This window comes from Amblyomma maculatum, chromosome 11 (genome assembly GCF_055883805.1).
Source record: "Amblyomma maculatum isolate TAMU_Amacu chromosome 11, ASM5588380v1, whole genome shotgun sequence".
NCBI classification, from domain to species: domain Eukaryota; kingdom Metazoa; phylum Arthropoda; class Arachnida; order Ixodida; family Ixodidae; genus Amblyomma; species Amblyomma maculatum.
Genome location: NC_139354.1, coordinates 14,312,202 through 14,384,290, shown reverse-complemented (window position 1 = coordinate 14,384,290; position 72,089 = coordinate 14,312,202). Strand labels below are relative to the sequence as shown.

The window sequence follows — 72,089 nt, the reverse complement described above, 5'->3', positions numbered from 1 at the left end:
GTCAACAATGTTTCGGTCTTCGAATCTTTTCAGTTAGGCAACACCTCCATTGCTTCAGACAGTGACTGGTTCGTTTTTTTTTTTTTTTTTTTTGGTGATGACGTTACGTAGTTACATCTAGTTGATGGAAAAATAAACTATTTCGAAGCTAAACAAGCAGAAGGATTGTCAGAAAGCCGCACAGATTTCTCTTAGAGCAAGAAAATAATGGAGGATTCTTTGTTACCAGTCGCCATCTCATCGACCTCCTGTTCCCGCTTACGGTTCTTCCCTGAGAGTTTCTTGGGCCTCCGCGGCAGCCTGCGAGTGTCCGCATGCATGCTGGTTAAGCATTTGCGTAGATCAGTGCATTATAGATGCACGAAAAAATGTGTTGATCATAATTTCATGCAAGTAACTCACACTGGAGCGTACTCGGGTTTCATAAAGATGTATAGATGTAGCGCATCTCCCTATATTCTTTTGAATGATGCAACACATCTGCACGTCTAGTAGAATCTCTGCATGGTCCGTTGTCTGAACTAAACGAAATTGCCACCGGTCTGGACTCTCACACCTCTGCCATGTGTAGCAGTGGCCGAGCGTCAACTGGAACTGCGGGACGTAAGATTATATTGGATAGAGAGAGGGAGTTTACCACCTAGCAGTGAATTCTCTGCATAAGCCACCTTATTTTTTTTAGGGCACAATCTTAATGCGTGAAAATTTTACACTGGTAAATTTAGCTCCATACCTCCTGCCGTATTAATGTTTTGGCACACTCCTCCTGTAATTTCACTTCCTGCGGAAACCCATCTTGACTGAAATGTATCTTAGTCCACTGCATCAACAAGGACTACATGATCAACGGCATCCAAGCCAGAATGAATTTAGAACACGCAATAAGACTTGGATAATTTGTACGGTTTCACAATATAGCGAGCCCACTGTACGGAAGAGCGTGAAATAGGCCGAAACAATAATGCAAAGCATGCTCTCGTGAAACGCAGGCTGTGCAACATACCTTTGCTATCCTGGACGCTGCCCCGAGAAGACTGAGGTGATAACGTCCACTTGGTATGTTAGCGCTGCTAGCCCCGCAAGACGGGGCGTGTCGGTGGCCGTGCTCTCGAGCGTTGACAGCCTGGCTGGCGCCGGTGTTGACGATGGCTCGCGAAGTGCACTTCCTGCTGCGACGGCGTCTTGCTCTAAACATACAAATGACATTTGATTATCATTTCAACGCACAATTCAGAACCACAGCAGGCTTGCTCGTAAAATACTTCAGAACGTATAGTTTCTCGAACTTCATGCAGGTGTTTCAAACAGTCAACCCTTCGAGACTTGCGGGTCTATAGGACTACGGAGACTACCAAGAAATGACCGAGAATTGCCCCAAAATCCTTGGCAATTACAAGAAAACAGTTGTTCTTGGTTTTATCTTAGTCAAACCTGTAAATCCTTGCAAAGTTTTGTAGGGCGAAGGTCAAAGATGAATCTAGGGATTGAAGGTCGTTTCTACTTCGTCGATATTGTCTACGTGGGTAACTCTGAGAGCAGAGGGCGTAGTATGATAAACATGACTTGGCTATGGGAGACTGTTGCTATGCTTACTTTCTTAAGGACACCCTCAAAGCTAGGTGTCGCACAATATTCATTATCAGATTCATACCGTGTGCTGTAATTGCTTCCGCACAAAATCACACTAGATCCCGCCGTCGCCAGCAGATAGAAGCGTAAAATAATTTCTATGAAAAGCGTGCACTCCTCAATGGCGTCTCAATTCCACTTGGGAACGTCACTCTGAGATGACGTTTAAGATTCCCACCTAGAAATGAAATATTTTTGCGCTTTTTCTGCGAACTTTTGTCTCGGTTCGCCTCTCGTTTGACTACCTCCTTGACATGTCCACAGAAATAGGATCGGTGACAGTTTTCTTACTCGCGGCAATACGGCTGGAAGAGGGTTTTGAAAAAAACCTGAGAACGCTGCCGCTAATTTCAGCCCCGCCGCAGTGGCGCAGTGACGTCACAGCCAAGGTCAAATGCGCAGCCCCCTCACCAAGCTCTGCCGGCATTGCCGAGCAACGGTTAAGAGGTGTGCGACTCCTCAAAAAAAAAATTAGTATTATGAATATGCCCGAGATTTCGTCGGTCGGGCGGTGAGTACCTCTCTTCCTGCGGGCGCGAGGGAGGGCTTACTCTCGTTCCATGATATAACTCGCCATTTTAGTCTGGCGCATCTTTCCTCCCCCACATAATTCATTAAGCAAGGCCCAGGAGATACTCTGGCGTCAGCTACAAACCCGATCCTTCCCCTGCCCCAAAATATATTCATATATATTCAAAGAGCAGGTTGACCCTAAATGTCAAGAGTATGGCGTCGATTCAACTTTAGACCACATTACATGAGGGTGCACGGCCCGTCCGCCACCCTCCGATTTGCTACCAGCTCCATCTCTGGAGGAGTGCGAGGCCGTGCTGCGCTGCTTGGACCCGGCCATCCAGGCGGGTCACTGAGTCGGCCGAAGAGATCACCGACAAGACGCAAATGGCGGCCATCTGGCACAGCCAACAATCAAACTGAACACTCACCTCTTAATGCCGATGATAATAAATGTTTTCCATCCATAGTAATTAGCCATTCGGGAATCGAACCTCCATCCCTTCGATCCCCAGCCGAGCGCTATACCACTGTGGCGCGCCGCGCGGGTCTTCAAGCGCTGCTCATAATTCCGCTTGTGTACCGTGAGGATGATAGCGGGATTTCGCGCGTGACAGATGCTGCGATTGGTGCGCAATTTGAAAGTATAAACGACTAAAATAGTTAAGTCACTCAATTAGAGTGACGTCACATCTACCATCAGCTATGAGGATCAAGCGGAAACGAGTGCGCTCTAATGCAAGGAGGCGTTGTCTAATGCCGCCGGGCGGCGTTTCTTGCCTTCCGCGAGTTACAAATGCTGCGCCTTTCCTTCCTGTAAACAAATGATAGAACTCCGCTTAACTTAGACGCGCTCGACATGGAAACCAAGGAGAGTTTAGCCGCTGACGAACGGCGCAGAAGACTGGAGAAATTAACTTCTGATCCTGAGGTAGTCATTGCTTTTCGCTACGCATATCCAGGCATAGCAGAGCTAATCCATGTTTAATTTTTTCTATTTTGTCTGCACGAAGCAGCGGAGGTGGCTCAGCTACAGAGCCAGTAGTAGGCCCGTGCATTTATTTTCCTTCTTCCTAGAGTTACAACAACAACACATGTACACGGTCGTCCACTTCTACCTTGAACACCGCTCTGCGTGGCCAGCGCTCCGCGGAGCGCCTCTCGCGGGTGCCTGGGGAACGAGCGCGCAAGCGCAGTGACAGCTGTAGGTGGGGCCTCCGCTGCGTCGTCTGCTTAGTCTGCTTAAGCGGCGGCTCCGCCATGGCGCGCCTTGGCGGAGCCGCCGCTTAAGCCGACGAAGCGGAGGCCCCACCTACAGCTGTCACTGCGCTTGCGCGCTCGTTCCCCAGGCACCCGCGAGAGGCGCTCCGCGGAGCGCTGGCCACGCAGAGCGGTGTTCAAGGTAGAAGTGGACGACCGTGTACTATGCCGTAAAGGAAGGAAGAAGTTGGGAGCGAAAGAAGAGAAGGAGATTGATGTGCCGTAGTGGAGACACCACGCTGTAATGGCTTTCTCATCATCGCTCTTCAGTGGTCCAAAGGGCCCCTTAGGATTTTATTGCGAAAGCAATACTGCTAGCACTTCGAGCCTTTGGCGTGTCGTGGCGCCTCCATACATGACCTTTCACGTGACCGTGTGACGTCACGCCAGACCGAGAGACGGGGCCCTAGCTCGCGCCATTGGATGGTGGCGGTGAGATAAGCGATTATAGATAAGCGACCGCAGTTTCTATGCAGATAAGATAGATTATCGATTATACAGATAAACATTACAGATAAGCGACCGCAGTTTCTATGCAGGTTGCATATCAGGAGTGCGCGGAAGAATATTGGTTTACCGAGTGGTGGCGTGGTTGCCATGGTTAACGGGACACGTCCATTAATTTTTGCAAGGCCCAGTGGGGAAGGATGTTCCCTAGCGCCAGACAATCAACTCGTAGACAACGCTTAGACAGAGATGAAAAGACCACGCGGCTGGCGTCGCCAGCAGCGAATATGGCTCCCTGCCAGCCTTGCAGCGTGTGGTGAAGCAAATATATATTTCAGCTCTCGCTGCCCACCATTCCGAGTACATGGAGCCTGACAATTTATTCGTGCGACCTCTGGGCCTTAATGAAAAAAGCTCTCGCTCACCGTGGCACGTACCGCTTGCGCATCTCGCTGATCCTTTCGGAAATGCTATCGGGGCCTTGGTTCTGACCATACGCCTCGGCTGTGGCGGAGGACAGGCAAGCCGACGCCAATCCGATGATGCTACAGAGGAGCCAGGATTGACTGGATCGGATGACGCTGCTGCCGCTGACCGCGCTCACCGGCCTAGTCGACTTCTGGTTGGAATGCACCGGGCCACGAGTTGTACTGACAGCCACTTGCGCGAGCCAGAAGACTGGCTCGGCCGCGGCGGTTGAAGCGAGGGACCACGGCCGCTTGTACCTGCGACGTTGCGGACATCGGGAGAACCGCCCGTCAATGCTGGAGGCAAGAGACGTCAGGTCACTGCACTCAATTTTAAGGGGAAAAGTGCTGCAACCACTCCCCATATAGTCTGTATGGTTGGCAGTGTCACAGAAAAAGAATGGAGTGAAATGAGGTTATCGAAGATTGAAAAGGCATGGCAACTCAAGTAATCGCACTGGAAGGAATGTAAGCTGTGGCGCTCACCGTGTGCTCTTCGCCAGCATGGGGCTGCTTCCTTTGGGCGCATACAACGTCGGCAGAGGATGCTGCTCCTGGTGCACCGTCGGGTGCGCCTGCATAGGTGTCATGGTTTGCATGATTGTCAGTGAAGGCCATCGAGCCCCAGTTGATGACACGCAATCGGCCGCTCGTGGTATCAAGATTATCTATCACCCTATCGCATATCAAAGAAGAATGACGATTACTACAGTTAGTAAAAACATTGGAGGGGCACTTTGGACCACTAAAGTGCGGTGAGGCGAAAGCCTTGATAGCGTGGTGGAAGCGCCTGAAGCGGATTGGACGCGCACGGCCTTTCTGTCTTTTTATTGGTTCACAGACGCAATATATGTCACACTTTGTGGATGCCCGAATGGCGCGTTAAAGGATGGGAGAGCCAGGCATGGCGGCTGGATGACTGACAGCTGTAGTGTAACAGGATTTGCAGCCATTAAGGTTTTTGCTTTAATAGAGACCTCTGAGAAACTACTGGCGTTTACTTTCTATTTTTTAATTTTACTTTTATTTCTTATTTACTAAAATCAAGTCATTAGTTATTAATAAATTATTATTGCTATTTAACGTCATCAATAATTATCAGTTATAACCGCCGCGGTGATGCAGTGGTTAAAGAGACCGTCTAGTGCGGTTCCGGGGCTCGATCGTGACCTCCGGCCGCTGCGTTTCCATGGCGCCGAATTAGAGTGATCTCTCGGTCCACATTAAAGAACCACAGGTGGTCCAAATTTCCCCAGTCCTCCACTACGGCGTGTCTCGTGGCCTGTGTAATTTCATGACCTTAACCCCTACAAAACCAAACCAATTATGAGCTTTAAGTAGCCTACTAATGCTTTCGCAATAGTAAGTGGTTTATAGGAAAGGTTTATAGCGACTTTTAATGTCAGCAGAGCTACGATTGCGCATTGCCGTCGAACTTGGGACGCTGGTCCCGGAGGCGTTGTCAGATATGCATTGTGGGGCCAGAGCTTCCGAGGAACTAAAATGAAGTTCGTGCTGTGCACCTACAGTCCAGGCGCAACCAATTATAGAGGCTGAGTGAGTGGCCACGAAACAAGTTTACTATACTGGCTTGTATACGCACTATGCTATTGTACCGAGCACAGCCGCTGGTAATTGGCGTAGCTGTATTTGAGTGCGGACTGTGGTGTAATATGTTAAGAAGCTAATATTGTAAGCATAGTGGTACCTGAAGGCACTGTCAGAATTTTTAAAGGCGATACGTACCCCCGGGCTGTACAAGGCGCTGTCATGAAAACTCAGCTGGGAGCCACAGTCAGGCGTCGAAGTCCAAGACCGCGCGTTTGGCTGTAATGCGCCTACAGGCCCTGGCAGTACCTCTAGTTGGTCCATCTTGTTGTTGCTGAAGAAATTCCAGTAGTGCGTCCTGTCTAAAGCGGCAGCGAGCCAGTCCGTTACGCTAGTTAAGGCTCGCGCCAGGGTTAGCGTCTGCCGATGCTGGGAGTTGTGCAGCGACGGTCCGTTTCGAGAGAGTGCTGTTCGAAAACTGAGCCTGCCTTCCCGCTCGCGCAGTTTCGGCGATCACGTGCACATGGTTGCTGCTGTAGCAGTCTAGTAACATTGCTATGGGTAGTGAATGTTCATGGCTCTGGATTAAAACTTCGAATGGTCCCTCATTTGACTTGGTTTGGTTTGTGGGGTTTAACGTCCCAAAGCAACTCAGGCTATGAGAGACGCCGTAATGGAGGACTCCGGAAATTTCGACCACCTGGGGTTCTTTCACGTGCACTGATTTTATTCCCACATTGTAATCATTCAAAGTTATTGCAATATAATGTCATCTGTTCGTTAAATGTTAGACAGTTTAGTGGGGAATCGCAATAATGCAAATTTTCTTTTATCCGGGATATTGGCCATTCATGCAAGTTGTATTTTTCTTCGACAATTGTTTAAAGAACGGTGCCCACTCTGCAGGCACCTAGTATGGTGCCACAACCGGTTGATTTATTAAGAGAAGTTCACCGCCCTTACGAGGTAAATTTAGAGTTTCGATGTTTATATACATGGCACCCCGAATTAGGCCACAGGGCAATGTTCTCGTTTAAAATATTTTTGCGGGCGAGTTGGTTCATTGCAGATCAAAATGTAAACTGCGCGAAAGAACGGGACAAAAGGCGAAGGAACACAAACAAGACAACACGGGCGCAGACTTCCAACTGTTTATTGGTGAACGAAAGCACATGCTATATACATGAGGGAACTCAGTCGCGTAACCACTGCTATCTTGAACACGAGGCGTGATAAACATAAGACGGTAAAATTTGACGGTGACCTACCAATCTGCCCTCGAAACATCATCCATCCATAAAATCGAGTCAAGCTTCAACCAGCAAGTTCAACGCTTTCATTCCGCAGGTTACCCAGCCCATATGATCAAAGCAGCATGTGAAAGCTTGTTGCAGAAACTGAAAGGACGGAAGAAAAGGGAAGAGAATGTTAAGGAAAAACTGCTGCAGGTGATGCCCTACATTCATCGTGTTTCCCACAATATGAAAAAAGTGGCGAACCGGTATGGTGTCAAGATGGTTTTCTCGGCACCGATCAAGCTGAGTAGCGTCTGCCCCCTTGGCGTCTACAGGAAAGAGAACAAAGCATCAGTGCAAAAAGAATCACGAAAAAAAGTTCACCGAGTGTGCTTTAGGACTGGTATACAAAATTCCCCTCACATGCGGCAGATTTTACATTGGGCAGACGGGTAGGTGTTTCAACGAACGGGCACGAGAACATAATTTGGCAATAAGGAACAATGCTGGAGGGCATTTTGCACTCCATTGTGTGAACTGTGAAGGTAAGGGGAGGGGAAAGAACAAAGCACCCTGCACACCAATTTGGCGCGAAACCACGTTTTTGTTTAAGTCAAGAGAAAAGACAGAAAGGGAGGTTGTTGAAGCTTTTCATATCTTAAAAACAGGCGAAAGATGTATGAGCACACCATCTATTTTGCTTTCATCGAGTGAAATTGCATTTTTGGAAGGCCACCTGTAAGTTTTCTGGTGCCTTTTCATGTACTAATCTTGTCATAAACGGTTTTCAGTTTTCCAAAATGCAATTCGTTGCATAGCTTTATTGTTCACCTTTAAAGCTGTGTTTTGTTTTCCATCCTGTCATTGTTGCACATGATTCTTTTATCTGGTTTTAATGGTTTTAGGTTCACCTTTCCAACTATTCCTTAAGTTTTCTTTTCACATGATTCTTTTAGCTGATTTTAATGGTTCACCTTTACAACTGTTTCTTGTTCTTGCATCCAGTCATTTTTTCACATGATTCTTTTAGCTGGTTTTAATCTTCACCTCAATAATTGTACCCTCTTTTCCGTTTACCCCTGTTGTCGTTTCGCAAACGCTTTTTTCCTCCTTTAATGTTCACCGTTTCTTTTCATCTCTGTCAAATTTTTCACGCCACCGTTGTTTTTCCATACACCTATACATTGTTTCATAGCCTTTCCAAAACTTTTTTGTTTCTTCTGGTTTAAACTTCGTGGTTTGCCTTTTTTGGAACATGGCGTCTGAGTGTTAGATCTTTTATCTTGCAATCTTCAATATATTTTCTCGTAGTGTGGAAGAAGTTTACGATAAAATTTTACCGTCTTATGTTTATCACGCCTCGTGTTAAAGATAGCAGTGGTTACGCGCCTGAGTTCCCTCATGTATATAGCATGTGCCTTCGTTCACCGATAAACAGTTGGAAGTCTGCGCCCGTGTTGTCTTGTTTGTGTTCCTTCGCCTTTTGTCCTGTTTTTTCACGCAGTTTACATTTTGATCTGCAATGTTCTCGCATTTGGGATGACAGAATGTGTCGCTCCTTTGTTTTCCTACAGATGTTTCTTATGTAAACTGGAAGGTGGACCCGCCAGAATTATCGTCGAAGTGACCGACTTTTGGCATTAACCCAGCACTGTTTGGAGATTTCTATCTTCGTGATGCTGCATATGATGCCTAATGAGGCACACTACAACACGAGTAGCCTTTATTTGGTAATTTAGGTCCTTTCACTTGGCTTCATGGGGCGGCAGCAGCGCTAGGCCTACTCCCGAGACCGAACTTGCCAACAGGCCATGTCGCCGTTAATGCAGTCGTTCCAGAGAAGGACTGTCTCCATAGGCCTTCGAAAGCGAAGGTCGAATAAAATACAATAGACCTCCATGTCGCCGATAGCAACTTGCCCAAGAACTGCTTCACAGCCGGCAATGGACGCTGCCAATGTCCTTGTTTGTCAGTCACTACGTGTACATGCCACCGCAGCCACTCCAGGCGGTGGAAGACTAAAATTGTTTCAAGCCCTCGTGCCTGCCTATATGAGAATGCTTGGTGCACGGAGCAAGTGCTAGACACTATACGCTAAATGGCAGATGCTATACAACCGCCCCACAACACAGCACGTTAAACTCATTTACACCAAATCTCTTACTCTAAGCACCATAGCTGACGCAAACACAGCTTTCTGTGCCAAGGTCCAAGCCGTAAAGCTTAGACAAGTTATCTTACCAAAGGGCCACGTTAATGGCTTCACCAGCCACTGTGCCAATGGAATGCTAACGATCCAAACAGGCACTGGAGCAGACATCAGAAGGACATGAAGACCACACCACATAGAGGCATAATTGCTTTCGGAGAGAGATAAAATCACAATTACTACTTATTTGGTCGAATAGGATGAATGGAAGTTCATTATATGATTAAATAATGACCTATAAAAGTAATGACAGTAAGAGTACTTCTGGGTTTTATTGCAATTAAAATTTAATCTACTTGTTAGATTTTATTCATAGAATTCAATTCAAACTATTAAACGAAACAACCACAATGCACACGCGGTGCACATACTCTTGTGCCTTCCCGCCAAATTGCGCCCGAGGCAACTAATCCTTTGTTGTTTGACGCACCATAGGCTAAACGAAGAGGCGTCTATGTGCTGTTCAATGATGTTGTTATGGCTGTAGGACGAAGAAAAAGAAAATGCACGGGCCTGCTACTGGCCTTGTAGCTGAGCCACCTCCGCTGCCTCGTGCGGGCAGCAGAGATTGATTTTAGGAAGGGAAACTTTTCTGTGGACTGACTTATTTATAGGAAGGGAAAGACGCGGTAACTGTCTCACTTGTTTTCTGTGGACACCTCAACCGCGCCGTAAGGCAGGGGGGGAAGGTGGGAGTGAAAGTGGAAAAAGAGAAAGAGGAGCCGTAGTGGAGGGCTACGGAGTAATTTCGACCACCTGGGGATCTTTAACGTGCGCTGACATCGCACAGCACACGGACGCCTCTTCGTTTCGCCTCCATCGAAACGCAGCCGCCGAAGTCGGGTTCGAACCCGGGTACTCCGGCACAGTAGTCGAGCGTCTTACCACTGCACCGCCATCGTCCATCACCTAAGTGACGGCGGGTGCAATGACGGCCTACAACAGATGACCTACCTGTCCCAAGCGCCATCAGCGCCAGGAACAGCCACCCCCTTACCCCCACCCCGCTGTTCAATGTATTAGTCGAAATTGTTGCGCAGCCCTCCGCTACGCCTAACATTTCTCTGTTTCCACTTTCACTCCTACCTTGCTCCCGTCCCTTACGGCGCGGTTCAGGTGCCCACAGAAACAATGTGACATACATTGCCTTTCCTATCCTGTGAATCAGAAAAAACAGCAGTAACAAAACAGATTCATCATCGAACGCTCGTCAAACTGCGCTCCCGACAGAAACGATCGGCGAAGCTGGCTTGCAGCTTCTTCTACGCTTTGAGGCGCCGAGGATGGTTATTTACTGCTTCGGTGATCGCATAATTCATCTCGGTATATTGTGCTTAGTAATGTTCGCGCAATTGAGTTTTCTGCTTCTTGCTTGTGAAACGTTTTATTTCTTCCGATCACAGAGGACGCATGCCGGCTGACAGTGACGAGCCTTAGTCCAGTCCGCCGCACGTGCCTGCTGCCTCGCGAGCACAACGGGCCGGGGCCTTTTGAGCCCCGACCGACGGACATCCGAGGTCTAAGGCATACCAGGCCTCTTCAGTGGGTGAAGATGACGAGGAAACTGGTGACTGGATTGGCATGCTTGCACCATATGTGATAAAAAACGACAACTGCTCATAAAGCGGACATTCGAGATTCACATTTGGGCCTTAGCGAGCAGCCGGATCGGACGCCTGAAGGTGTTGGTCTGCAGCTGTCTCGAAACCACGACCTCCAAAACGCATTCGTTGGCCTTCTACCGTGTTGACGCAGTTACAACTTCAGACGCTATTGGCATCAAACCCTGCCACAACACGTTTACCCCTAGTACACTGACAGAAGACCAATCTTGCTACTATATACAGTTTGGGTCGCCAAAAATCATCGACAACGAGTACCCGCTGAAAGCAGAGGTAAATACCCTTGGACAACGCCATCAGAAGTACTATCTGCAACGCAATCCATCATCAAGCCCCAGAGCGATATTTAAATGACGAAAGCACACATACAGTCTGCAACGCACGCCATATCGGATCAACGAAATTAATTCATGTCACTTTCATTATTATAAAGACCATTTTCAAAAAATTGAGATTCTACGGCACAGTAGACCACTGTCACCAATTTCCAGCTAAAGCAGAAGTGTGTTTCAAACTGCCGTTAGTAGGACAGCACAGCGACGCCTATACCGAGGCAAAAGGGGCCTGTGCCAATGGTGTGGGGAAACACATGTGACACCTGACCCTCTTTATGGTTCACTCAAGTCCATTCTCTGCGGCGTTTCCTATTATGCTGGTTCCGGTGGAAACATCGAACAGTTCAATCGCACAGGAAACGAGAAATCGGCAACCTCGTAAATTGACGCAGCCGGTAAAGAAACCACTCTGCAATCTAGGAGAAAGTACCGGACAACTTACACTAATCCTGTCCGCCCGAGGTACTCCACGTGCGCCGCTTCGTCCAAAGCCAGAAACCGCTAGCCGTCATTTAAGCATCTGACCGAACAGCCTCCGCCTGAAAATAAGGTGTGCTGGGGACTGCGATTTGCCTCCCTGGTTCACGAAAATCGTTCACTAACGTAGCAGGTCTGTCTCGACCCCATAACGTTCAATGCTCCGCCGGGGTGGTGCAGTGGTAAGACGCCCGACTACTGTGTCCGAGTGCCCGGGTTCGAACCCGACCTCGGCAGCTGCGTTTCGATGGAGGCGAAACGAAGAGGCATCCGTGTACTGTGCGATGTTAGCGCACGTTAAGGATCCCCAGGTGGTCCAAATTACTCGTAGCCCTCCACTACGGCTCCTCTTTCTCTCTTTCACGTTTCACTCCCACCTTCCTCTCTTCCCTTACGTTAAAGATCCCCAGGTGGTCGAAATTACTCCGTAGCTCTCCACTATGGCTCCTCTTTCTTCCTTTCCACTTTCACGCCCACCTCCCTCCCTTCCCTTACGGCGCGGTTGCGGTGTCCACAGAAAACAAGTGAGACAGTTACTGCGCCTTTCCTTTCCTATAAATAAATCAGTTTTAATCTCTTCCCTTACGGCGCGGTTGTGGTGTCCACAGAAAGAAGTGAGACAGTTACCGTGCTTTTCCCTTCCTATAAATCAATCATAATGTTCAAAGAGACAGCATATTTCTGCTCAATGTGTACAGCTCCCCGAAGTGCACGAAGGCGAGGTTTGGCCCGATATTTAAGAGAGCGATTAGCCTGGCAGGTAAGAACCCACTAATAATAGCCGGCGATTTTAATGCCAGACATCGAGAATGGGGTTACACGACCAGCAGCCCGAAGGGTCAAACACTGTTGGAAGATATCACTGAGTCAAACCTCTACATTGCTAACGACATTAGATTCCCGACGAGGGTGGGTAACAGTGTGTCAGCGGACACAAACCCGGACTTGACTATCTGCCATAGAACTGGCATAGTCAAGTGGACGAACAAGCATCAGGATCTAGGTAGCGACCACTACGTGCTAGAGGTAGAACTAAGCAGGAAAGTGAGCGTTAAGCCCGCTGTGTGCCCGGGTTCGAACCCGACCTCGGCAGCTGCGTTTCGATGGAGGCGAAACGAAGAGGCATCCGTGTACTGTGCGATGTTAGCGCACGTTAAGGATCCCCAGGTGGTCAAAATTACTCGTAGCTCTCCACTACGGCTCCTCTTTCTCTCTTTCACCTTTCACTCCCACCTTCCTCTCTTCCCTTACGTTAAAGATCCCCAGGTGGTCGAAATTACTCCGTAGCCCTCCACTATGGCTCCTCTTTCTCCCTTTCCACTTTCACTCCCACCTCCCTCCCTTCCCTTACGGCGCGGTTGCGGTGTCCACAGAAAACAAGTGAGACAGTTACTGCGCCTTTCCTTTCCTATAAATAAATCAGTTTTAATCTCTTCCCTTACGGCGCGGTTGTGGTGTCCACAGAAAGAAGTGAGACAGTTACCGTGCTTTTCCCTTCCTATAAATCAATCATAATGTTCAAAGAGACAGCATATTTCTGCTCAATGTGTACAGCTCCCCGAAGTGCACGAAGGCGAGGTTTGGCCCGATATTTAAGAGAGCGATTAGCCTGGCAGGTAAGAACCCACTAATAATAGCCGGCGATTTTAATGCCAGACATCGAGAATGGGGTTACACGACCAGCAGCCCGAAGGGTCAAACACTGTTGGAAGATATCACTGAGTCAAACCTCTACATTGCTAACGACATTAGATTCCCGACGAGGGTGGGTAACAGTGTGTCAGCGGACACAAACCCGGACTTGACTCTCTGCCATAGAACTGGCATAGTCAAGTGGACGAACAAGCATCAGGATCTAGGTAGCGACCACTACGTGCTAGAGGTAGAACTAAGCAGGAAAGTGAGCGTTAAGCCCGCTGTGTGCCCGGGTTCGAACCCGACCTCGGCAGCTGCGTTTCGATGGAGGCGAAACGAAGAGGCATCCGTGTACTGTGCGATGTTAGCGCACGTTAAGGATCCCCAGGTGGCCAAAATTACTCGTAGCCCTCCACTACGGCTCCTCTTTCTCTCTTTCACCTTTCACTCCCACCTTCCTCTCTTCCCTTACGTTAAAGATCCCCAGGTGGTCGAAATTACTCCGTAGCCCTCCACTATGGCTCCTCTTTCTCCCTTTCCACTTTCACTCCCACCTCCCTCCCTTCCCTTACGGCGCGGTTGCGGTGTCCACAGAAACCAAGTGAGACAGTTACTGCGCTTTTCCTTTCCTATAAATAAATCAGTTTAAATAAATCAGTTTTTAATCTCTTCCCTTACGGTGCGGTTGTGGTGTCCACAGAAAGAAGTGAGACAGTTACCGTGCTTTTCCCTTCCTATAAATCAATCCTAATGTTCAAAGAGACAGCATATTTCTGCTCAATGTGTACAGCTCCCCGAAGTGCACGAAGGCGAGGTTTGGCCCGATATTTAAGAGAGCGATTAGCCTGGCAGGTAAGAACCCACTAATAATAGCCGGCGATTTTAATGCCAGACATCGAGAATGGGGTTACACGACCAGCAGCCCGAAGGGTCAAACACTGTTGGAAGATATCACTGAGTCAAACCTCTACATTGCTAACGACATTAGATTCCCGACGAGGGTGGGTAACAGTGTGTCAGCGGACACAAACCCGGACTTGACTATCTGCCATAGAACTGGCATAGTCAAGTGGACGAACAAGCATCAGGATCTAGGTAGCGACCACTACGTGCTAGAGGTAGAACTAAGCAGGAAAGTGAGCGTTAAGCCCGCTGTGTATCGGACGGAAACCCAAGTGGATTGGGATAAATTCAGACAGATCAGAGAACGGGAAGAAATTGGAGATATAGAGTGCATTCAAAATTGGGCCACCCAATTAATTACCCATGTCCAGGAGGCCACTGAAGAAATTAAAGGCGAAGCTCTGCCTGAGGCGATGGATAGCAGGCTATTGGGCATGTTCAAAAAGAAAGAAGAGCTAACGAAGAAGCTCAAAAAGATACGCCCGGAAACTCGAGTCGCAACGTTGGGATAACAAATGCGACCAGACGAATTGCACCATGAATGGGGCAACTGCTCAGGTTCCTGATAGACCCCAGTAAGTCCAAAACGGCCGCCAACATAGAACAGGTCAAGGCGAGGTATAAATTTAAGGGTACGGACAAACAGCTCATTGACAAAGTACAAGTCCACGTACGTAGCTCCCCCGCCACAGCGCATTACAGAGATTACAACGGACCGGCGAACAGCGAGCTTGACGCGTCCATAACAGTGGCAGAAGTCAGAGCGGAGCTGCACGGCCTAAAAAGACGCTCGGCCCCCGGACCGGACCTCGTTAATAACAAGATGCTCACAAATCTGGACGACGAATCGATCAATGCCCTAACCAAATATTTAAATCAGGTGTGGGAGAGTGGTCAAGTACCCCAAGAGTGGAAGAGGGCTAAGATCACCCTAATCCACAAGCAGGGAAAACCACCGTGCTTGGAGAATCTCCGCCCAATATCACTAACATCCTGCGTAGGCAAACTACTTGAGAAAGTCATTCAGAGGAGGCTAACCAAATACACCGAAGAGAATGATGCGTGGCCGGCAGAATTGGTCGGATTCAGGCCCGGCCTCTGTACGCAAGATACCATGCTCAGACTACGTAACGATGTTGTCAGAGGCTTCAGGAAAAAAAAGAATACGAAAGCTATTCTAGGCTTAGATCTTAAGAAAGCTTTTGACAACGTCAGCCACGACGCCATTCTCGACGGGCTCGCTGAGCTAAGAGTAGGCGAAAGAACCTACAACTACATTAGATCATTCCTGCGAGACAGGGCGGCGATCATCAGCTTTCAGGGCTTATGTTCGGAGGAGTTCCCGCTGGGTAACAGAGGCGCTCCGCAGGGGGCTGTGCTCTCACCTTTCCTTTTTAACATCGTAATGAGGAAGCTCCCCCGTAAGCTTGGCCATCTCGATGACTTAAAACTAAGCATCTACGCGGACGATGCAACCGTCTGGATGTGCGAAGGGAACGACTCGTACATCACATCCAGGCTCCAAGAGGCAGCAGATATAATCAGCAAACACGCAGAGGACATAGGTCTATGCTGTTGGCCAGAAAAATCGGAGCTCCTGGTAATGACCAGCAGTAGTGGGAAGATAACTGCAGATATCAAAATTAAAGTCAACGGGAACGAAGTCCCGAAAGTAGATGAAATTAGAATATTAGGTATGATTATCAACCGCAGGGGTAGTAACAAAAGCCTGATTAAGAAATTAAAAGATCAGGCGGACCTCGTAGTCAGAGTATTGAAGAAGACGTACAACAGAAGGAGTGGTCTCACGGAGGCTAGTAGACTCAGACTCATACAAGCTTTTGTCACGAGCAGAATGTGCTACGCGATTCCATTCCTAAATATCAACAAGACCGAAGAACACAAATTAAACACCATAATTAAGAGATGCACGAAGTGCGCTCTAGGACTCCCCATAACTACTTCTAACGACATTCTAGAGAAAATGGGGTTGCATAATGAGTGGGAAGAGCTAGCTGCGGCGGTCAGGCTGTCCCAGAGAGAGCGACTCGCAGGAACGGCGGCGGGTAGGCAAATCCTGGACTGGGTAAAACTACTAGCGCCCGGGGAAGGAGAAAGTGTCAGAGAAAGCATAGATAGAGAAATCAGAAAGTATCTATACGTCTCGCCCATACCGAAGAACATGCACCCCGTACACGACGAGGGGAGGAGGAAAAGCAGAGCTAAGCACCTCGCAACAAATTGGACAAACTCCCGCCGGGATCGGTCGCCTACACCGATGCAGCTATCGGGAAAGAAGGCGACGTAACCTCGGTCGCCCTATTAGACACTGGGATCGCCATAGGAATAAAAAGAAACCGAGATCTACCGCATGTAGAGGCGGAGGAGATTGCAATAGCCATTGCCATTGCACGACCAGGCGTGAAACACGTTATCAGCGATAGCAAAGCAGCGGTTAGAAATTTTAGCAAGGGTAGAGTCAGCAATCGTGCTGCAAAAATTCTGAACGAGTCGACTCTCGCCGAAAGCGTGACCATAATCTGGACCCCAGCACACGCCGGTCTCGCCGGCAACGAGGCTGCCCACATGCTCGCCCGCTCCTCGCTACCTCGGGGTGCTGCGGACGCTTCCACAACATCTAAAACCAAAGAATGTATTGGTACCTTTAGGGATGTAACCGACAACCTGAAGAAAGACCGGAGGATATATCCGCCACCGGTTAGATCCCTGAGTAAAAAGGAATCGTACGACTGGAGAAGACTCCAAGCTCGAAATTTCTTTTCGGCCCTGTGGAGGAGTTGGACGGGTGCCAGAGGGCGGAAAAGGGACGGTGCAGAAACCGAAATTTGTAAATTTTGTGGCCACGTGGCAACATTAGATCATATAATATGGAGATGCGTTCGTGCCCCAGGGCGCAACGCGATTAAAACTAGCGATGAATGGGAGACCACGCTAAGAAGCTCCGACGAAAAAACGCAGCGATTCGCCGTCCGCCTGGCAGCCGAGGCTGAAGACCTCTTCTCTTAGACGGGGCCGGGTGTCCTCTGGCCGCGTTGCGATAGACGCCTCCCCGGACGCCTGCGTGCGGACCCGTAGGTGGCTGCCGCGCCATATTCGGCGGAAATAAATGTTCTTCCTCCTCCTCAAAAGACTTCTGAGGCAGTTTTCGGCAGCACCAGGGCAATGGCGTCTCACCTAAAACTATCAGATATAAGGGAGGCACCGTTCTAGCTCAAACCATAAAAATGCTATTGCAGACATTTTAGGTAAATATGCAAACCAATTCCAGACATACAAGTTGAACTGTCTTTCAAGAACATTTAGACTACTATGTTGATCTATATTTGGAACTTGGTTAAGACTTTACTTTAACAATCTGACGATAATTACTTTTACTAACTCATTTTGTGAATAAGCACTACTTTCGTCGACACACCAGCATACTGTAATCTTTATTTATTGTCGCCAGAAGATATTTTCATGTGAATTATTTCACTATATCTCTACGAACGCAAGTCTTTTTCAGCGCCTTTGTCCGGTGTATTGTTGAATGAGGTCAATGGCAACATTGTGCAGGAAAGAGTTGGCCCTGTATCCGAGCGCAAAGTCGAGGTGGTTAAAAGTTGGTTCAGGGACCATGTAGTGCAGGATGACTCTAGATCCCAGCCTAGACTTCAGAAGAGCCACGTCGATTGGGTCCGCTACGGTATCGCCTTTTGATGAGAAGATTGCCACGCTAGTTGTGATGTGTTCCAGGGGGTAGGGTGGTGGTGTAGTCTGCGAGAACGTTAACCAATACACTGGTATCAATACTTGCAAAATAGTCCTTACATATTCGCAGCGTAAAGCTGCCCTAAAATCCCTTACATCACCAGTGTCTTTTTTTGCGTTTTTGGTCTGTCGTGATTTACCAAAAAGCGGTCGACCTGCCTCAGCATAGGGTAGGCACTGCCGTCGTTTAGGCTAGCTTCAGCAGCGCTAAGACTTGTTCATTATTATTTTCATCAAAATAAAAACTCTAGAGCCTTACAGTTCATTACCTTTGATTCCCTAAAAAATTGCCGACACGAGTGGCAATAGAGAAGGAGCGAAGCGAGCAATTAAGTTATCGGGAAGTCGCGGGGGAAACGGGCCAACGTGGCAGTAAAGGTTCAAATTTCATCTCCAATATACTGGGAAGGTCATCTTATAATAAAATAAACATAAACGCGATTTGCGCGGCGTATTCAGCAGCGGAGCGAGCAGACACTTGGCGATCGACCGGGTAGCAGCAGTGCTTAGTGAAAAAACTCGCTTGTGTGGCAATTATAACTCGTAACAGCTATTCAGTGTTGGCCGGCGATGTTCACAATTCCCTCGTCATTGACAGTCCTGTATCCAGTGACTTTTATTTACACGAAGAAACAATACCAAAACATTGTTTCAGATGCCAGCGGCCGGCGCGGCTGGGTCGCTCGATAGGCACCACCTCGACGTAGGAGCCGAATCTAGAAGCGCTTCACTGCACAGCCCTTCTGCGTCACCGTGACGTCGTCGCTGTTAGCGCTCGCATTGGCTGCCGCCGCCCGCCGCAATGTTGCTTCGCATGCGGACTGTCAGGGGGGCGTAGCTGCGAGCCGTGGCGGCAAGAGCGCGCACTGCCCCGTCTGCAGACCTGGTTACTAGGAACAACGCCGGCAGTGACGGCGATGGCGACGGCGATGGAAAACGCAGGAACGGCCGTCAATGAGCTGCGCTCTACAACACTTACTGGCCCCTTATGGTGGCAGTTACGACGCAGCAACGCAAGCCTTATTAGAGGCACAAGTTGGGGATGACAGATTGAGGGCGCATTAATATTTTCCCACTCATTCATCTTGTACCTGATGCCCTTCATTTTATATTAAGCCTCAAACGGAGACATGTACTAGACCATAACTTTCACTAATTTCCTGGAATGGGCTTCATTTAGGGAACTCCAGGCTTTTCCGCATTCCAGCTGTGCCGATAGGCGGGTGAGTTTTCACAATGAGGGAAAAGGAAATACATTATAGCTTTCTATGCTTCATCATCGTGCTAAGTCGTTTTTATTTTCCATCAGCGTGAAGACACGGCTTAGTTGGTGGCTGCACTCATTTACTTAACAGCTCTTACACATAAACATGTGACTCACAAAATCGCAGGTTTAGTGCATGGGCCGAAGATGACTATATGCTATATGTGAAACCGTAGCACTGATATCTGGATTATATTCAACGTTTTTCAATTTTATAATGGCCAGTAGAACATCTGAATATATGAGCATTTATTTTCAATCTCAAAAATAAAAATACTGGGACCGACATTTTGATTGCAATGTAGCAGTTAGCGCAATAAAAGCTTGCTCAACTGAGGGCATAACATAAACGCGGAAGCACCAAAGGTAAGCTTTACTTTAAACAAGAAGTTGGAATAAAATAGCAAATTGCGTAATGTCGATTTAGTAACGAACACTAATAGACACGTCCCCGGTATTAGCAGGGGTATATTCAAGAAAGATGTGAAGAGGCGTGTTACCATACAGACAACTCACTCACTCCACCGAGCAAGCAGAATTCAATTTAAACATCGAGGCACCCCCCCCCCCCCCCCTTTTTTTTTTCCGACCTTAAAGTGAACGTAATCCACTATGCACATTGCATACCATCTACCTTTTCAACATCACTTCTTTATAAATGAGCCCTCGAGGGAACGGCTTTTATTTCAAAACTTTCTTCAGCCACGGTGCGATAATTTGTGTAAGGTTGACTAGCCTTATAATATATGATTCATTTTTCCCAATGAGTGTCGTTGCAAATTATTAGAAGGTCAAGAATGGGCTCGAGGAGTGCTTAGTTAGAAATGGTTTGAGAAGAACAGTTCGAGAGAAGGCGTAGAAAGCAAGAGCATAGAAGAAACAACTGCTTCCGGCCGAAAGATTATGTGTTGCTATCCGGAATGCCTCTGCTAAGTTGATAATGATTACCCGTGTGGACATTTTTTTTTCTGTAGAGAAAAACATACTGTGAATGCCTCCACGTAAGGACTTTGTCAGAAACTGCTGTCGCACTACACTGGACCATTTGTTATGTTAGAGTGCATCAGTGACTTGAACTACGTTATAGCAAGCCTAACTGCAAGTGGTCGACGATCACGCCAGTCTCAGGTGGTGCATGATCGCCCGCCTACAGTGGTTTTATCCCAGATGATCTATTTAACCCGCCCTACGGGCTTCGTCTACGAGGAAGGGAATTTCACGCACCATAGGACATTGACGGAAGAAGATGAACAGTCGGACGATCGGTAGAGGGAGAAGAAGAACAAGGGTCAGAAGGACGTTTTTAGTCGCGGTCCTGCTTCCATCAATCCCTCTGTAAATAAATTGCCCTGTGCGTACTAATTAAGCACGTAACGATATTAAGTACCTTATTATAACGCCTGAGATCCTCCTCTATGTCGTAGTCGTACATGATGAAATCCTTGGCCTTGTACATCTAGAAAAGTAGAAAAAGTCAATTTATGTGTTTTAGTCTCTCAAGTAGACCGACGAAAATCTTTAGGATCTGTACTTGAGCACAGCTCTTATGCGCCCGTTCGGCGGTTGATCTGCGTCGCCATCGCTACCGGTGTAAACGAGCGAAAGAGAGTCACGAGACACAAGAGTGTCACAAGCCCAACGAGAATTTATAAGAAAAAAAGTAAGAGCCTCGAGCTCTGCTTCACTCGCTTGTTGCTCTACGTTCTCTTCTTTCTTCTGAGAAATTCGCATAATTTCGTGAGAAAAATAAAGAGTGCTTTGTAACAGCACATGCACACACGCATATTGCCATTCCCCGAAAACTCCAGCAACGGAACTGCCGGGTGGCGTCACTAAAAATTTAATCACAACAAAAGGAAAGTCAATAAAGCTATATTGTTTTTTAGTATACATTGCAGTGCATAAACTAAAATGCATGCGCAATAAAATAGTTTGCTGGATTAAAATTGCTTGCAGTAATCGTCTTATCATGCCAGTTGCGTCCGTGGAATCAAAACGAATAAGAGCGCATTTAAAAACCACACTACCCGTCGCTTCTGTGGCCCAATGGGTTCAGACCACGTACCTGATTTAAGATATGTGTTCGACTCCTGTAGGTGCATTTTGAAATTCACAATGTTTAATCAAATTTCGACCATATTTCCTGGGGTGTGTTCTCTTTAGGTTGCATTTGCGATGTTTCTTTTTTTTTTATTCTTCATAGCAGCAAAACTTGCCGCGAACGCAGCCAGGATGTGACGGTATGACAACGGTTACACTTTTCAATTACCTTCATTGTAATCATTGCCTTTAGAGACAGCTCTCCGCAGCAATCGCCTCTTAAGACGCTTTAAACTCTTTTTACAGGATTTACGCCGCGCCGATTTTTAAAATTATTCAACATAGCAAAGATGGCGCGACGGACGCCACCGATATATTACGCTCTTTACAGTAAGTAATTTTAATCCAGAAAAATATTTTATTATTAGTGCATTTCAGTTTCAGTACTGCGCTTCATGCACGAACAAAACATAAGGTTGTGTTTTATTTTTCAGTGACGCAACCGGCACTTCCGTTTCTGGAGTTTTCGGGGAACGGCAATACGCTGCACTCACATAAGCACATGCATACATATAAGCATAAGCTAATTTCGCATTAGGGAGTATTGTAATCGTCCTTATAGTATTTTTCCCAGTGAGAGATTGTTCCCTTTGCCAATTTTACTAACGAAAATGATTAGCAAATTCCCCCGTGAAGTCATGTAGGAGGACCCACACACAAATAATAATCGTCTTCACTGATCTAAAAAATACTGACATTTGGCTTGATTCGTTCCACTATGACAGTTAATGTCAGTGGTGGCATAGCATAAAACCTTCATATTAAGAGAGGTCCACAGCTGTCCAATATTGTTCAAATCTCACAGCCCAGTAAGCGTAAAAGTGAGTGCCACAAATTTTGCCACATTTTACCAAAGGGTGCTCTAAACCTCGCCGAGCGATGAGGCACCGACGCATTGACCGTTCTCGAAAAATCGATCTGAAGAAACAAAGCAGAGTTTCTTTTCACATCGAGTTTGGACAATCCAACACTTTCCGGTTGTCTTCAAGTACGGCTTGCATTGTACTTGTGTCGACTGAATAATGCTTCGCACTGCTGACCCACTCGGCTGTTTTCATATTTTGTTACTTAAATTTATTCACCGGCAGAAACTCGATGCTAGGTCAAGAGGCCTCTGAGCACTTCTTGCATATCGCAAAAGTGCTTTAATCATGACAGCAACCTTGTGTTCACTAAATCAGAAGTCCAAAGAATGTTACTCAAGCTGCTCAAATCGTTTGCGAACCTGTCCATCTTTTCTAGTGCGATATAAGTGCGATGTGATATGTTTAAGGCCTTTTCATTCACCACAAAGATATTACTTATGAGAGGCTAAAAATTTCAGATGTCAGATGTGCCCTATGCAATACATGAGTTGCAATTCATGCCCCCCCCCCCTCCACATGAGCCGATGGTTGAGGGGTTGTATATTTTTCTGTCCTTTCGTTATGCATGAAACTTTCCGCAAAGTTTGGATATTCTAAGATATTAAGACACACGCTTATGGGCGAAATGTTTTCGTGGTGATATAAACGCTCTCAACGGTATATGAGTGGTTTATATATCTGCAGATTTTCGCCATTAAGCCATTAATGCGAAAATTCTGAACACCAAAAGTGGTACTTTATATTTCCGTTTCCCTGCAACTGCAGGGTGAATTCTTACTGTAAATTTGTACCTTGTTGTAAAGGAATTTATGTTAACAATGCAATGCTCTGAACGCCCGGAACTACCAAATGCTTACCCATGAAAACATAATAATACCAAGGTGGCGTATGATTATATGAGTGACCGTTTGCTATTGGCAGAATTTTTTTTTTACATCAATCCGCGCTTCAGGAATAAAATCTTTCCTTAGAACTTATCTTCAATGATTGCAGAATGAAATCAGTTTCCTTGAATTGTGAATGCTCACCTGGTAGTAATGGAAGAAATTCTGTATAGTAAATCCAAGAGGAAAATGGCCCATATAAACTGGCACTCGTGTCTGAAAAAAAGTGTAAAGTTAAAAATGAAGTTTCGCGTTTGCAACCAGGAGCATGAAGGGTAAGTCCAGGTGCGAATTAATGATATCTCTGAACAGTCAGGAAAGGGAGCAAGGCATTAAAGCGCAACAGCTTCATGGCAAGGGGAGGGGACAGAGTTTATACATCGCTAACGGAATACGATAGGCCGCAGGAACATTGCCTGAAGCGAAATATCTGGAGGGCACGAGCCCCGCCTTTAAGTGACGACGCAACAGTTTATGGCTTCCATCTGCGGGATCCCTTGAATATCCTCATTGAAATACACGCGGTTTTCTACTAGTTTATTCACGAACTTTTAACATGTGCATTCCATTCTTATACAATCACAAGCATATCCTTAAATTATCACGTTCCGTTAAAAACTACTGCACATAGATATAGACCCTGCTGCTATCAAGTCGTATTAACCTCTCGGCATGGCCTGTAGTCTGATTCTGGATGCATGGGTATTAGAGGGTTTGACGCCCATTTTACCACAGAGGGGCTACGCGGGTTAGCCCCTACGAAGGTGGCACAAACCATTAGCCCAATAATAAAACTATGTTGACAATTTACGGGCCATATTTTGGGCTTGGCATTACCATCACAGTACCAATATTGGGCCACTGATTTGGGCTGCCGGGAGCGTCCATTCAGCCCTTTCATGCGTTCTCCTGACTTTACACAAGCCGCCAGCCGGTCATGTCATTACTGCTGCCTACTAGAGACGTGTTGCTGACTTTATGGGGAAAGCACATCTTACCCGCACAATAGATATTTCGCCGATTTTCAGATTGTGCTTTTTGTTCGCTTAAACTATAATGTTGCTACAGCAACAATAACTCCTAACTATCATCTGCGTGGTGAGCAACACAAGTTTAGAAATCGTCATAACAAATCACAACACACACTGATGCATTCACGCCTTCTTAAGCCTAACCGAGCGTTTTAGGCATGCCAAATTGGTCGCATAGCCTAGGTCTGGGTACCGTTGTGCTGATACTGAGTTGTCTGAACATAATTTTGGCTGCAATTACAGCTTCGTGAGCATACTAACCTCCTCGAGTAGACTTAGTTATAGCTAAAATGGCTATAGCTAAGCATGTTTTTAATACGCAGGCTCCAGAGGCAAAGCCGCAAATTCAGCCCATGCACTTGAGTGGGCAACAAACGCCCGCCGCCATTGTACAACGCGTTTGGTTAAGAAATTGGGCTTTCGCAACTTGTGGATATGTTGTTTCGCTCTCCGTGAAGGAAGCATCAAATGACGCTTTGTTTTCGTACGTTTAATACAGCATGGTGAGACCTAAGAAAGGCGTCTAGTGATGATGATACTGCTGGTACTGCTGGCTGACATTTTCGTTGCACCTTGCAGGATCATAATATGCAAGTAATGCCGGTGCTGAACGGTGTGCATGGTGTATCCGTCACACGCGAAAGCTTGACAAGAGTGAAGGCGCTCGAGAAAACTGTCAGTGGTAATATGTTTTAAATGAATTATAGTGCAAGAGCGACTTATTTGGTGGTGGCCTAGACAAAATGTTGGAAATAAACATGGCTATGGGGAAGTTATCACCGTACGTAGCAAAGTCCACTATGGTTAGAAGTCAATTTTAACGGAAATTGGCCAGGGCTAGTTTTGAGACCAGCCTGGACCAAACTTTGCCGCAAAGGAACAATTTGGAAGCTATCATCATATGGGAATAGATAATTATTGATGGAGATCATTTTTCATGCAAATTAGCCGAAGCAAACTTTCTGGGGTGGCTGCGCCAAATTTTAAGTGGCCCGAACAAAATTGGGAGATGTCCATACTGTCCGCCGTAGTCGATTAAGTTGGGCATATATAGACTTCAGTCACAATCGACGGATGTCAAATATTGGGGGTTAGGTCGCAAATAAAACCGCAATGTGAGACATTACCTGCATGAGGCCATGTCTATATGACCTCATGAAACTTCTTAACCAATCAGAGCTACACCGTACACAACCAAGACGGGATAACATTCTTGGTCGGTGGTGGTAAACGTGAGGGTGTTTTCACAAAGATATGGCTGTTTGGCATGCGGGAAAAGGCTGTTATAAAAACATGATAGATGTGGCTATACCTCGGCGATATATCAAGGTTACTGTGTGGTTAGCCCTATGGGCACTGACTGTAACGTCCCGACGGTACCGTTTCTGACGTGAGGCCTGCAGTTCAGCCAACACTTTGACACTTTGACACGTGCCAACTACTGTTGCGCCCCAGTATAAACGGAAGCCAGCATATACGGACGTGTGCGTGAACCATGGTAAATAAAGTTTGATGACCGGTACTCATCATAGGCCCGGACACAGCTGTACCGTAATGTGTGACACTCGTGAGCACAGTGCTACATTGCCTCCTCTTTCGTGTGTGCATGCATCATGCATGCCATTAAACACCTGAAAATTTCCGGAGTGACCACGATGCTGTCTCACTCTGTCCTGTGCCCGTCCTCTGGCCCGTCCCTCCCCGGGTGAATGCACTCTCCGTCAGTGAAAAGTTATTAATTTTTCGCCTCGTCTTGTCATTCCTCAGAGAAGACTCCCGCACTATGGAGAAAGGTCCTCAGACCTCTTCTATATGGTGTGAGCGTGCCCTCTAACCCTGCCTTTACTCCCAACCCAAAAACCACTCCATGACTAGGAGGCGACCCTACTATCCTGCTCCGACCTGAAGGCCAAAATGCGATGACAGCTGAAGCCACTGGAGTCCCGTACTAGAGACTTTACTTAGCGTTTCTGAGGGGGAGGGCGCTAAGTCACCCAGGTCGACCTCCATGTAAATCCTTCCTTTCAGAGGAAATAGACGTCTTTACCAACACCATGCATTCCCATACAACTCACGGGAAAAGAGTGAGGTCAGCTTTCATATCTTATTTTGTGCGCGCTTGAATTACGAAATTTTCGGCCATCTTAGCAGGAACCTGCAAGCGTTTTTCGCCAAAAACTTTTGAATAATTTCAGACCGAGCGAACTATTGCAATCAGCAATCGTTTGTATAAATTTATCCTGGAAATTTCACAAAGAACGCTAAAAAAGGTGGATTTGATAAAAGACTCTGGACCCCTATGCACCAACGCCATTTTTGCTTATAAACTGTGTTCATCATTAAGCTTCAAAGTTGGTGTTGTATGCTGTGCTCCCATTTCAACGACTAAACCAATGAAAAGACTCGGTTCGAATGGCGTGGTTCGCTTTTATATAGAGTTCATCGACCGGAAGATTTTCGTTTACACGTTTTACTCTCGATGTGGAAGGTAAAACCTGTCATAAAATTTTCAAAAGCATAATGTCGTCCGTTTACTCACAGGTGAAGCCATATGTTAGATCATGTATAGAGATCTCGCCGGCATACAATGAGCTAAGGCAGCATAGTGATGCACGATATGGTGAGCTGTGCTTTGACATAAATGGTTCCGTATTTAAAGAGATGTGGCCTTGCAACTGGTAATGAGAACGGCACTAGAAAACTACAAGAAATGAATTTCAAACTCATCGAGCATCTTGACACATAATCAGTGCCAAGACGATTACAAACAAGCGGTAACAAAAACTGCACAAATCAAGTGTATACATGTATCACCCGCTGCCGATTTTGATGATCTAGAAACTGCATTATGAAACACGTAACTGATCCCCAGACCTGAATAAGAACCCATAGCTTAGTTTAGATGAGCCATATATAAATGCACTTGGGGATTCTATAGCGGCTGCACAGAACCCCCCCCCCCCCCCATATTAATCTATAAATAAATAACAAAATTCCCATAAAGAAAAGAGTTCGGCAAGCAGGGGCCAATTCCCCAGTAATATTCACAGCTTGCTTAGAGGAAGTACTCAGAGACTTGGGACGGGGAAGTTAGAGATAAAAATTTATGAAGAATATCTCAGTAATCTGCGATTCGGTGGTGACATGCCATTGCAAAGTAACTAGAGGACGAATTGCAAAGAATCATTGAAGACCTAGCCAGAAGACGCAGAACTTTAGGCCTAAAATAAACATGCACAAAACTAAAGTGATGTCCAGCAACCTAAGAAAGGAACAGAAATTTACAATACGTAGTGAATTCCTGGAGGTGGCAGGCGAATATGCCTTCTTAAGACTTGTAGTAACCTCAGATCCGACCACGATAGGTAAATAACTAGGACGACAAGATTAAAATGGAGCGCTTTTCACAAGCGCTTGCATTTTATTTATTTTTTTTAAAGATCCTGAGGGCTTTATGGCCTTACAGAGGAGATTACTTGTACCTATTAACATAACAATAAGACCTAATATAACACATAACAAAACAATAGGCTGTGGCTAAACCACTGCGACTCTTTCTAGCGCAACGCAGATGGCATCGACCACAAAGTGTCTTGAAAATGGGACCTGAACTCTACCCCATTAAACGCTCACTCATGAAGTCTTTATTTTAAAAGTCGGTGGGTTTCTTTATCACTGTTGTAAAACGGTATTCTGCAAATTCAACACTTACACAAGAATTAACTCTCGCCCAGGGATGAGTATACGTCGCATATGTGCTGCGATAAGTCCTCCTCTTTATCATCGTTACATTGACCTGCCCTGAAATTCTACACCGATATTTTGGAAAGCAAGATGGGCTCCCAGCAAAGCCATCCATGGAACTTGAGCAGAAGGCCTCGGAATTAAGGCATTCACCTGTATATAGGGTTATAGGTGTCGTTACAGTTCTCACCTCATTCAATTGAGACGGGCTGCTGAAGACTGTGAAAACGTCAGACTGAGAGCATGTCTGACCGGTGAGTGAGGTGCATTGTGTTGACATGGAGTCCGACTGCCCTTCATTATAAACGAGGAAGCCTGCCCTGCTTTGTGGGTAGGCCATGGCCTGCGGAAGGAGGAAAAGCATATAATACAGTCGATGCACGTCTTCGCGACGTTCACAAAGAAACCCGAATGTGTACACTGCTACTGCCTTCATTAATATCCGGTGAATATGTGCAAGAAATTTATTGAGACTAAAATGCTGATATTTTAGTCAATACAAGAAATGCAGTAACAAATAAATAAGGAGCTGAAGAGTGTCAAGCAGGAGGAAGATGAGGAGGAAAGGCAGGGCGGTTAACCAATAAAAGCAACCGGTTTGCTACCCTGCACTGAAGGAAGGGGATGAGTGGATATAAAAGTTGTGAGAGAGGGATAGTTGAAGTTAATACAGTCACATAACAGGCACGCCACATCACATCACGTTACAGTCATGTCATAGCAAACTCATAGTCTTTCGATTAGGCCTGTGCTTCTCATAAAGCGGAGCAATGCCTGGGAGGCCTTCGCCGCAGACGATCGCCGTGGCCAGGGACCAATCCAATTACTATGCTTAGCGCTTTTCACAGCTACGTAATGATAGAAGAAAATTGTGACTTCAAGTAAACAATCTACACAATATAAAAACGCACTCCGATCAACTAGAATAACTGCAGCCAATGGGATAATGGCTGGCTCCGATTTACCACAGATATGAATTCTTTGTACACGTTGGCAAAGCAGCTTTCAGTAATCCAATCTCAATTACAACGTACTCAAATTTGATAAATTCATTACCAAACTCTGTTAACTTTTATTCTGCTACTACGACAGAAGTCACTGGTTTATTAAAAACTTCAGAGATAACGCATCAGGAGGGCATGATTATATCAATGCATCTCCACTAAAACACGTATCGATGCTTATACGTGATGTCCTGACGTATATCCTGACGTATGTCCTGAGCTGCCTTCTGATGTAACAATGTCCATTGAATCTATTGATAAATTGCTGGCGTTTTAACCACAGTCGTGTTTCATATTGGTGTATATTTTCTTGTTAGTGTTGAACATGTCTTATCGTAATTTGCTTGTCACTTGTGTTTAGTATGTTACTTTTGATGAATTCATGTTTTATTGCATTGTATTCTTTTCGCCCCTCCTGCTAGGGCCCAGTTAGGGCCTGCAGTATTTGGTAAATAAATAAATAATATATCATTAACCTAATGCTTCAAACTGGCACGCACGTTCTCTAATCATTTAACAATAGGTAGAGTATGCTCGGTACATAAGGGTGGAAATAAGAATTAAATTTCTATTTATCATTTAATTTCCATGTTACCAGTACTATCCAAAGTGTTCGAAGGAGTAATCAATACTAAGCTAGAAAATGTATTTCATAAATACTGTATAATAACCAGCTTTCAGTGTGAGTTCGTGAAGCGAAGGTGTACTGAACAAGCATTGTTAGCCATAAAAGAAAAAATAATTTACAACAATGAATGTCGGAAATATACCTTTGGTTTATTCCTGGATTTTCGAAAAGCCCTTGATTGTGTGCAAGATATTTTATTCAGTAAATTTGCTGATCATGGAGTTCGTGGTTTAGCTATAGATTTATTAAGAAGTTATCTATGTAACGGGCTACAGTTTGAACGAGTTAACTGCTGTTCAACTAACATGGTTATACGACAAGGCATACCCCAAGGATCAATTATGGAACCACTGTTATTTATAGTATATATTGATGATATTACAAATATTACTAACTCACCTGATTTGATCATGTACACTGATAATCAAATTCTTTTTTACTCACTGTTCCTTATCTAAATTATAAATTACGGACAATGATTACTTAAACAGTTAAGAGATTTGGTTGACGACAAATAAACTCAGTTTCAATCTTAATAAACCTGCCTACATAATATTTAGGCTAATCAACACCACTATTAAATTTAGTATAGTAATCAATTATAACAGCAGCGTTATGAAGCAAGTTACGAATCACAAGTTTCTAGGCGTTTGGTTCAATAAAACCCTCTTATAGAATACGCACATTATAAATTTAGTAAAATACATGAGCAGAATTGTTGGATGTCTTTACAAAATTACTCATTTGGTACCTGTTTGGGTAAAGATTTTAATTTATTATACCCTTTTTTTTATTCCAAACTAACATACTGTATTCTCATATGGTGAGCCACTACTTCTGCAAATAATAACAAGTTGCTTGTTCTCAAAAAGAAAGCCCCTAGATGACATTGCCTAGCTAAGGAACTCAGGGGAAGAATTGCAACGAATAATAACTTAGAGAAAAGAAAAACAATGTGAGGCCTAAACTATTATGCAAAAGACTAATGTAATGTTCCACAGCCTCGGTAAGAAACAGCGGTTTACAATAGGTACCGAGGGACTGGAAGTAGCGGGCGAGTTTTGTTTACCTAATAAAAGTATAACCACAGATCCGCGCAATGCAAGTAACTAAGATGAGATTCAGTTGGAGCGCATTTGGCGCGTACTCCCAGACCATGACTACCAACTGAGCGGTACCGCTGTAGAACGAAAGGTATATAACAGTTGCATGTTACATGTATTCGTCTATCAGACTAAAACGTACAGCGTAGAGAAAGTAGTTCTGCTTTTATTGGGAACAACACAAAAAGCTATGGAACGAAAAATGGTAGGTGTAACGTTAGGAAATAGCAAGCTTGCAGAGTGCGTCAGATAAATAACGAGAAGTAATGACATTGTAGACGATGTCCTAAAAAAGTAATCGGCAAGGGCAGAATAAAATAGGTTAAATCTGCTGTTCTTTCTTTTCTTCTGCAGTTCAACTCATCGAGGTACCCATCGATTTGGCGGGCAATCTGTGGTTGACTCAGTGAGTCACGAAGGACGATGAACTTGAAGAAAGGGACGAAATGACTTTATATAACAGTTAAAGCGAATCAGTACCGAAAGGTAGTTGCAGGCTGTCTGACGCTATTCACATCTAAGCGGGCTTGCATCATGAACGATAGATCACCTTCATAGCTCGCCCACCTCAAATTCCTTCTAGAGCCGGGGCCTGCCTAGTGCCACTCATCCAGAACCGACAGTCGAAGCGTGACGCGCTCCTAATTAAGCAAGCCCTAATCTTCTGGGGGGAAATTGAGAGCAGAGAGAGCGAGCAGAGACAGCAACACAAGCAGATCTATGCTCCTCTTCCTCAGCCTGCCAGTGTGTAATGAAACTTTCCGGAACATGTGGCCAACGCGTGCCACCTCGCAATGTTTTCAGTGTGAGAGGAGGGCCAGGGCAGCATGGAGTGGGACGCAGGCTCGGGCGACCATGCTTTCTCGCCCGCTTCAGACTGTTCTTGCGAGTTTCAACGCAGTTGATCCCGTGCCAGCGGGGATGAGGAGGCGCGGCGCGAAGTTCTAGAGCGCGTAATCGGCGGCGCTTCCTTTGCGGAGCATTCTCCGGCGTGCGCGCCTTAAGTGTTCAACAATATACCACCGTGAAGAGAGGATAACCGATGGTCGTTAATGGTAACAAATAGGATTCCAAGGTAAGGATAGCGTAGCAGGGGTGGCAAAAAGTAATGTGGGAGTATGAGGTTAGGAAGTTTTGCAAGGGTGAAGTTGATGCAGCTAGCACATGGCAAGGATAATTGGATAGATACGGTAGAGGCTTCGCTCTGCAATGAGTTTAGTGTAGTTGATGATGATGATGATGATCTAAGAAACAGAAAAGGATCCACAAGCTACAAGTAGACAAAAACACGTTTTAGATCACTGCGGCACAAGCATTGGGGGAATGCGTAAGCATATCCTTTGTGGAATAAAGATACACGGAAGAAGAGGCATCCTGTTTGTGACGTCACACTGTGAAGTAGCACCCCATGGAAGTTGGGTACTACGTGACTCCCCTTGGATGTTGACATTACCGCCCTTGGCTCCTTTGACATCTGATTTACTTAATTGGCAATAAATATTTAACTGATGACTCCACATGCACCAAATCTTTTCCCTAGGTGAGATTTCTTCCCGCTCTATATAACGCAATCATTCGTTTTCTTAAAACTCCTTTCCTTCGAATGTAATCTTGCCGACAAACTTCTGGCGACATGACATTGAAAACACAGTCGATGTCTGATTGACTTAACTGGCTAATAATTTAACTAATTACTTTACGTGACCAAATTTTCTCGAGCGAAAGTTTTTCATCATATATATAATACTGCCATTCGTCTTCCTATCACTCATTGCATTCGAACGTAATTCTGTCTACAAACTTCTGGTGACACGACACACCCGACGTCTGATTGGCCTAATTGGCTTTAATTATTTAACTAACTGCTCTGCACGCACAATTTCTTCCCAGCGAGATGTTTTCATCCTCTATCTAATAGTGCAACCATTCGTTTTCTTATCACTCATTTCGTTCGGGCGTAATCCTAACATCAAACTTCTAGGGACACAGCCTTGAAAACCGACCCATTTAATGCTTACGCATTAATAAATCATCTACGTCTTGAGTTTCTATACTTCTTTAATACGGCGCGTGTTCTTGCAGAGTGCGCAGAATGTGGGACATTAAGAAGCTACCCTTACAGCAAGCTCCGGCACCAGTGGCAGCAGAAGCCCCAGGGGATATCCCATACGACTGTCGTTTGCAACAGGACAATATGCCACGAAGAGATCAACCTGAAGGCGAAAAAAAATGTTAATAAATGTAAAAAATGAACTAAAACTATTAAATGAATTAAATGAAAAATATTACTAATCGAGGGTTGACGGCAGGCACAGTTCGCAAGCCGAGCTAACGTTTCGACAAGGAGACTGTCAAACTTTGGCTTGGCTTGCGGATACAAGTTCCCTTGTCTATACTTTGGCTCAGCTTCCGAAAGCAAGTCCTCTGGTCGTCTGGTTGGCTCGGCTTGTGAACTAAGGCTCCCTTTCAATCCTTGTTCACTGCCCTTTCATGCTGATTTAATAGGGTCATTCAAGGAATCATGCGGCTGGGTAAGGTTGGTGCTCTTAAAACTTAATAAAGCTGTAAGGTATCCTTTGTTCGCTAATGAACGTTTTGTTTCTGAGTCGTGTTGCCACGCCTGAGCCTGTTAGTGTACCGAACCCCCACGTCGGCATTCATTAAAGAATTTTAGTATTGCGTACGTAGGCATACTCCAGACGGTTGCGTACGCAGGCGGCTTGCGTGCTGTTTACTGCTCATGCATCCGGCGCAGCTCGAATATTACGTATTTTGTATACGTTACGTGCGTATGCAGAAATGCCTATATTGCGTGCACCATGAAACCGTAATCGTGCATTACTGCGCGCTGCTCTCGTTGGGAACGAGAAAGCACGACATGGTTTTGGGCTTACCCGTACACTAAGCTGCAAGTGCACTACGAGTGCTCTTTTTTATTACAGTTGACGTTGCACCGAGAAATGACGCCACCTATTTCCTGGTCAGTAGCAGCAGACGCAAATTTTTAATCGTGTGCATTTTGCGTGGCGCCAAGCTGTTTTCCATCCGCGCCCTTTGGAAAGCTTGCAAGTTCCTACTGGCGTAATTTTTATCACGACTTCGCGCTAATTTAGTTTGTCTTGAATGTTATGCATGCAAATTGCAAACCAGATTACTATGGAGATGTTTTTTTCCTCTTTTACTAAAGAATGTCTAGTCGTTCATGTCATTTTTTTTATTTCTTTCAGCTTAGCCGTCTGTTTCTTCAGTCGCAATTTCTTTCTTAAGTGGTACTTTTTTGCCGTATGCTACGTTTGGACGCAATACTGGCTTGATTTGGTCAGAATTAAGGACGAAATTCTCACCATCTGCAAAGAGCTCAATACGGCTGTGTCGCCTTTTTGCGCCCATTGGAAGAGCGAAGTATTTCTGCAGAGCCTGAGTTGGTGGAACACCCGTCTCTCTTATCGGCGCAAAAAGGTTGCGAAGATATCCGCTCTTTCTGTATCAACTGGTTGGCATCTTCCGTACGCATAGAGTTCTGTTCTACTAAATGACTTTCTGCGGCACGTACGCGAAGACAGCGCAGCGCTCCGCAAGTTGTCTACTTTGTGCATACGTAAAGCTCACTACGGCATACTAAACCTCTCTGGTGTCAAGCGATTGGCAAACCGCATAATTTCATTTTGTTTCACCTGCAACACCCCAAGTATACTGTAGCCAGTCGATAATTATATCCAGTATTATAATACTTATTAATGGGGTACACGTTGGGTGAGGTGACAAGGAAACACATATGAACATATCCTACCACAGTTCAAGAAAAGACCTAAGAGGGAATTTTAAGGATTACTACGGTCGCAAATACCTTCGCCTAAAAAGTAATTCTCCAGATTTGCGCATATCTTCTTTAAAGTGTATTGTTACGCAGGCGAGAGAGACCATTATAGGAACAAATAAATAAACGATACTGGAAACCAAAACTGCAAAATATTTGTCCTTCTTGAAAATGGCAGCAGTGTCTGCTAAGGAGTATACGTAAGTAATAAAGTCAGCGGCTGTTCACGCAGTGCTTGTGCAGCAAGAAGCATCTTGGGGACACTAAAGCTTCCCCTTTAAGACTTGTTGGCGATTCCTCTGCCCGAGGGATGCGCACGACGAATACACAGCGGGCCGTGTAACAAACATCTTTAATCTCACAGGGGGTCGTCCAAGACGGTGCGGGGTCGTCGTCCGGGGGCTGCAACCTGCGGGTCGTCTTCCGTGGAGAAGCGCCAGGAGCGAAGCAGGAACGAAGAGAGAAGCGAAGAGAGGCGAGACGGCGGCGCGTGCCTTCCTTTATAGCCACCTCGCGCGGAACCGGTTATCCCCGAACGAGCGGGGAGAGGGAAACAGGCAGCGCGCAGGGAGCATTGGGAAGTGGCGCGGCCTTCGAATGCGCGGCGCGCCACGGGCCCTACAAATATGTGGCGCAGGGCCCCACAGACTGTGAAGCGACATCATTATTGACTTAGGTTATTCATAGCATGCCGTCATAAGCTACAACTTTATGGGAAAGAATAGGCCACAATAAGGCACCGGACCATACGAACTTGGGTACGCGGTCGCGATTTATTGCGACTACCTCGAGATCGAAGGGTTCCGCGTGGTTCAACCTCCTTTCACTGCTCCGTCTCTAACGATAGGTCCGAGCTCTCAGCTCGGGCCATCTAGGCCATTACATGCGGTCTTGTAATGTTGAACAACCGACCACTAATAAGTGTTCGGGTATGTCACACGCCGACTGTCATCTGCGAGAGTTCGTAATTTTTCGCTCGCACCGCCATCAAGGTCCATATCGGATTTTCTTCAGACCTTGACACATTGCTAATGTCGGGTTAAAAACGAATACTGCTTTCTAATATTGCAATTGAGCAATTGCCTTAGTTTTTGTCATATAATACCCACGTACTTCACAAAAAAGCAAATACTGCAGTTGAAACGAACTTTGTCATTGTACTCTGGGCGAGTGGAGAGCAGCACTAGAGTAACGGCCGCTCCCTGGGACAGGGTGAATATCGTAAGCTTCGGCGCACCGGTGGCGTTGAGAACGTGGTCGATGCATGTAGCCAAGTCGTAGCGGCCGATCTCGTCGAAGCTGCAGGCAAATAAAAGCATAGTTATTAATTTGTGAGCTCCAGTTCATTGTAACCAGCTGCGGATGCTTTCTATTCGAGGCTCAACTTTCGTCAGCATCAATAACTATCGGCATTTCTCGAAAGCGTGCAGTGGGAAACACATTAGTATAGGGAGATGTTTGTAGTTTTTAACTTTCAGACAACAAGAGAATCCTGCGAGCCTGCTCTTGGAATTCAGTTGTAGTCACCAGTGTCCCTTCAGCCTAATTATCCCTGCCATGAAACTCCGTGGGATGTAGCAATGATTAAACACTGTTAACTTTATTTTTTACGTCTAGCGCCAGCAGGATGTAGTGTAGGACCAGAGAAATGATAGCGTTTCTCAACAATTCATGCGCGTTGATTCTTCCGAACGTGACAGCGTAGAGGGGAATGCACTTTCTTTAAGGGTTCTCACATTCAAGTGTCTTTATTCATTGCGAAATACGAGCAGTAAGAAACAGTAAAGGGCCACACCGCATGCGCCCAACAACAAAGAAAGAAGATACAAAGCCTCACTAGATTTCCTATCTGGTAGTCAACTGACCTAGATTGCTGTTTCGGTTGTTCCGAATTCCGTGATGTCTACCAAACGACTTTTATTCTATTTCTGTATCCGAATCTCAATCACTTCTAGTTGCGCCGGTTGCGGTTTTCCTACCTCCGGCTTATAGAATAATAACACCTTTACATCAAGAAGCGAGACACCGCCACCTTGCGGTGAGAACCGACATATTTCGCCACAAGCGAGGGTGCCCGATGTGCCAGTAGCAGACATGAAGCAGATGCAAAGCAAGCAAGGTTGTCAAAATTGTTTTGAAGCCCTCCACTAGTGCGTCTATTCGCAGTCCATATACTAGGTTCAAGGAGTAAAACCTGTATCGTGGTCACCAAGCACTGCCTCAGCCCCCTTGACAAACTCTCATGTGTACGATTTCTGCAAGGGGCTCACGAATTTCCACCCTCGACCAGCACCCCGTTTAAGCCCAAAGAAACATGCCACTTTCCGGGGCATATGAGTGAGGTAAAAGATTTCGTTTAATTTAATTTTGATGTCTGGTACCATCTAGGTCTAGGATTAAGGTATGTGTCTCGCCCCAACGTATACATTGCTCGCGCCTAATGTTCGTCAAGGTGGCTTGCTTTAAATGGTAATAATAGTCTATAGTAGTCGAGAGTTTATAAAAGTAAGAAATCTATTGTCAGTACGAATATCGTTCTTTAGTATGCCGCATACATTGTGGTAGGAACTTTTGAGGGAAGTCCCTTGAAAAATCTCAATATGCCATTTCTATACCCGCCAACGCGAAATTTCAGCCCATTTATGCACGTGTCTCTTTCGCCGAAGATTGACAGAAAGGTCTGGTCACCACCGAAACTTTTCCACCACTGATCGGCATTTACCGTTTTGTGCTTAAAGGATGAGCTTACGTGTCCCCAATAATGTAGCACCTTACACTGATAGGGCTTGATAGAAGAATAATGTAGCAGGCAAAAGACGCTTCCGCCGTTGCTTTCGCAACTCAACTAAGGTTAACCAGAGCTTAACCACAACTAATTTTTTGATGGAGGTGTAAAGCATGGCACCAGTTAGCTGTGCGATATCACAGCCCGTTAACGTCACCTGGACGACATTTCCGGAGCCCTCCACTACAGCTTCTGTCATAGCCTGAGTAACTTTTACATTCCGTAACATAACCCACATCATCGTAGTTCAGGTGTCTAGCGAGGAATATTGTAATCACCACGCATTTACTTTCCTGCAAAACACTAACATTTATTTAGCCCACTGCTGCAGGCTGTAAGTCCGATTGGACCCATACCGCGGGCCTTAAATCTAAAGCGGCAGCACGATTCGATTTTCGGATTTTACTTATGGTGTAGTAACGCTTACGCCCTCAACTTTTGGCACCACTACTTCGGCCTGTGCAAGGTACCGTCTTTGCTAAAAATGTATCAGCCTCCATGATTAACTTCTCACTCCTATATCAGAGTTTTTACGGCTCTCTAAGGATAAAACTTTCTTGAACTCAGCGGACAAGGTTTCTTCTTGCATAAATATATAGTTCAGAGTTGCCATAGCTTCTACATACATTGACCGAGAGGTAGCTATACAGAGACGAAACCCATGACCACAAACTGTTTATATCTTTCGTATAAAGTTGTGTCATAGGTTTCGAAGGACGATTTGTCCTTGAATTCCTAATGTTAATTTTGTTTTGTTCTTGCTCGCGTGGCTTTTGGTTGCCTTTTTAAATCGGCAGGCCAGTGCTTTTAAAAAAGAAAAACATTCCCGAGGTGTAACGTACTGTTTCTTTATTCGCTCTCAATGACGCTAGATCAAGCTTTAATACTTTGTAGCGCCTGACACAGACGTATTTTTCTCGCTTACTCGCCTCCACGTGTGCCAACTTCCATATCGTTTTAAACAATGGTCGCTGCTTTCGTGTGTCATGATCTTTCCCTGCGAGTTTTAAATTAAGTGCGATGGTGAGCAGCCGAGATTCTATTCCTTCACAGGAGTCGCGCACCGCTGCAGCTATGAGCGCCGAATTTTATTTCTTCCTTAAGCAAGTGAATCCAATAAGGAGCACATGTCCGGACAACGTTATTTTACTGACCGCTTCCTACGGCGTGTTCATCACAAAGTTAACGTATTTTTTAACGTAACGATGACTTCACAATTATGGTACAAATCTTTTGCGACATCAGGCTTGAAAGCATTGATGAGCTTGGTTTCGTGCTCACCCATGTGAACTGTAGGCTCATACTGGGGACGATACCTGCCGGCTCCATAGTATTAACAATCCGGCTCTGCAATATTACCTGCTGTGCTCACCGAGAGGACCGCTTGGCAGCAGCGCTGAGATTGCGCTAAAATGTCGACCGCTATTAGAGAGTTTTAGCTTACCGTAATCCGCGATCCGCTACCGTGATCCGCCACCGCGCATTCCACTGCGCATGCCCAGACTCTCTTGACGCCAATAGATGGCGCCAAATACTGGATGCCGGCACACTGACCTGCCGCGTCGGGACCGATCAGCTTGAGCGCCCCGCCCACCGCGGTAGAAAGTCACAGTGACGGATCGTGGATCACGGTAAGCTAAATCTCTCTATTATGGGCCCTCTCGGAAGCGGAGCGCAACTTATCTATTAGGTGCTACCAACCGCTGGATCACGGGGGTGGATCAGCTAACCTTTAGTCCCGTGTCGCTTTTAGAATCGGCGACAATGGACTATTTGCAGCGACAGCTTAAGATGAGTCACCACGTAAAATGTTCACTGCTCTTTGAAGCGGAAGCTTCACTACGGCAGCCAACTCAAGCCTTCAGTGTCAGTGTCGGTGGGTGCCTGAAAGAGCACCAACTCTGGCCTCTCTTTTCATGTGGGATGGTGACATTAGAATCAGCCTGTCATGGTATTTGAATTCACGTAACCCCTATGCCATGGCAGGACCTGCCAACTCGAGTGTCTCCTTTCATGTGGGAGGATGGTATCGGAGTCAGCCTGTCAGAACCCCCTGCATGCACGTTACCCGTAGGACGAGCAGCACGTTTATACGGCTTGGTTAATATGTGGGTGGTAGCTACGCTGTCACGTCATACTCTTAAAGGTTGAGCTTAAGTGCCCCCAATAATGTAGCACCCTACACTCATAGGGTGTGATAGGGGAATAATGTAGCAGGCAAAAGAAGCCTCTACTACCATACAGGTTTAACCAGAGTTAAACCGCAGCTAATTTTTTATTCTTCTTTGTAGTTCACTCTTTACTATAAGGTGATAGCCTGTTGTGACGACAGCCATCAACAAAAGAAAAAAGTTGGTAATGAAAGCAGGGTCTGTTGCCGATGCTCGTCTCTTTAGCCAGCGTGATTCGAATCTGCCGTACACAACCCATGAAAAGTATTTTGTTTTGGTCTTGCACTCCCATTTCTTGAATCCGTTCTCTGTCTACGCAACTTGCTTACAACGACACCAACGCTCATTCCAACGAGCAGACCTTTAATAGATGCACTAATTCAAGATTTAGTTTTTGACGTGGTCTTTTGTCTGCCCATGGGGCCTCATCTTCGTCTCCTTAGGTTCTTTGAGGTTCCTTCAGTTACTCTGAGAGTATCTGCAATCAGTCGTCTTTCTTTATGGGATAACACGGTCATCTTTCCATCCACACGTTTCCTACATTATGAACCGCATTGCGCAGCCACTTCTCACTGTTAGTACTCCGAAACGTCCTCGAAGTCTCTCACGCTGTTCCCCAATATTATATGGTATAGCAATCACCTGCATTTAATCATAATGTGTAAATCTATGTAGCACCGAAAGAACGGATTGGGGATGCCAAATAATGTTTTCAAAACATCAAGTGAGACGTTTCCGTTAAGAACAAGCCGCGTGAAAGGCTATAACGATGACCGAGTAATCAAAGTGTAACGTCATGACAAACCTGTCCGTTTTACGCCTCCGCAATTCGCAGTTCTTTCCTTGTCAATGTTTTCCTTATTTTTTTTTTATTCTGCTTTGCTCCATGCCGACGAAACGCCCGAGTGTTTGTAGCTAAGTCTGCTATACCTTGGACTGTCGGTTCACCACGCTTTTCACAGAAGGCTCACCTTGGTGTGCCGAAACTTGGAGCTAAAACGATCTGATGTTTAAAAAGTATGTATTCAGAGTCACACTGATTGCCTACAATATACCATATATATAAGCTACACTCGAAACTAAGCATGTCTTACCTCCACTTCGCGTACTCAGGATCATCTTTAGACAGCGTTGTGTGGTTCACGTACCGATCCGACTCCCTTGAGTTCATTGCCCAGACGTCAAAGCCGGCGTCAACGAGCAGGAATCCTGCAAATGATAATGGGGCTGCTCTTTACTATAATATCTGCTTCAGTGGCGCATATTGGGAGAGTTGTTTGTCTCAGCCACCTTCTAGATGTCGACTAAAGTTTGGATTAGGTGACGTAATGGCCTCAACTGCCGCTAACTGTTGAGCAGAGTACCCTACCGGGCATACATCCGAGCAGCTAAGTGGACAATACATGCGCAGACCATTAAAAAATTCTATCATGACGTAGAGGTAGGTTATCTCTCTCTTGTGACGAAGACGAAAGCCCACGGTTGGAATCCCAACCCAGTCCGAAAAAAGTAGAGAAACTTTTGTCACAAGAAAATGTGTGTGCGGCTTTTGACAGAACACCGGTTGTGACAACCAAACCTTCTGTAATAGCATCATATTTTCTGTAGTTACAACAGAAAAGTACCACAGAACTACAGAGCCATCTGGCGTTTACAACAGAACTGCAGGATATTATGTCGTATTTGTGACACGATTCTATAGTATATTTTTTTTTAAACTGAGAAGGGGGTACAGATTTCTAAAAGGAAACAAAAACTCCATTGTCGAAGGATTTGCAGAATACGACTTTAGGTGTGCCCCACTCTCGAAGGGGTAGAGCTGAGCTCCAAATTCTAAGCAGGATCTGGGCACTTTGGGTGGGTGGTTGTCCACCTGACCAAAGCCATGGGTATAGTCATATTATTTGACTTTTGCCCTCTAATCACGAGCGCCTGCGAAATAATTGATTAGGGTAGTAGAATAGATTTACCTGTTATGTAGCGGCGGATGCTTAGACTCTTTGGCTACAGATTTGTCGCTATTCCAAGTAAATATAGCACCGTTTAATTATCGTCATCATCAGTCGAACTATACCCACTGCAAAGTAAACGTGTATCCCATATTCCCCAAATTAATCCGGTCCTGTGCTAGCTGGATCGGCTTCAGCACTGCAAAGTTGTTAATTTCATAAGCGAACCTAATTTTCTGCCGCCTCCGCCCACGTTTCCCTTCCGTTACAAACCAACAAATTGTTTTTGTTAACCTTTGATTACAGTTGGTAAATTTTCAAGCTAGCAGTTTAATTAGTGAGGCTAGTGTATGGGTGCTATATGTTCTGTTGCACAGGGTAAGTGAGACCTGAATCAATCAGAATGGTGCACACTGCGTAATTGTGCTCCTGCCTTCCTCAGTCGCCATCGAAAACAGAACCCCAGGAATACAATCATGTAGAGCGTGTAACATCTTGTTTCGCCTAGACCGCCTTTAACATTTATTATGCTACATGATTTTAAACACAGTTCGATAGAGCTTAGAGAAGTTACCACAACCGATATAGCTCTTACCGTGTTTAAGGGAGGGGGGCATCGGAGGTGGTATGCTATCGTAGCTTAGCAAATAGACAGGGGGCGGATGCGAAGGAAGAATAAATAGTTCATTTTTGGTCAAAGGATTGCAAGCTACGTTAACTGGTCGATAAAATGAGCATCTGGCGAATTCTAGGGTTTGTTTTATAGCTCGCATTTGAGACAGACGAAAAGTATGCTCTATATCACAAGTGGTTTCCAATAGTGCGGACCGTATGCTGACCTGTGCCAGTAATAACGGTATTCGTTCTATAAGTAGACCGTAGTTAAACCTTTAAACGGAACCTCGATGAACTAGAAAAAATATTTGCCGTTTATCGGGTGCTTCGTTTACAGAAAGCAGCAAAGTAGAGTTCTGGGCTAGTTGGTTCTGGGACATGATTACTGGGAGGCTTAGCGCGGAACAGACAAGGACAAGAGAGGCACACAGGACGAGCGCTAACTTACAACTGAAAATTGGAAGGGGAAAGTGTACGACCTCGAAGAAAAAATATGTGCGCATGCTCTATAAAGCGCTGAATTTGCATGACTGGAAAGATAATTCAAGATAATCTAGGGCCACCCAAAGGCAGATAAAACAGAACAAATAGGGGAGAAATACCGGAAGCATACAAAAAAAAACTTACACAGCATTTAAAAACGATGCTTCCTTTTGCAACAGAACAACCGACGTTTCACTCACGCACTTATCGGTTCCTAATCTATGGATGAATGACGCCTCAAGAAGCTCTCTTGCTAATTGCACCTTAGACCGACCAAGAACTTTTGTTTGCCCGAAAAGTGGATGGCATTTGCTACTTAAACAATGCCTAGGCAGGTTATTAGATTGGGACAATTTAAACGATGCAACATGTTCTCTTAAGCGCTCATTTAGGCAGAAAATTTGAGTGAAGGCAGCACTTTTTCTCCTATATTAGAGACTGAGGCAAGAATGGGCTGGAAATTGTTGCTTTCATCACAACTGCAGAGTTCCTATGTGTTCAATTTTTGCCCAGGCATTCACCGAGTGCCTACCAGCCTACCGTGGACGGAAAAAGTTCTGAGGCGGGTAGATGGATACGCAGCTCGAGGGTTGTTAACAAAAAAAATTACGAGGGACTTTAGCGACTAAAGTAGTGAAAGGCGAAAGCCTGAGTGCCGCATTCTGCTACGCAACTGGCACAAGGTAGTAAATAATTAATGAAATAAAATTGTGATCGCCTAACTGAATAATTGATTAATCATTAGGTAGGTAACTGATTAATTACTGAATTGTTTAGTTATCAATTAGGTAATAATTTATTCACCTAATTTGTAAATAATTATCAATAATTAGTCATTCATTAGTAATTGATGATTGATTAGCATATGGCCATATAAGGAACGCATTCGCGCATACTGTAGTGGTGCTCTGTGATTGATCGAGACCTATTTGACGTCATCCCACCTAGGCCAATCAGAGTCGCCGCAACAGCGGGACAAATTTTGTTCACGACAGCATGATCCATTAAAAGCTTTCGCCTTAACATCAACAAGGCAGGTGGCTGCCGCGAAATATTTAAGGAAATAAGGAAAATGAAATAAGATGAATAACGGAAATGCAGCCGAGCGGTGTGTGCTCAAGACCCTATTCTTCCGAATAAATTATTGCGTGTGATCCTTCTTTGACAGATTAACGGCGTCACATGGTGACTGCGAGTGCATTTCACGCAAGCGCCACCCTCACCGAGTGCCGCGCAAAGCATACGCCGGATGCTTCGCGGTCTCCTGCGTTCTACATTATTTTGTTACTTTTTTGTAATTTATTGCCTCGAAAACAGCGGAGTGTACACCGCAGTCACCAGCTGTAATGTTTACTCAAAGCACGCTTCCAGCGTCCCCCTTTCGCTTCGTAGCGACGACGTGAGCTCGAGTGGGCTTTCATGAGTGTAACCCAGAGAGCATCACTGCGCGCGCACTCCTCCCTTCTCGTTCACTTCATAAGAATTCCAAGCCCTCCTAATTGTAACGTCACAGCAGTCTCGTTGGGGTAGGAAATTCTACCAATGTTCGCTGATTTTCAAAACACTCTATGCTCTGCTTTAACAGGCATACAATACCAGTGAGTGTGCGAGCGCACTCCACCCGTTTAGTTCCTGCACTGCCTACTTTCGTCTGCCTACTCGAACGCCGATTTAATACGCTTCCGCCAGGGTGCAGCCCCTAGTCGTCTAGGGGTGCTCGCGGCATGAACGAAGCGAACGGCTGAGGAATATATTTATTGAAAAGACTGGCTGGAGCCCCCCCCCCCCCCCCCCCCCCCCTTTGGTCCGGTGGTCTGTTGGATGCTCCGGCGTTGGAGCTGCTGATGACCTGATATTTCTGCTAACGGGTTAACATCGCGCAAATCAAATATTATGTTGGGATGCTAGTCCGCAAAAGATAACCGAAAAGAAGTGGCAACTCAATACTGGTTTCGAGGCAAACTTGTGGAGACTCAAATTAAAACAGTTCGGATACCTGGAACGTTAGATGAAAACCTAGGGAAAACATTTTGAGCACAATTTTTTACACTTACAACTGCGCTCTTTAGTTTCCTGCACGGCACACTTAACGAAAAACCTTAAGCTCTGGACAAACTTCACAAGATTCTAAGCATCGGAACCTCAGGCTATTGCTATCAATAGTCGATAATTCTTCATAGTTGCCGTACCAAGACATATCAAGGTGGTTTAATTTAGCAGTCTTAATTAGTTGTTGTGAGCGAAGGATAACATTTTGTTGAAAAATATTGCTGCTCATTTGGAGCTTATACCCTTAATATCGATATATTCATAAGATTGCAAACTGTAAGCTCTAAAATTATTTCCAAAATATATGCCTATTGTGTACTTTGGGCAGTTTTAAATATTCGGTGCGAATGAAATAAAACTTTCGAAAGCATATATTTCTACACAATCTAGGCATACGAAAGTTTTACTATTCTCTTCAATATACATACCACAATCATAACACACTTCATAGTTTAATGATTAAGTATTAGTAAGGTTCTTTGGCAGTTTCATTAAATGGCATGCCAGTAAGCAGGACATGTACAACAACGGAGGAGGCACCGATGTGGTTGGAGGGTACGTAATACGCGCGTAAAACATACTTTTATGAATTGAAACCACAAGTCACATAACATAACTCGCAGTAACAGAAAAAAAAAGTTAAAATATGAACAAACTTCCAGCTACGTGAAATGAAAACTGTCTTGCGTGCTCTTACCCCGCCGGGGTGGCGCAGTGGTTACGGTGCTCGACTACTGTTCCCAAGGGTGCGGGATCTAATCCCGGCCTCGGCGGCCGCTTTTCCCAAGGCGCCCGTGTGCTGTACGATGTCAGTGCACGTTAAAGAACCTCAGGTGGTCGAAATTTCCGGAGTCCTCCGCTACGGCGTCTCTCATAGCCTGAGTCCCTTTAGGACGTTAAACCCCACAAATCAAACCAACCAATCTTACAAACAAAACCAAACTCAAACGAATTTTAATGACTGGCTCTATGTTAGTTATTTCTATTTGAATGTGCAATCACTGTGCAATTCACCGCTGTTTTGACCTTCGTTGCCACGTCCACGCTAGAATAAAGTTTTAGTTTAGAAACTTGCCTGGCGACTGCGTAGGGTAGTTGAGAAATTGAAAGTCGGATCCACACCCAAGTCCCGGCACGATAAGGACAGGGTGGCGGGCAGGGTCATTCTCACCCGTCGTTTGGTTTCTTCCGTGCGGCACCCTGTCCACTTCAAGAATGTAACCGTCCTCGGTTGTTACATAGCTGACCTCACATGGGTAGCCGAAGTACTGTATCAGTTCGCACTGCGCAGAAAAACCAGAAAAAAAAAATCATTCTGTTGTTTTTCACATGAGGTGTTTGTGTTTTCGAGTCACTGGGAATAAGATTTTTTTTTTTTTTTTTTTTAGTAAGTGTTTAGTAAGATGAGCTGTGATTGGAAGTTTCGGAAATGCAGTGCTTTGTAGAGATATAAAGTTATTGCATTCATACCGAAATTCGTCGTAGACATACGCGAATACAGGCACGCCAAGCACAGATAGGAAACAAAAAGAGCAAAAAGGAGTTCCGGATAAAGGAATTTAAATACAGATTCGTGGTATTAACAGATTTCTTATACTTATGGATTGAAAAGATGCGAAACAGAATGTCATGTCCAAGAATCAGTACATTAGCAATGAACTATGAAGTGCGCTCAGGTCACGACTGTTACGGACTTCTATTCTGTCGATATAATGAAAGTTCGCAGCCTTCGTTTGATGCACTGAAAGCATCTGTGTTGTAATTTTAATTCTTAAAATGCAAATTATGTGTTGAAATGTTTAGATCGGGCTTAGTCCATTGGCAAGTCTCCAAGTAGGGTCTAACATGCTTGATTAATCATACTTTAATGTAAGCAGTGGTGTCTAGACATGTCGACCACGAAAATGTTAGTTCCCAACATTAAATAAATGAAATGATGCTACTAATGGTACTTCAGCATACCAGCTGTAAAATGCTAACCATCAAACCATGTACACGTTTCTACGAGATCTGCGCGTAGGCATCCATCGTTTTTGTTTTTCTTTTCTACGCTGCTGTGCTATCTCTATATCACCCTGCTTTACCATAAAGCACATTTAAGACAAGAGCCAAAAAGGGGAATCATTTGCTTCCAAAGAGCATGCAAGAATAATCCTAACTTAAGGTCTCTTAGGGCACATTACTAACCGCATTACTAACAAGAATTACTAACCGAAGAAAATGCTTTTTCTTGAGTAGGTTTCCGCAGACGATACGTCACGAGTTTGGAGATATATTATTCGTTAATAGTGAACATAAATGCCAGCAGCAGGTTTAATTAGAAAACCCTGCGGAATGCCTACCCTAAGCATAAACCTTAATGCCCTGCCAATTTCAAAAAGTAACACTTAAAAAAAAAACGAAAACTGTAATAATTTTCGTAAAGTTGCAAAGTCGATGTCAGAGATTAGTAAAGGAAAGCCAGCAGTGGGGATACAAGTACACTCAGTTTGAAAGCACACATTTACGCGAAAATAATGTTGAAAGAGAAGTGCTAATAACTTACAGAGGGTTGCGAGTTCAAGGCTGCAGAATTGAATGCCAAGGTACCAGTAAAAAACTGAATAGACGTGGGGTGCAATTCAAATCGAGAACAGCTTTCAAGTTTCACGCTAAGGCAACAATCAGCAAATCTATTTCCCACGCCCCAAAGCGCAACAGAAAGAAATGTTCCAAATATTTCATTGCTTATATCAAGACAAGTGGTTAGAATCAAAATGCGTTGTGTTTGCGTCGCGGTACCAGAGATTTCGCATGGAGCATCAGTCTTACTGGGGTTAGACGAGCTTGGAGTTCTAATTCGTCTTCGGCTGTACTGAACCAAAGCACAGCTATAGTCGACAACACGGCGAAGCGTATAGCCGCATCCCAGGACGAACCCATGTTCATAGCCACTCGTTTCAGCGAAAGCGCAAACTAACGGCGCTAGGTAGGCGATCAAAAAGTTATATAGCCTGCGGCATCGAATTCAACATGATATCGCAGTGCTTTTTTCTTTCTCATGTAACACGTGGCGTCACTACCTAGTGTGTGGCAACGGGATGTCCTGTTTATGATCAATGTATCCGGCAGCGAGCGCAGAACCTTCTACATATTTGTTTAGCTCCATTTCGCAGATACAAGAAAAAACTGCGCATATGAAGCCCCCCCCCAGGACAAGATATATAAGAACAAGAAACGACAACACGGGCACAATCTTCCAACTGTTTATTGATCTGAATGCACATGTTATATACACGAAGAACTGGGGCGCGTAACCACAGCTATTACTAACACAAATCTTGATAAAACACATTAAAATACCATATTTTTCGTTTAAAATTTCGGCAAACTTCGAACCATTGCGGAAGGCCAGATATAAAGAAAAGAGCATAACAGAGTATTCTTGTGCCGGAAACATCACTTTTTCAGCACAAGAAGCGACGGAAATAGGTCACAGATTGGTGGGGAGAAGCGGTTTGCCTGGTTTTGGCATAAAGACTACTTTTGCCTCCTTCCACTGGGCCGGCAAAGTGCCTTGTTACCAGCATTCATTAAAGTAATTGGCTAAGGTTATTTATGGAGGAGATGTCTAAGTTGCGCAGAGCTTTATTTTTGATACCGCCTAATCCGGGAGTTGAGGAGGTATTTAGGTTCTGGAGTTCTGCTTCAGTGATAGGCTGACTTAGAAGGTCATTAGGGAGTCCTTTATTGTCCGGATGGGACGTTGTTTGTTAAAGTTTAAACTATGTATCCTTGAGGTCCTAAAGTAGCTCTGAGGGTGGTGTGGAAGAAGTGTGAATAAGTTTTGTGAGGTTATGTCTTTGTGGTGTCATACATTGAGGGGGATCTATGAGATGTCGGAAGCGGTTTCATGTTTGTGGCAGGATCATGCTATTATAAAGACGATTGCATTGGGATTCCAAGTTTTATCTCGAAAGTGCAACTGCGTGCGTTTCTATGTCTTTTCTTTTTGTCGGCCCAGCCTGCGTCGGAGGATTCTGTTCCATCTTTGGCATTGCCAGGACTACCTTTAGCTTCCCAGAGGTGTAGAAGGCGAGCATCAACAGTGTCCCTGGGGCAGACAATAGGAAGTTGTCGTATGACTGCCTGGATATCCTTCTGTAATGGTGTAGTTCAAGCAGTGACGTCGGTGATGCAGTAGCTGTCCTGGTAGATCTAAATTTCCGAAGGGAGTCCCACTTAGGGAGAGTGGATCTTCTAGGTGGGCGGTGAGGAAGGTGTTAAGGATTTCAAGGATGTAGTGATCACTGCCTAAGCACTCCTTACTGTTGCACCAAGTAGCTGCTGAGAGCCGGTAAGTAAAGGTAAGATCAGGTGTGGTTGCACACACTATACTGCCGATGGGCGTTGGGTAAGTGGGGTCAGCGATGAGAGAGAGCCTTGCCTGTCGCACAGCGAGCCATACTTTGCGGCCTTTTGCTTTTAGGGCATCATGTGGGTATCCCCATGCTGAACGCGGTGCGTTGAAATCGCCCACAATCAGGAGAGAACCCTTGTTGGCAGTTCTTTTGGACGGTGTGAAGAGACGTAGGAAATTGATATGTAAATGTTTTGGGTAACTATATACTTTGAAAATGAAAAGGCTATTGGCCCGTGTATGCTTAGCGACCAATTCCAGGAAGGGTCCTGGACGGGTGTATTTTTTTTTTTCACATCATGGGCAGAGGTTAGCCTTAGACAGCTAGCAGATGTCATATCTGTGTCCAGGTTGTCTGCAGTTGGTGCAAACGTCCGGGCTGCCTCTGTAAGGCATACAGCTGCATATTGGGCTTATGTAGTTGGAATAAGGAACGCAATGTTCGTCACATATAAGGAGTAAAGAGCTAGTCTTCCCCATCTGCCTAGAGGCCAAGGTGTTGCAGTTGCCTTGCAAGATGTAGCGGTAGACTTCTGCAGGCGTTTCATGGCAGTAAGCTTGTGAGATGACACCGCGGGTTGCTCCAGGAGGAGGTGCTGTGTACGCTGCACAGGGATGTTATTTGCATCAATATTGAAGGCGACGATCTGAGAGAGAAGCAGAGCAAGTTCGATTTGTGATGTGGCCATTTTGAATGTGTGGCTGGTAGGATGGACCCACAGGAAGGCATCTGAGGGAAGCAGAGTCTTCAGCTGTTCCTGGATAGCGTTTCATAGTTTGAAGCGGGTGATCCGATCTAATTGAAGCTCACCGCGAGGACAGAAAATCACACGAAGTACTTCTGAAGGAAGTTATGGGAGTTGTTTGCTGCGTTGGGCTACGACGTGCGCTGCTTTTGTTGCCGGCGGTGAACGGTTTGTAGCCGCGCCATCCGTCGGCGCGGATGCATTTCTCGACGCGTTCCGAGTGGCAGAATGTGCGTCTGCAGTCATGCTATGCAGCTATTTTTGGCGGACTTGTCGGGCTTCTGCTCTCTTAGCTGCACGGGTATTCTACGATTCATGGAAAGCGGTAAGCGAATGCGCTTCTTGCTCCGTGATGGATTGTCTTTCCACGATAATCTGCATGCTATAGCCAGCTGTGCCGGGTGCTGCACCTAATGTGGTGGCTCACCGCCACTGCACTCAGCATGTTCACAAATAGCTAAAGTCCGTTTTAGGCTCGTCTTGAGCGGTTTGTAGGAGATCATCCAGCACTTATGTAGCTTGTCAGATAACTAAAAACCGCTATACCCATTCTACTGGACTTTTCTGGCTAAAGCTTCTAAGTTGTTCATGTTTTTGAGGAATTTCAGAGCCCCACATTTATGTTTCTTGGGAACAGTTTTGTTGGCTTCAAACCCATTCTTATCGGTTATAAGGCTTCTGTGTCAAATGGACGGATGGAAGAGACGACAAACCCACCTTCCTGGGCCGACTTCATGATACTGAACCCGTTAACTTTCAAATAGTTCACTACTGTTTAATATGTGGGAGTTTGTAGCCAGATGGCTTACAGAGCTCTGTAAGTGGGGCTACCGTCCCTGATGGGTCGTTCTCGCTGCTTGTCCAAATTACGCTTCCCAACTCGTTGCACCATAACGACACGTTGAGATCACTTGATAGGATGCGGGAATGAGAACTTATAACATTTTCCTAGGATCCTCTGCGCGGCTTCAGGTAGAAGGGCGCTGCAAATCACGATGACCATGCTAGCAAGCGTGGCGGCATGAGACATTTGAGATATAGGCCACTCTGGCACGCTACCATAGTATGGTGTCTGGAACTGACCCAGACACCATAGACATACGAATTCTTTGACATTCGCTGCCAGTATCGTATTCCGCGAACCGACTAGCAGCAAAGAAAGCATCAAGCTACTGTTGAAGTGAAGCTTGCAGCTAGACCAAATAGAACCTTATGTCTTCAGCCCTCCGATTTACACAGTTTTGAATCCTCCCATTTCCATTGTCCAAAGACGACTTAAACTGAAGCTTGTGAAAGGCATTAACTTAGTTTATAGCAGTATGTCAGGTCCCGGGACTGACGGTGGCCACAACGGTGAGGTTCGTGTACCAAAACGCAGCATCTCGCTTCGTTTGGGCCCACAAGACAAAGCCCAGTGTATAAGAAATATGCTTGTAGAGCTTTCTCGCTGTCGAGCTGGCTCATTGCAGATGCAGTTAGAACTACGCGAATCGGACAGGACAAGTGATGAATGTTCGATAAACAACAGCTCTGGAGCAGACTTCCAACTATTTATTCATCAACAAAAGTACATGCTCCACACTTGAGGAACCTAGAAGCAAACAAATGTATGAAAAGGTGCCGTAGTTTTATTTTACTTCTATGTCTCTGTGTATCTTGTCCTGTATCCTTCGCACAGTTCTATCCTCTATCTGGAATGAGCCATCTAGCCGGCTAGAACGTTCTACTCCCCGTCTTTTCTCAGGGGCCGAAGTTATGGAATTTGAACCAGCAGATTAGTGCTTTTAATGTCATGCTGTGCTTTCTTTGGCTTTACTATTACCGCTGCCTTTAATGGTTGTACCGACAGACTGCACCAACACAAACAATTTAGGAGCATGCTTAAAGCACATGCCTTTTGATTCCGTGAATTTAGGACATTGAGAATCTTGCACAGTTTGGCAAAGCATTAAGCGTCTTTAGTTGGTTTGGTGTTAGGGGAAAGGAAGAAGCAGTATCACTCACTTTTTGGTGGACACCTACGCTTCAATTAACTCGTGCAACAAATGGATGTACCATGTTGTCGGTTCGAATCCATATTGTAAATTAGACTTTAGCTTGACTAGCAGATGTGCTCTAAATTGGAAGAGAAATGGTCGTACACTACCCCGCACGCTGCAGGAAGAATAGTTTCGTCAATGTTTAGTGCAAACTCACATGTGGATTATTTTCATACGTATCCTGTTTTCTAGACTACTTATTTTCCATAGAACGACGATAACAGCCCATGCGCTGTTGTGTATTATTTCGCTTGAGTACAGACTCATATTCGTTCCTATAGGCTTGCCTACGTGCTCTCTCCTGAATTCAAAATACCCTTAATCATTTTAGCGCACAATGTGCTCATATCCCTTCAATGTTGGGCGTTAGGGATCAATTATTATGGCTTTACGCATGTTTGTAATGTATTGATACTTCTGAAATGAGCACAGAAACAGAAAATATAATCACATAATTACACCTAGAACTGACCAGTGTTCCGGGTCGCCTAGAGCTACGAACAGTCAAAAAAGCTTGCCCTTAAAAAAGACCTGACACTGTCTCAAAAAATGTTTTATTATAGTTTATTTAGTGATCACTTTCAGTATACTTTCTGAAAATGAAACGAAGGATTTGCAATATTTCTGGTTTAGAGAGACAGTCTGTTCAAACACAGGATATCTATTTAACTTGCTGGTGCCCATGTCGCTTTGTACCCGGACGACAAAAACGATATATCTTTTCAACAACGCTGAATTTCGCTATTTTACCTATATTTATGCCGGTAACAAATATATATTTTACAAGTTATAACGAAAAGTGCGTCAAACCCATTTCCTCCTACATGTGCAACCTCAGTCTGTTTACGAAAAACTCTAGGTTTTAAATAAGCAGCTGTTCCTAGCTAAGTGAAGGTTTTTCAAGCTTTATGAACATAGCATAGCGTCAACATACCGCCATGTCCTCTATTCGTCGTTCAAAACATCAAAAGTTTTCGCAGTTGAAAAATCCCTTTTGCCGGTGATTGGAACACGTGCTTGTAAATCAGAGAAAGATCCATATTTTAAACAGGCCGTCTATAATGTAACTGCTATCAAGATATTGGTGTGAACGGAGCTTTGATAATGGCATATACAACCAGGCACTGTGAATTATAGATGCTTTGATAGGGGTGCTGTAAAGTTCCTGGCTTTGCATAAAAAGAATTTAGTCAGAGTTTTGAAAGTGCACATTTATTGAACATATTCCCTACTTAGACTCATGCACTTGTTGCATCATTCTTTCAGCTTTTCCACTCCATTTAAGAAAAAAACTATGTGACAGGCCGTCAAACCAGCTTTCAGCATCAAGTTTAACGTCAGCAATGTCGTCGAAATGACGACCCTTCAGATGTTTTTTCAAGTTAGTGAACAGATGGTAGTTAGAAGGAGCCAGGTGAGGTGAATAGGGGTGATAGTGGACCAATTGAAAAGCGAGGGCCTTCAGTTTGGCAGCCACAACTTTGGACGTGTGCGTAGGTGCATTGTCCTGCAACAAAAGGATTCCTTTGTTCAGCTTTCCCCGGCGTTGCGTCCTAATTGTCTCTTTCAGCTTGTCGAGGAGGCCGGCGTAATAGTCTCCGCTTATACTACAGCCCTGAGATAGGTAGTCCATCAACAGAACACCATCTACATCTTTGTCCCAGAAAATGGACGCCATGGCTTTTTTGGCCGATGTCTGGGCGTGGAATTTGTTTTTTTTTTTTTTTTTTTTTTTTTTTTTGTCGTGGGGATTCCCTGTGGTGTCATTCCTTTGGCTGCTCTTTGGTTTCGGAATCATAAATGTGGAGCCATGTTTCATCCTCAGTCATTATTATATCCAAAAACTCTTTTGTAGAATCAAAATGAGTCATAACAGCTCGGGATGCCTCAACTCGAGCCTCCTTCTGTTCACTGTTCAAACATTTCGGCACCCACTTCGCTGAAAGCTTGCGCATGTCTAGGATATTGGTAAGAATAAAACCAACGTGCTCCCGGGAGATCTCCAGTATCTGGGCTATCTTTTTGGCGGATATTCGCCTATTCTCAAGAATCAGCTTATGGACAGAATCGCTTGTTGTCGGGTTTGTTGAGGTTGTGGGGCGCTCGCTACGAGGCTCAACTTCAACAGTGAAATTGCCAGTCTTGAAACGAGCAACCCAGCTTTTGACAGTGCTGCAGGAAGGACACTTCTCCCCTAGTGTTTGTGACATCCTTAACAGACTTTCCCTGCAGAAACAAAAACTTCATCACGGCCCGTAACTCCACTGGAGTGAAACTTGCTTATGCCTTTGGCATCTCACGTTCTACATGAAATTAAAAATAGTTATAAAAATCAGACATCTGATACTTACACAGTTACATAAAAAGGTACCGACATTCTAGTGGAAATTAAGAAGAAATGGGCATTGGCGGGACATTTAGTGCGAAGAGAGAATAACCGATGGTCGCTTAGGGTAACAAACTGGATTCCAAGGGAAGGAAAGCATAGAAGGGGGCGGCAGAAAGTTAGGTGGGCGGATGAGGTTAAGAAGTTCGCGGGGGTCAAGTGGATGCAGCTAGCACAGAACCGGGTTAAGTGGAGAAATATGGAAGAGGCCTTCGCCCTGCAGTGGGTATAGTCAGGCTGCTGCTGCTGATGATGATGATAAAAAGGTATGCTTTTTTTTTTGGTACCTAACTATTTTTCAATTCGACATGAAAGGGGGCAAAGCCAGGAACTTTTCAGCACCCCCTATTAAAGCCATTTTGTTCGTAACTCAAGGCCCGCTAAGAAAAGGAAACTGTGGGACAGCAAAGCAAAGAATATTCAATGCGGTTCATAAAACCTATCCAAAGTACGCATTGATTCTCCGCCAAGTTTAGAAGAATCCTCTCATAAAAATACGCAGAGCACCTTCACAAAGGCATCATAAATTTCAAATGGAAAGCCACATCAGCTGCTGGAGTTACAGTATCAAGCAAAAAAAAATGCAATTCTCATTATTTTAATGCATTCGAATTCTCTCTTAAATAAACTTCGTTTTTAATATGTATTATATTTACAATATGCTTTAATACCCAGAAACGTGGCGCAACATACACAAACACAAGCGAAGAGACACAACACACGCGCACACTACCAGCTAGAATATGGATATAGTGCCTAGAATATACTATATTCTAGGCACTATAATATGGATCTGAACACACTTCCTCTTCATCACTCCTCTTCTTCTACACTCAATTACATCTTCTCCTCATCCTCTTCTTTGCCAAGGGGGTAGTGGCACTTTCTTCCCCGCAGAACATAAACATCGTCCAAGAATTTCTGTGTCTCTTCGCTTGTGTTTGTCTTTGATGCGCCACATTTCTGGTTATTATGCAGCACCAACTAGCCCCTCAAGCCGTTATTTTGAGATACAATATGTTTTCTTCAGTGAGGTGCAGTTCAAGGTGAAACTACAAGCTGCAATTTTGTTTTCCAATTACCGCGTAAACCGCCATACGAAACACAGCCTGGACCATTGCGCGAGTGAATTTCATCCAAGGCAAGTGATGGAGATAAAGGAAAGGAAGTGACATGTGACTCCAAAAAGTGGGCAAAAAGTTGGAGGAGGAACTATATAACAACGCTGTTTCACTTATACTGGTAACGTTTACCGAGTGAGGCTATTCAAGCGGGCAGTAAATGAGATCGAATACGGCTTGGTGAGGCTAGGAGGACATATGTGCTGTACTATTTAACACAGTACAAAAAAACCGGACTCGACAAGAAGACAACACGAGACACACCAAACCCCTTTATACAAATTAACGTACATATTGCACGGACAATTATCGATTCTTGCTCCCGCTCATATGATCAGCTCGCACTACTCCATATTGACTTTACGAAGACATTTCATTGTGTCCGACATTCGTTTCTGTTTTCTCTTTTTGAGCATGCCAATGTTGGATCAACCGTACTTAAAGGGGTGCAACTTTGTTTTGACAACTGTTCCATTCGTTTGATTGTTAACGGCCACCTCCTACAGCCTGTGCCAATGCGATCGTCCATAAAGCAAGGCTGTCTTATGTCACCGCTGCTCTTCGCCCTCTACCTAGAGCCACTTTTTTAAATGTGCTTCCAAACAACAATACCAGTGGTTTTGTTGTCGTTAGCAATGAATTCAAAGTGCTTGCGTAGGTCGACGATTTGGCATTTTTCTGCATTGATGTACTCAGCACTGACAAAACTATAACAACTATTGAACATTTTGGCATTGTCTCTGGCGCTCAAATGGATAGCTCTAAATGTTTAAGTCTGCAGTGCTAGTCATGGGAATCAATGCCGACGCATTTCTGTGGAGTTGAATTGTCTCGTATTCCCCCTAAACACCTTGGAATTCCCATTCCTGCATTCAAGTCTGCTTGCCGTTACTTGAGAGTGCAGATCCCGACCCTTTAAAGCTTTATTCAAGTCGCTCCGCCCCGCTTAGGCATCTGTGGTCGAGCGCACGACTGCAACATGTTTCTGACAGTAAAAGGTTCATTGTTGGCAGGAATTTCATTGCACGAGGCACTACATCTAAAGCTTTCGTCGAACGTTTGCGACGTTCGTATGGTCCTCCTGTTTTAAGCCGATGCGGCGCGATAACTTATTCAGGCCTGCATACTCGCGTACTAGGTTTGACACATCTCTATGTAAGATAGTTGGTTGCTTGTTTGTTCGTTTTACGACAATAGCTGGCATAAAATTATCAGAGCATCTCTGCAAACTAGTTTTCTGAGCCTTCTTCCCAAGTTCCAATTTTACCGATCGGCCCTTATTATTTGGTATTATAGAGTAAGTTTATGATTCAGTGCATTTCCTGGGATTTCGCTTTCTTATGAGCACTTACTAACCGTTTTACATAAACATTTAATCAAAATGTGTATGCTGTGCCTGTCTCCAATATATCGTTCTCTCTGATCTAACTCTATGGGGCATGATGCCTTGAAAAGAGTACGTAAAATACCGATTTCGCGTTGTACTAAAATGTTTTTTGGTTAAACTTCATGCCGATCTTCCACCTGTTTAAATGTGGCTTCACAAAGTCTATTTTTGTTTTTGTTTCTTCTGTTAATTATTGGCTATGTGATACGCCTGAAATCATCAAACACTGCCTTATTGCCTGCAAAGATACGGTATTATTTTGGGACGTTCTACAAAGAACACTGAAGAAAGATTTCGCTTTGAATTCTCACAGTGTGATTTGATTAATGATACGACTATGAACCATTTGGCATTATTTTCCTCCTTGGATTGCAAAACCTTTGACAAATGCGCATTTTGCACCGGAATGTTGAGCTTTTCGTCCCCAAAGCATTTATAGTGGCCAGATGATGCACCAGCAGAGAGACGGGCAGACATTGACTGCCAAACAGACTGGTTCCCATTATTGATGAGTTGCCTTTCATTGCCACAGTTTCAGCGGAGTTATGTTAAGACCTGTTTTAGTCATTTGGTGTTGTGTTGTATTTCAGTTGGGCATAATCGGCTGCAGGCTGATTACTTTGTAAATAAAGATTATAGCTCTTTCCTTCATTTATATGCGTTTAATAAATAGCATGCTGAAAAAGAAACAAAAAAGCCCTGTGTGGTTTATTCTGTTGACGCTCTCACATGGCTGGCGATCGCAGGACTTCGTGTTAGATTCCCGGTGCAAAATGATTTCTTCTTAAAGGTTGAACAGACCCCGCCGTCATTTGATTGACAGATTTAGTGTGACACTTTTGTGGAAGGACGCACACTCATGAGCCTATAACTGTTCTCGCCTTAATAGCTTTTTATTAATGCTGATGGGGTGCATATATTAAAGTGCGCAAAAATATTTTCTTCCTTTAATATGTTGAGGAAATTTAGCTGCCTCTATACACTCCAAATATTGCGACTTTAATATATTATTATGTATTTGCAAGTGAGAAGGTACCTAAGACCAGATGTTGCAATTTAAGAAAAATAATTGTCACCATTATAATCATCACCGAACTGACTACACCCCCTTTAAAGCAAAGGCCATTCCCATTTCCCTCCAATCAATCATATCCCGTGCCAGTAATAACCTTTTGATCCCTTAAAACTTCCTCTCATCCGCCCACCTAACTTTCCTAGGCCTTTACATTCCTTATTCTAGGCCTCCCATAATAATAATTGGTTCTCGGGAAGGGAAAAGCGCAGTATCTGTCACACTTGTGTCTGTGGACACCTGAACCGCGCCGTAAAGGAAGAGAGGAAGGTGGGAGTTAAAGGGGAAAGAGAGAAAGAGGAGCCGGTGGTGGAGGGCTACGGAGTAATTTCGACCACCTGGGGATCTTTAACGTGCGCTGACATCGCACAGCACATGAACGCTTCTTCGTTTCGCATCCGAGGCGAGCGGACGCGTGTCATATGCGCTCCGCAGTTTTTGGGCTTTTAGAGCGCAGCTCTTTGGCGCTCAATCCTGGGTTTCGCGTCGGCGTCGGCGTCGGCCTCGTAACCAGCGCCTCCCCACTTTCATCGCCCCAGTTCGAGCCGGCGCTTGCCAACTGAAGCCTCGCAGGAAGCGCGGAGCAGCCGGAGAACACAAGGAAAGGAAGGGGGTTTGGGGGGAGGGGGTCGCCGGAGGAAGCGCTAGCAGCGACTGTCTGATGCCGCTGCCGCCGCTAGCGAGTCAAGACAACGTGACCGCGTAGATAATAATGATAATTGGTTCACAGGAAGAGAAAGGCGCAGTATCTGTCACACGAGTTTGTGGACACCTGAAACGCGCCGTAAGGGAAAGGAGGAAGGTGGGAGTTAAAGTGTAAAGAGATAAAGAGGAGCCGTAGTGGAGGGCTACGGAGTAATTTCGACCACTTGGGGATCTTTAACGTCCGCTGACATCGCACAGCACACGGACGCCTCTTCGTTTCGCCTCCATCGAAACGCAGCCGCCGAGGTCGGGTTCGAGCCCGGGTATTCCGGACAGTAGTCGGGCGTCTTACCACTGTACCACCCCTGCGGGGCATGACCGCGTAGAAAAATTGATTTATTTTTTATAGGAAGGGAAAGGCGCGGTAACTGTCTCACTTGTTTTCTGTGGACACCGCAACCAAGCCGTAAGGGAAGGGAGGAAGGCGAGAGTGAAAGTGGAAAAAGAGAAATAGGAGTCGTAGTGGAGAGCTACGGAGTAATTTCGACCACCTGGGGATCTTTAACGTGCGCTGACATCGCACAGCACACGGACGCCTCTTCGTATCCCGTTCCTCTCGCTCGTAACGCGTCTCACGGCTGTGACAACCTCGCGAGGCACTTGTATAAATCTCGTCTTTGAGAATCAAGCATTGGTGTACCAAGTCGAACATATATCAGTCTATTTCTCCGACCACAACTCTTCCTTCATGACTGTCAAGAACTGTTAGTGGAGTCTTTGTTAAAGGAATACGTGTGAAAAATAAAAAAAAATTCTGTGATAGCGCATACATGTGTTGCTCGATTTCTTTGCCTCAATCTATCGAAAAGGTGAAACAGCTTATTTGCTGCGCTCAAATTTCGCATTAGGAAGTAACGTAATCGTCGGCAATTTTTTTTACCCGTTCAACCCGATTGGACCACCAAAATTTTGGCTGGGATCGACGCCGGAAGTGAAGAGGACCACGAGGACCCCAAATTCAAGCCGGTGATTCCAATATTTTGGATTTTGTCGGCATTTGAATTTTCCATGTGGCCGAACAGGCGTTAAGCCTAACGAGGTTTAGCAAGAGAGCGAAGCTCCGCGGCCTCCCCGGCCTCGGCCCGAAGTAAAGAAGGCCCGGAGCGATGTCCCGAGCAAGCGACCCCAGCTACGACCGACCCTTAGCGACAGGCCCGACAAGATTTTCGGCCGACTCGCAAGAATTCATGGATAAAGACCTCCAGGACACCACCGAAGCGACTCCCGAGCAACAGGTCCGAGGCGGACCCGCGGCGGCGGGCAGCCAAGCCCTAGGAAGCAGCACCCCATCGACGCAACGCTCACAAGTAAGCAACAATGGCGGAACCGACGCAGATTGGGAAATCGCCATGTCGAGAAGGCAGAAGAGACGCCAACGCAGCGATAACAAGCAGCAAGTCTTGGCGGGAACGAGCCTAGGGAACGGGCCTTTCCTAGGCGCGGCGAAGGTCACAGATGGAACGCCAGCTGCACCGGAAAGGAAAGAGAAAGTAGGAGCGCCGAGGCGGAGACTGCCGCCGCTCCCCAGAGACGACCTTAAAAATAGTCCTTCGGCCGAGGGGACTCGCTGTTAAAAACCTGCAGACGCACCAAGTGGCGCGGGCGGTAGTCGCGGCTACCGAACAAGGATGTAAGGCGGAAGACCTCATCATCCGACTGCGCAACGGATCGAACATCATCATCATCATCAGCACCGACAACGAAGAAGCGGCCCAGAAGATTAGGCGCATCATGCAGCTGAGCTTCGGGGGCAGGAGCTACGCCGTCAACGCCCACGTGGCAGCACCAGAAGGAACGCTGCGCGGGGTCGTCCACGGCGTGGACCCGGGAACCTCACCGGAAGAACTCAAGACTAACCTCAGAGTCCGCACGCAAGGCGTAAAGATCCTGGCAGCCAGAATGCTCGGGAAATCCAGCACGGCCGTCATCACCTTCGACGGCCCCATTCTCCCGAAGCAGGTGCTGTACTACGGCGGGGAGATGTGGTGCTACCCGTACCGGCCCACGAGGCAGGTGTGCTACGCCTGCGGCCAACAGGGGCACCGAATGGACGTCTGCCCGAACACGGAATCCAGAATCTGCAGGCAGTGCGGATGCCAGAATCCGGCGGCAGGTCACCAATGCACACCCAAGTGCCTGCTGTGCGGCGGCGATCACGCGGTGGGCACGAGAGACTGCAAACAACGCCTCAAGTCAGCGAGCGAGCTGAGGTGGGGACCCCAGCAGCAGCAGCGGCGCAGCCGAGGCCGCAGCCGGGGAAAAAGACCAAGATGGTTCCGGGACGAGAGCCAGGACCCGGGCCGGAGCAGCCGCGGCAGCAGCCGGAGCCAGAGCCGAGGGTCCAACCGGGATGGGTCCTACCCACCCCTGGGCAACGCCGGCAAGCAACAGCCGCAGCAGAAGCAGTAACCGTGGCAACAGAAAAAGAAGAGCGGCGGAGGTGTTAAAGTGAGCTGGGGAGACGGCCCTCCCAAATCACTTTTTGCTCCGCACTCTAACACTAACAACATACAAACCACACAAGACAAACAACTATTAGAAGAGATTACGAGCCTCAGGCGCGAACTAGAGCAAAGTCGCGAGGAAACGAGGCAACTAAAGAAACAACTAAACGACATTATCAGAGAGAAACAAGAAATGAGGGCGGGTTATTCGCGGGCTAGAACGCCGACTCCACCACCTCAGGCGATGGACATGGCGCAACAAAACCACGAAGGGGGAAACCCAGTTGATGATATAAATAACCTCATAATGGCTCTACAGGGACAGATGCAGTAAATGCAAAGTGAACTGCAACAGACACAACAAAAGTTTGCCCAGCAAGAACAGAACTTTAGAACCTATGTTAAAAACAACACCACGCAAAGAACCACCAACGATGCCAGGACAGACTATACAACGAACGCAGGTTCGGCGCAGAGACCCCCACACAAACAACAATAACAAAACATGGCAGAATGCCACCGACAACTAGAACTTTGGCAATGGAACTGCAGGGGGTACAAGCGTAAGCAAGGCCTCCTGCAGCAATTCATATACACCAGAGGAACCCCACCGGATGTAATTATGTTACAAGAAACAAACAACACCCCAACACTCAGGGGCTACACGTGTCAGGAAAGCGGACGCACTGCGACCTTCATAAGCAAACAAGTAGTAGCCATAGCACACAAAGAAATAGAGGACACCCAGGTCGAACACGTAATTACAGAGCTAATTCTCAAAAAGAAAACAAATTACAAAAGCACCTATATCGTAAATCTATACAGCCCACCCAAGCAAACAAATGGCAACTTTATTAGGCTCTTTGCGGAGGCGAAAAAGTTGGCGGGACAAAACACCTTAATCATAGCGGGTGATTTTAACGCCAAGAGTCCGAGATGGGGCTATAACAAAGAGGACAAAAAGGGGCGCGGCATCTGCACGGCGGCAGAGAACGTAGGATGCGAGCTGCTAACCGACGAGAATCAACCGACTAGGCAGGGGAACAGCGTCAGTCCAGACACGAGTCCCGACCTAACCTTCATAAGGGGCGCCAAACAAGCGGAGTGGGAAAACCTACTCGAGAACCTTGGAAGCGCCCACCACATAATAAGGATCTGCACAGTGGCGGACAACGTCAGGAGGAAGATTGGCATGGCTCGGCTGACGGACTGGGATGCCTTCAGAGCGCACTGCAAGCAGCTCGAGGGCGACATCGGTTCTGCGGAAGAGTGGAGCCAACAACTCAGACGAATCCAAGACCTATACACGAAAGAAGTAGACAGAACGGAACAAACGCCGGAGGTGGACAAGCGGCTCCTCAAGCTATGGGAGGCGAGACGCGGGCTCACCAAGCGGTGGAAGAGACAAAAACTCAACAGGAAGCCAAAGAGGGAAATTGCCGATATAACCAAGCAAACGGAGCAGTACGCGACGCAGCTGGCCAGGCAGGGGTGGCCTGCCTGGCTTTCCTACGGCAAAGATCAGGTCGAGAGCTACCGAGAATACCGTGGCGAGGAGAACCCGGCCATGGACCGACCCATCACGAGAGAGGAGGTCGTCGAGGCGATAAGATCGGCCACGAAGAACACGGCGGCGGGGGCGGACAAGATCCGGAACTCGCTAATAAGGAACGTCAGAGACGAGGCGATAGATCAGCTTACGACCTACCTCAACAAGCTCTGGCAAGAGGGAAGAGTGCCGGCGGAGTGGAAACACGCCGTCGTCGTGATGATTCCGAAGCCAGGCAAAAAGCTGCAGATCGAGAACCTCAGGCAGATATCTCTAACGTCGTGCCTGGGCAAGCTGTACGAGAAAGTGATCACGAAAAGAATTCAGTCGCACCTGGAAAACGAACAATGGTACCCGGACAGCATGTACGGGTTCAGAGCCAACCTCTCTACGCAAGACGTGCTGCTCCAACTCAAGGAGGAAGTGCTCGAGGCGATGCTGAAGGCGGGCGAAAACGTCGTCATGGCCCTCGACATAAAGGGGGCTTTCGACAACGTAAGCCACGCGGCCATCATTGAAGGCATCAACAACACCAACTGCGGGAGGAGAACGCACGATTACGTAAGAGCTTTCCTGAGCGACAGAACGGCGACCGTGGGGCTGGGCGAGCTGAGAAGCGACGTCTTCCCCACGCCGTGCAAAGGCACACCCCAAGGATCCGTCATATCGCCCGTCCTCTTCAACGTGGCAATGATTGAACGTGCAAGACGGCTCAAGGAGATCCAGGGTATCCAACACGCGATGTACGCCGATGACATCACGATATGGGTCACCCAAGGATCACTCGAGGAGAAGCAAGAAAAACTACAGGAAGCGGCAACTTGCGTAGAAACTTACACCAGAGAGAGGGGCCTAAGATGCTCGACGGAGAAGTCGGAACTCCTCAGGGTCGGCAAGCATCCCACCCAAGCGACACTGGAGGTCGTTCTCGAGGGACAGAACATCCCGGAAAAGAACATGATACACATCCTGGGCAAGTAGTTGCAAGGAAGCCGGAAATGCAGCCACACCATCAGCCTGCTGAGTAAGGCGGCAGAGCAGGTGGGTCGTATGATCAACAGAGTCTCCCAAAAGAGATATGGAATGAGAGAAGAAGACACTCCCAAGCTAGTTAACAGCCTAATTGTCAGCCGAGTCACGTACTCCCTGCCGTACCACGCGACGACCAAGGCGGAAAGAGAGCAAGCCGACATCATTCTCAGGAAGGCGTACAGGACGTCGAACGAAAAGTTGCTCCAGCTAGGCATCAGCAACACCTTCAGCGAGCTCGCCGAAGCTCTGCTGGGAGCGCAAATCACGAGACTCAGAGGCACCCCCACGGGACGAGCACTCCTAAGAAGGTTGGGTCGGGACACGAGCGGACTGGTAGACAGATACGCGACGTACCGGACCACCTTAGGAAAACCATTAACGTGGGACCATTGCCGAAAAACATGGACCCCAATCTTCACGAAAACAGACGTAAAGCGAGGGCCGAGTACGTTGAGAGAACGCTAGCCCAGTTAGACAACACCGTATACACGGACGCTGCCGTATATCCGCGCGAGAGAGAACGCGTAGCCGCGACGGTAGTGGTAAGCAAGGAAGGAAACATGATCACGTGTGTCACGGCAAAGGTCGCCGGCACAGCGGAGGCCGAAGAAATTGCCGTCGCGCTGGCGGCAGCAGAAGGCTACAGAACGGGCCGATCTCTCAACATACTGACGGACTCGAAGGAGACGTGCAGGAACTACACGAGGGGCAGGATAAGCAGAACAGCCCTTAAAATACCCAGCGGGGCAACCTCCACCGAGGAGAAACCTAGGCATAACCTAATCTGGATCCCGGGCCACACGGGCATAGGGGGGAACGAAAGGGCAGACAGCCTAGCTCGAGGTTACGTATTCCGAGCAGGGCAGTCAAATGCTCCGGAGCTCCGCCTACAGGCTTGCGAGGGGGGATACGCAGAGATCTTGCACTTGCATAGGGGAGCTAGAATTAGATATCCACCACCACACAAAGCCCTAACAAAGGAGGAAGCGACCGGCTGGCGCAGATTACAGACCAACTCCTTTCCTAACCTACACATACTTAATAAAATGTTCCCGACACAATACAGAGCCACCTGCCCTTGGTGCGATGCCACACCTACACTTTATCATATCACGTGGGAATGCGAACGCAACAAAGCATTCCACCAACACGAAGACCCGAGTGCGGAGCAATGGGAGAGTCGGCTCACCAGCGGCGAGCTCGCGACCCAAAGGGCCTTAGTGCAGCACGCGACTGATGCAGCACGACTCAGTGGAGCCTTGGAATAGGGGCCCACCCTTGCTGACGAGAAGCCTCAAGTCGCCAGCGCCAGAGAAGACGACGGAGACTTCACAACCGCGAAACCCTTGAAATATCCAATAAAGTTTTCACTCACTCACTCACTCCACCGAAACGCAGCCGCCGAGGTCGGGTTCGAGCCCGGGTATTCCGGATACCACTGCACCACCCCGGCAGGGCTCTAGGCCACCCTTGAAATCCATTTATTCACCCTTGGCGACCGTCGGTTATCTGCACTTTTCATCATATATTCCCTGCCTATGGCGACTTCGTATTCATTTATTCGAGAATATCACGTTTGTGTCTGAACCAATGTGCACGTTTCGCGTCTGTTTATGTCGCACGAATGCTCTTGCTCCATACCTCTCGGCGCTGTCAAGTATACAGGGTCTTGAATATTTGGGGGCTGGGATTTAAAAAATTCCTATGCAAAATATACTGCCCCATTGGAGCTGAAATAACGTTCACAAAGTAGCAAAATATCGTCTACGTTATCTGATAAGTGATTCAGCATCGTTACTTGCCTAGATTTCCCGAAATCGAGAAAAAACTGCTCTCGGTGGCGTGCACAATTCTCGCAGAAGAAAGTCGAAAAGCTATTTTGGCATGATACGTCATCTGTCGAACATTGAGAAAAGCTCCATCCCGGCCGTTGGCGCGCTTACCTCGCTGCCCGACAGATGACGCACCATGTCAAAATAGCTTTTCGACTCTCTTCTGCGAAAATTGTGCACGCCGCATAGAGCAGTTTTTTCTCGATTTCGGAAAATCTAGGCATGTACCGATGTTTAATCACTTATCAGTTAACGTAGACGATATTTTGCTACTTTGTGAACGTTATTTCAGCTCGAATGGGGTAGTAGATTTTGCATAGAAATTTTTAAAACCACAGCCCCCAAATACTCAAGACCGTTATAGTGTAGTACCCTTTCTGTAAGCCTGCTTCTATTTTGCTAGATTGATGTCTAAGATTGTCCTAATTCTGTTAGCGATTACCTTAGTAAACAACATTTACAGGTCTAATTTATTTCAAATCCTTAGCGTGTCTTTTCCTACGAATGAAGATAATTTACGCGTTTTTTTTTTTTTTTTTTCATGATTCCAGTACCATCGATGACATCAGGAATTGCGTATACACGGAAGCCGGTTATCCTAGCCCGATATCCCCCAGTCCATCAAGAAATCAGTAGTTACCTAGTCCTCAACAGCTGATTTCCTCCTTTTCAGATTTCCTGAAGCTTTTTTAACCTCGTCCTTCGTCACTGGAGGAATGTCTGACTGCTTATGACTACTGCCCATCTCATTGTTGCCCTGGTTACTTCGAGTACTGCATAGTAGCATTTACACAAAACACTTAAAAGAGAACAAATGAACCTTTTGTCAAGAACAGTGTACAGCAAATCTAAAATATATATCAATGCGATTCTTTTTCATGAGGAAGAAATAAAGCATATTCAACATGACATGATCACCCAAGTGCACCAGATTCTATCAAGCACCGCAATACAACATGCCATTACAAACTATGGCGGTGAGAGCGGCCTGCATCTATTAGTAGTAGGACGACTTGGCGAGAAGATCGGACCCATGTAAAGAAAAGAAACAAGTCACAATAATCGATAATCAAGGAGCGAGCAGATACAAGCCCACCCTTCTTAATTCACCAATTCCCCAAACAGCAGGCCAGATCCATCCCTTCCCTTCAAATAAATATTTCATTCATTCATCACCGTTCATTTCAGGGCGCGAGGTTGTTCCCGGAAATCACATTTAACTCTAATTAAAAAAAAAAGCTTTTACCTTCGCAAGCTTACCGTGATCTTCGTATTGAACTTTATTCTCTTGTCTGACCGCTGCATGGACATTGAAACCTACTGTGTCAATCCATTTTTTTGTTATATGCATTGTGTAGATGAGCGTATGCAAGTGTACGTGCATGGGGGGCGCCATTACTTGTCCGGCATGATTTACGGAAGCTCACCACATCATCACATCACTTTATTTTCCTTCCCCATTGGGGGGTGTTACATAACGAGTGGGTTTACAAAGTGCAGGTTTCTACAGCACTCAAATGGTAACAGAAATGTTATGGGAGCGTTATCGCGGGGAAGGCCGTTCCAATACACTTCTGTTCGAGGAAAGAATGAGCAGTGCAGGCACGTATACGCAGAATTTAAAGAGGATGACCTATGTGATGGGATCTGTGTGGCGGGAGTGCGCAAATGTGTGGTGTTTTTAGTGGCGAATGAGAGAACTTTGGAAACACGACAAGACATGGCAATGTGACGAGTGGACAGATGAGGTAAATCTGCGATCTTGGAGATCTGCTCACGTCGCATCAATGTAAGACGTGAATGCATCTGGTGGCCCTGCTTTGTGCAGCTTCAATGTCATTTGTTATATACGCTTTATAAGGATTTGAGATGGGCGATTCATATTCCAGTTGAGTTCTATGAGTTAAATACATGCTTGTAATTTGATGAGTTATGGGGCGTCCCGTAGATGTTTTAAAAAACCTAGAGTTTAACCAATAGGGGGGCCGACGCCACGATAAATCACAAATGTATACAATTGGGCAATGCCAACTAGGGAGTTAGAAATCGCGTTTCGGAAAACAGGATAATTGCGATGGCAGTGCAAAACATTTTCACATGAAGTAGGTCTGTCCGAAAAGATTCTTGGTCAGAAGGCACTGTGGGATAGCACTATCATTGGCTAATAAGCGAATGTGACAAGATATATGCTGGGGTAAGTTGTTAATATATTCGAGCAATAACAATAAGCTAATAAGCGGATGTGACAAGATACATGCTTTGGTAATTCAATATATATATGAGGAATATCAAGCGGCCGAGAACAGAGCCGAGTGGGACACCGGAGGCGATTAGAAGAGGGTTGGGAGGCTCGTTTTTAAAGAGCGCTAAATTTTTGAACCCAGGCAAGGGTATTTGGATGTAGTGTAAAGAGGTTAGAATCATGCGAACAGATGTCTGAGGAAGAGAAAGAAGTGCTTTTGCAAGTGTTAATTCAGGCACTGGTAACGGACATGACCGGAGCGGTGGCAGCTTAGCTTGTAGGCGCTGGTTCGCCAAAAACACTTTCTCTCCCTCAGCCATCTGTCCGCATAATTATTTCTTTACAGTATAGGTACAATTGAAGGTACAATTGAATTCTTGAAGCAAGCGTTGATGAGGTACAGTCTTAGTGAAGCGTCGAGCCCGCGGGCTTTTTATCTGAGCAACACCGTGTGGCTCGTAATACATTCCCTGTCTTCTAAGGTTTCTATTCTCTACCTTGTCCAATAAAACGGATACCCACGGATACCAGAGGAAAGCCAGGACACGCCTTAAGAATAGACCTTCTGGACTCTACACTTTTGACAAAGTCTATATTTTGTGCAGTGCATTAGGAAATCACTGAAAATGGCGTCAGCCTACAGGGTAATATGAAGGTTGGTGTGAGCGTCGTTAAGAGAAATGACGAGTTTAGTAGGAAAACACCTTCCGAAATGCAAGCCGAGACGGTTCGATTAACTTATTGGAACCTATGAAAATATGTTTTGGAGTAAATGACGTGTCAATGCATGGTTTGCATGGTACTCTTGCTAGCCGCCTTATCAACCAAACATTGGCGAGTATAGTAGGTTGGCGGCAAATGTAGCAATAAAATAGCCGCGGTCTCACTTCACTGTTTGGGCCGCCTGCTTATGTGCATTGAGCTCCACCAGAAAAAAGTGGCAACCATGTGATGAGGACTTGAACGCATTACCTGCAGCGCCGCACAGACTGGAAAGTAAATTGACGGACACGAGTTTTCCGAATCGTACGCATTATTTTACTCGCCGAAATTTAATAATAAACACAGGACGACAAACTTCCGTCCGCTATGCCGAAATTCTTCAAATTCCATGTGGGGGATCATTTCGCTCCAGTTAGGCGACCAACGACGCTGCTCTCCTCATACGAAGCCAGCCGCTGGAGAAACATGCTCCAGCGCACTGTGTCGCCATCTGACCGCTACCCGTCAGACAGACTCCTTGACGACAGCGTCTAAAACATCGCAGGTGGAGCCGAAACGCACAGAACCTCGTTCTGGGCACGGGTGGCCTCGCAGGTCGAAGTGGGCGCCTCTGCATCAACCACTGTCCTTGATGCCATGGAACTGGGAGAGTAAAATAAGGTTTAAACATTGTGCAACCATGGAAGTCTGACGTGTGCTTATCCATCAAGAAGCAATAAATTAGGTGTCCCCTTTCAGGTTTAACAGCACTAAACATTCTTGAAGGGAAGCAAGGTCTAATACAATCTCAGTTCGGCCGTTTCACTGACAACCATGTGAAATAAATAAATGACAATTATTCCTGTGTTCGGAAAGTGTAGAATGATAACATACACAATGCTGAACTGAACTGTCGATTTGGGATTACGTTAACATATCTTTCGTTATAAGAAAGGAGCAAGCATGAGCAGAGTGCTCATGCTTGCTCCCATTAGGTTGAATGAAGGAATGAACTTTAGATTATTGGGCAATGACCGTGGCGCTGAAATATAGCAGTACATGGTGGTGGTATATCGAGTTTCTTCGGCGCATAGGAAGCTAAGGCCATCTTGCACCAAACGCAGGCTTAGTTGTGCTGTTGTGGGTAAGTTATGGTAGGGCGGGATGAAACGAGACATATTTTTGCAAACGAATGTTCTCTTTAATACTGCAAACACGCAAAGCTTCTACAGCCGCCTTCCGCGGCAAGTTACCTAAGCAGTCAGCAACACTGAAAATTTTTGCAAACTTTTTGCAAAAGAGCAGTGCGGCCGGAGCGGCGCAAAGACGTGAACTAACATCTATACTCTCCTTTTTCCTTTTTTCTTTTTTCTTATTTTTTTTTTTTTTTTTTTTTTGCTGGTCAGATCCCACTGGGTGATTGCCCGTTCAAAAGGGTACGACCATATCGCCATCGCCATTAAAACTATGAATGATCTTGAATTAGAAAAATTTCTCATTCATCCCTTCTTCCCCCAGCTCCGGAGCAAAACTAGACGTATGGTTCGGGAAAGGAGCCAATTTGTCGAATAAACAAAATCAACGAGAAGTGCAGTCCCTACCCCTACGCACTCCCCTTACCCCTACGCACTTTTCGTGACCCCTTTCAGAACCGAATCCAAGGCGGCATTCTGTTGCTACATACTTCTTTGTACGTGACGCATTTCCACTGATATTTGTCCCCTGCCGATCACCTTTCAGAGTTTTCCTTTCGCTATAACACTGGTGCGAGCAGCCTTCTTTGAAAGTGGAAACTTTACTACTACTTCCACAGCTCCGTCAAAACCGCGTCTGCTTAAAATTCAAAAAGGCGCTGTGACCTCGGCATGGTTAAGTGTAGGTGTCCATCATCCTGTGCTGTCCATTAAAAAGCATACTGCACTTTCCTTTTCACTAAGTCTAATGTAAACGGAGAGGCAGCTCTCTGCTGTGCGATTTCAGCACACTAAAGATCTCCATATGGCCGAAATTACTTCGAAAGTCCTCCAGCAGAGGGCCTTTTCACTCCGTTTCACACCCACCATTCTCCCTGCCCCAATAGCGCGTCTGATATATGCGCGAAGCGTATGGCAGATACTGCATCTTCCCTTTCCTTTAAACCAATTTACAAGAAAATAACTAAACACGACCTTCACTGGATTAGCTGTAGACGCGTCCATCATGCCTTGGTGGACGAGTCCAAACCCAACGTACACTGCGCCTTCCTTTCCTTAGAACTGAATCTAAACGGAGAAGCAGGCCCTTAAGGCGTAAACATTGAATGGATATGGAGACGGGTTTCGAGTGAGCATCAGCTTCTGGATTTCTAAAAGAGAACTGGTTGGCATATCGAAAGTGCCATCGGATAGAACGTCAAGGAAAGGTGTACAAGTGACAAACTGGTTGATGTGGTTAAATAAATCATTTGAGCAAATTAAGTCAATCATACGCTCAAATAGCATAGAGGGGTTATGTCGATGTCCAAATGGGGTCACATGGTACTGGACTTCCGGTGACTTAGGCCTGACTTCCGGTAGCGGAAAGTTTGAAATTGTCGAACTTGAACGAACGGAAACGGCGTTATTTGCATGCACAGATTCGTAGAGAATGATTAGAAACTATGTAAAGAGAGGTAATCAACCAAAGTCAGTCTGACAAATTCTGAGAGCACTACAGAATCTGCAGTGCAGGGATGCGAAAGCCTGAGCTTTGCTGCTGCACACGGTACATTGCGCTCCCCATGGTGAACAAAACCAGCGTTCCGCATGAACGCATCGATGTTCAGCGGTTTACAGGAAAAGAAAGGTGCAGTATCTGTCACTCGCGGAATCCCGCTGACACATCTTGCGGACAATCCGGCAATGCTGAAGCTTATGCATTTCTCCATTGCAGATTCTGCAGTGATCTCGGAAAATTTTTCGAGGAATGGGCTTGGCAAGCTCATACCTCAGCGCGAAAATAGTCCGGTTCCAAGCAGGCAGTTCCGTGAGGAGCCAGCATCTGTCGCCCGGGCCTCTGGACGAGCAGAGCTGAAAAATTCAAAGTTATTGTTTATAAAGAAAATTACGAAAAACATTTGCAAAGGTTCACCTCGGCGAAACTCAAGCTGACAAAGCGAAAGCTCTTGTTAAGCCTGGTTTAGCTTGGCGATGCTTCGGTTGATACTTTTATGGTATGGCAGCCAATTATAGCCAAGCTAAATAAAGCAGGTCTAACTTTAAGCTTTCGCATTGTCAAGTTAGGTTTAGGTTTGGTTGGTTGGTTTGGTTGGTTTGCGGGGTTTAACGTCCCAAAGCGACTCAAGCTATGATAGATGCCGTAATGGAGGACTCCGGTAATTTCGACCGCCTGGGGTTATTTAACGTGCACGGACATCGCACAGCACACGGGCGCCTTGCTTTTCGCCTCCATCGAAAAGCTGCCGCCGAGGCCGGTATCTCAAAAAATGCTTCACAAGGCCAAAAACACAAATTCTTGTTGTGAAGCATGTTTTGAGAAGCTCCACAAGCTTTTCTTTTCGCTTCGTTTCAAGAATTTGTGTTTTTGGTCTTAACTGGTTTCCGTAAAGCACACATTCTCCTCTTATGAAGGGCAAATTTAGCTCTGATAAGGCTTTCTTTCAAGCGCAAATAGAATGGTTTCACTACCACATGCTTTCGAGGGTAGTCTTCACATGTTGAAATAACTACATTAGGCACTAGTGATTTTTTTTTCTTAGGTACGTGCGGGCAATCCAAGAAATCTGAGACAGAAAAACCAGTGCTCAAGACCCTGTCTGCTCGAGCTGTTTGCAAGCTTCATGCTTTTTGCAAGCGCGTAACTTTCGCATTTCGCACCACCCATTGGGGCTAATTGTCAAATTTGTCATCAA

At 45.9% G+C, this 72,089-nt stretch overlaps 1 protein-coding gene across 1 annotated transcript; it reads right to left on the bottom strand.

Annotated features, from left to right (window-relative positions):
- Positions 1 to 17,802: 17,802 nt before the first annotated feature.
- On the bottom strand, positions 17,803 to 57,125 carry LOC146172898 (lipase member N-like). Its single transcript, XM_084584430.1, has 11 exons — positions 57,098 to 57,125; positions 55,362 to 55,376; positions 47,356 to 47,393; positions 45,620 to 45,827; positions 40,543 to 40,657; positions 35,641 to 35,791; positions 32,796 to 32,888; positions 28,131 to 28,283; positions 23,310 to 23,381; positions 20,703 to 20,771; positions 17,803 to 18,057 (listed from the first exon to the last, which is right to left on the bottom strand). The coding sequence occupies exons 1-11, from the start codon at positions 57,123 to 57,125 to the stop codon at positions 17,803 to 17,805; spliced, it is 1,197 nt and encodes a 398-aa protein (XP_084440556.1).
- Positions 57,126 to 72,089: the final 14,964 nt, after the last annotated feature.

Bases quoted from the DNA above. Each gene is read 5' to 3' on its own strand.
- LOC146172898 (XM_084584430.1), bottom strand. From the start codon at position 57,125: ATGGGAACCAGTCTGTTTGGCAGTCAAT. The intron at 20,772-23,309 runs GTGAGCATTCAC...CTACTTTTCTAG, and splicing joins ATTTCTTCCATTACTACCAG to ATGTACAAGGCCAAGGATTT. The intron at 18,058-20,702 runs GTACTTAATATC...ACGTTCTCGCAG, and splicing joins ATCTCAGGCGTTATAATAAG to ACTACACCACCACCCTACCC.